Source organism: Pinus tabuliformis, chromosome 3_1 (genome assembly GCF_031772625.1).
Source record: "Pinus tabuliformis cultivar Carrire ecotype Pingquan chromosome 3_1, CPIR1, whole genome shotgun sequence".
Lineage (NCBI taxonomy): Eukaryota > Viridiplantae > Streptophyta > Pinopsida > Pinales > Pinaceae > Pinus > Pinus tabuliformis.
In genome coordinates, this window is record NC_142301.1 from 669,786,823 (window position 1) to 669,858,911 (window position 72,089).

The following is a 72,089-nucleotide window of genomic DNA, read 5'->3' on the forward strand; positions in this document are numbered from 1 at the left end:
AGGCAAGAAAGAGCAATATAGGTTGGAAATATTAGCTGAAGCCTCACTAGCCCATAAAAGTAGCTTATGGTGGTGTACCATGCCAAATTTGGGAAAGCTTTGGATATTTTTTGCATTTTTCAAATTTTGAAATTTTCAACACAGAAAATTGTACCAGAAGCACAGTGCCACTAGCTCTGTGCATTTTCCTGGAGCATTAGATGGAGAAAAAGTTTCTATTTTTGGATTTAGCATGATGATAGCATATATCCTGGAAATTTTCAAAAGTTTTGGAGCAAATATGCATCACCAAAAGGTCCAAAAACTACCAGAAAATGACCTCTCTACCTCCTTTGAACACACGGAAGTTGTCTTGGAAGCTCCAAGCTTTTAGGGGGAAAATGACCTCCAAATTCAAAAATTCTAGTTTTTCCCGAACCTAGACTTTAATACCTTTCGAATGAGCTATCTTTGTCTCAATTCAGCTAAGGGGAATGCCTCCAAAAGCAGGTGGAAAGTCACACTATGCTTTTGACTAGTGGTGCTACGCTTTTGACCAGTTTGCCCAAAAAATCAAAATGTCGTCTGGTTTGACTGTGGATTTGTTTTCTCTCTCCTCATGAATGATTTCACTCATGTAATTAATGACTTGGAATGTAAATGTGATGGTAAAATAATGTTAGAAGGTAAATTCATTAATTAGAGGTGGTTCTGAGGCTAATGAATCAGTTTCCTTACTTATAGAGGCAAGTTGTTTGATTGGCTATATTCTAGTTCTTAGCTGGGAAATGGTTGAAACTACCCCTCTTTTGATGGATCCGACCTCTGATGTTCAGGTTGAGTAGTTTTGATGTCTATATTATGTATTTTCTTTCTCATTTGCACAGGTTGGATTCACTTAGATGCTCTAAACAATATTATACATCATTATAAGTAGTTTGGCAAGGAAATTAATAGGAGTTGCAGCTATTTTTATGGGATACCTGTGGTATAATGTTTTTTCATAGTTTCTTCTTTTTTATTAGTTTTTCACATGTTTTATGTATGCCACAATCTATTTCACTTCTTCTAACTGAATGATATCAAGATAGATAGGTAGAATTCATTGTTTATAGTGCTCTTCCTTGGGAAACCATTCAATATTCTTTATTTTCTGTTGTTTGAGAAGGATACATGATCTTTACATGCCCTCCTCAGCTCCTCACTAGTCTTAGACATATCACTCACTCAATTTCAAGTGCCAAAGCCTATACCTACCTTGCCCCATAGAACACCATGCATCCCGTCCTAATTTCCCAGACCCAAAACGGCCTGGCTCAATTTGATCCATAAAATCCAACAAATTCAACCAAAATCCTCTGAGCTACTATACCTAGCCTAAAATTTCATCTGATCCAGTTATCTTGACTGAGATTCATAAGGATAGACCCCTCCCCAGACCTGGTAGGGCTAGCTACTAGGTTAAGCTTGATTTTTGGTTATCCTAGGATTGCCTTCCTTCAGCCTGAGGTCAATCTAGGCTCTAACATAGTGGCGACCATACTGGGGAGGAAATATCATTACACCCGAGTACTACTAAGATGTTCTGAACTTTTGGATGATAAGTTTAGAATTCATTAGGATGAAAATTGCAAAGTTGTAAAGTAATAAGAAAATCTTGAGAACTTTGAACACACTAGCTTCAAGAAGATACACAAGGTCGAATCTCGAAGTGAATCCTCCTCTTGTATTTGAAAATCCTAATCTCATTCCTCAAATACCTAGACAAGAAATTTCACCGGGCCCTAGACCTGTTTTTAGATATCATTCATGCCCTACTAAGTGGTTGATCCTTGAAGACATCTCTTTTGACGAGTATTTTGGTCTCTCTCTACTTTTAACCACATCTGATAGTGAACTACTCAACATAGCCCCAGATACAGAATTCACGAGAGAACTTGAAATCCAACGAGCCAAACTATCAAGTAACCAAAACCTTTTGAACTCCCCTCTGTCATATCTTACTATTGATAGGCTCCTTGAACTTTCTGAAATAGACTCAACATCTTATACCTCACCATCACTTTTTCATACTTCTGAAAATCATCCCTCATCTCCATTCATACCTTCACTCTCTCATCAAACTATCACTACCCCTCGAACATCCATGACCTCTGTTACATCAAATCCCCTTGTTGTCCCAAATCCCCCAGTTACCCCAACACCAGTTTCAAATCCACCTCGAGTCATGGCTGGCCAATATGTACCCGTCGTTCTACCTAAAAATCTCGATAATATGCCCGCTGATTACCAAAGTAAGATACCTCTTTTTGAAGCCACTCAAAGTATTACAGTGCAATGACATGTTAACAGGATGAATGACTTCCTTGACCTTCATGAGGTAGATGTAGAAAATGTGACCATGACATTATTTGTGAAAAGTTTTGGAGGCGAGGTTCGGAAATGGTTCCTAGCTTTACCAGCTACCTCTATCAATACTTTACCCATTCTGCATACACAATTCCTAGACCAGTGGGAGGTAAAGAAGAACCCACTCCAAATTTTATCTAAGAATGAAAATATCAAAAGGAATGCATGTGAAAGTGTGTAATATTACTATGTAATGTTCAATGCATTTTATAATGCTATTCCAACCGACACTAAACCACCGATGGGGTTAGCATTGATCGAATTTCCAGACGGTTTCAATGCTGATATGGCATATCAATTACGAGAAATATATCCTACCACACTTGAAGATATGTAGAAGAACGATGTAAGTGTATAAGAAAATCTGTTGGCCAGAAGAGTAAGGATGAAATCTGAAAAGAACATGACTATAAAGGAAGAAGCATGTTCCTTAGATGTTAAGGCAGACTATTTATTCTAGAAAGTTGAGAAGATGTTTGACTGGTTGATGGTTGCAGATAAACCTGAAACACTAATCAGGAATCCAAACATCAGAGGGCAGCAGTAGCCCCAATTCAAGATTAAACAAAGTGGGAAAAAGGCACAAGAATAGTTAGCACAATAGCAGTAGGTAAAAAATCCTTTGCAGCAAACTATGTGCATGGAATATAGGATGAAGATAATTATGGTCCAGTGGTCGAGGCAAACCATTTCTTCACTACTGATGGCTTTCCCATTTTTCTGACAGAAGATGAAGAGTATTTTAGGTTCCAGAGTCCCAAAGGAACAAAGATTACATACTAGCAAATGAGGAAGTTTTGGAGGATGAGTCAGATGATTATCAGCAAGGATATATGAATGCATTCATAGCACAGTAGAAGCAATATTCATTGAGAAACAGGGATGTACCAATTAGTCCAATTCAAAAGAGAAAGGAAGAACAACCCAAAAATGACTCCTCAAACTTTCAAAAGAAAGGGAAAGAGCCTGCTGATCGAACTTCCAGCAAAGGACCATTCACAAATAGCATTGCAAACGAGAAGAACAATCAGCAAAGTGCAGAAAAAGAAAGAGCCGAAGAGAAGTACCTTCCAGTCAAAGAGGTAGATAAAGTTTCAAATTTTAGTTTAGAAAATGAGATTGCTAAATTAAAAGTTTCAATTCGTTTAATTGAGTTGATTAAGAACAACAGCTATAAACACCAGGTGTCCAAAATTTTGAATATAAATCCTTTATCTGATATCGTCAATGTAGAAGATGATCACACTGAGCTCATTTTTGGCCATGCCTTAGAAGGTCAGTGTGAGGATAGTGAAGTTCCTCCATTTTATATAAGCCTCAGACTAAACGAGTATGTCCTCCACAATGCTATGTTTGACTCCGGAGCTTCCCACAATCTGATACAAAAATCCATTATGGAGAAATTGGGCCTTGACATTACTTGAAAATATCATGACTTGTACTCTTTTGACTCTGGTAGGGTCCGTTGTATTGGTCTTATCAAAGACATGGTGGTATCTTTAGACCAAATCCTGGCCAAAAATGTTCTGATGAATGTGGTTGTTGCGAACATTCCACCACAGTTTGGTATGATTTTGTCTAGGTCATGTGGTGCAAAGCTAAAATGAACTTTACAACTTGATTTCTCTTATGCTACCATTCCCGTGATTGGCCAATTGAGAAAACTATATAGGGAGAAGAAAATTAAATACATGATTACTAGTAAGGAGAAACTACTTAATCATCTTATTAATGTTGTACATACAGATTGAGAGTCATTTGTAGTATATTTAGATAGTGGTTTGAATGATGTTGATAGTCAGTGAGTTGAAGTACAAGATGTTCCAAAGTTTTCAGAAAATTTTAAAGCAGCCCTTGACCAAGAAATACAAAAAATAGAAAGTTCTTCTCAGCAGTACAATTATTAGCAGCAGCAAAAGGGCAGTGAAAAACAGAAAAATGAAAAGATCGGTCAAAGTAAGGAAGAGAAGGAAACAAAATTTCCCCCTCTAGAAGAAGAGGCAGGTCTTTGGAGCATGGATTTTGATGGAGTCGTGGGTAAGGATGGTGCCGACATAGGGATTTGGATTCGCAGCCGTGCTTTCCAGCTGAATAACGTTCCTAGTAATGTTAGGATGTGTTCATACAAATTGGTCTTTGAATGTTCTAACAGTGAAGCGGAGTATGAAGCATTGATTTCAGGTTTGAAAATTCTGAAAAAGTTGAATGCAAAAGGGGTATCAGTTTATGGATATTCGACACTCATAATCAACTAGGTCAAGGGAGAATATCAAGCTAAACAGTCGTGGATGAGAGCCTACAGAAATGTAGTTTTAGATATCTTAGGAATGTTTCCAGATTATACTTTGATAGTAGTACCTCGTGCTCGAAATTTTATTGCCAATCCACTCGCCACTGCTACAAGTAATTTGAAGATTTCAATGAATTCCAACAACAAGTTTGAGATCCATGTCAAACACTGCCCTGTTGTTCTGGACAATTTAAGGTATTGGCAAGTGTTTTTGGATAATAAGGAGATCAATAATTTTTTTCAGAATGATGGAAACTACAAGGATGCTTCCATAGATGTTGACTATGATATCGATGAATTGGAAATTGAGGTGAATCAAATGGAGATATTGCAACTAAAAGACAACATTATTCCTAAAGGTCTTATACCTTTAGAAGAACTTTTCAATCAAGATTATGTAGCTAGAAAGCCGAGCCTAGTGCCTATGGACAAAGGTGTTGAGGATGTTAATCTTGGAATAGCAGATAAACCCAAGTTTGTGAAATTGTCCAGAACATTGACTCCTGAGGTAAAGTCTAAATATGTTAGACTGTTATCTAAATTTTCTGATGTGTTTTCATGGGATTATTCAGATATGAAGGTGTATGACAAAGATATAATTCAGCACACTATTCCCATCAAGCCAAATCATAAGTCGTTCAGACAGAAGCTGAGAAGAATCAATCCTAAGTTGATGTCTTCCATTGAAAAAGAGGTAAACAGGGTATTCAAAGCTAGTATCACTATCCCAATTAGATTTTCTAATTGGATTTCGAACCTGGTTCTAGTACAAAAGAAGATCGGAGAAATTAGATTTTGTATCAATTTCTGGAACATTAATAAGGTGTCTTTGAAGGACAATTACCCACTTCCAAAGATGGATCATATCCTGCAAAGAGTGGTTGGAGCATCTCATATGTCACTACTCAAAGGGTATTTAGGTTACAATCAAATTCTGGTGCATGAAGATGATCGAGACAAAACTGCATTTATGACACCTTGGGGAACTTTTCATTATGCTAAAATGCCATTCGGGATGAAGAATGTTGGAGTCACATTTCAACATACAATGGACATTACTTTTGCTAATGAAAAGGATGTATATCTAGTTGTATATTTATATGATTTCACAGTGTTTTCAAGTTCCGATGATGAGAATCTTCAACAATTAAAAATTGACATGTTTCAGAGATGTAGGATGTTCAGGATATCTCTGAATCCTAAGAAAAGTCTCTTCACCATGGATGAAGGAAAACTGCTTGGTCATATTATCTCAAAAGAAGGCATTCACATTGATCCTTCAAGGGTGGAGGCAATTCAGCAAATAGATTTTCCCATGAACAAGAAATAAATACAAGTTTTAATGGTAAGATCAATTTATTACGTAGATCTGTGCCCAATATAGCTGAGCATTTAAGGGAAATAACTAACATGTTAAAGAAGAACAACATGGTAAAATGGACGAAGGATGCTATGAAGTCATTTAATCTAATAAGGTATGCTTTATCTATAGCCCCGGTCTTGATTAGTCCTGATTATACGCAAGATTTCATCATATTTTCATTTGCATCGGAGCATACCATGGCTACGACATTGATGCAAAAGAAAGATCAACTGGAGAAGCCCATTGTATTTTTCAACAGGACCATTAGATATGCTACCTTTCAGTACAACATAATTGAAAAACAGGCTCTTGCTCTTATGCCTTATGGGTTGATAGAGTGAGCCAGAAAAAGTCCATAGGAATGTCTCCATTTGAATTAGTTTATGGCATTGACACAATTTTTCCAACATCCCTTGCAGTCCTGGTTATGAAATTGCTACAGGAGGCTAGAAGTGAGGGGGATGACTTTCAAAGAAGAATCAATCAGATGATTCATTTGCAACAAACAAGGGAGGACGTTTTCCAAAACACTTTGAAATTACAGGAAAAGATCAAAAAGATCTATGACCAGAAAACAAAAGCAGATAAATTCCAGGTTGAGGATGTAGTGTTACGGTGGGATGCTAGGAATGAAGATAAAGGAAAGCGTGGTAAGTTTGAAAACTTATGGAAAGGACCATATAAGATTGCTGCATACAAAGGACAAAATGCATTTCTGCTAAAGGAAATGGATGGACAAGATTGTTCAAGAGGGCCAGTCAATGGTAGGCTCCCAAAGCACTACTTCTTCTAAGGTGATTTTTGAAATCATGATATTATCATTGTATATACCATTTTCCCTTTCATTGCAAGATTTCAAAGGACACAGTCATTCTAGCTTGGGGCCTAAAGTGAAGGATACAAAGTTTGAATGATATGTGTATGGTTTGCCAGTTTTTTTAAATAGTTTTTATTCACAGTTTGAGTCTTGCGTTAGTTTTCATAGTGTTAGTTTTTATTTTTTGAAGTGTCTTGAACTTATTGCCCAATGGATAAGGCTACTAGGTTTACGGCGCTACTGGCACCTCCAAGGAGCTACCATCCCCATTGGAGCCAATGTTAGTGTCAATGTCTTCACACTACCATCAGTGATGAAAACCTACTCTTTTGCATTTCATAGTAGGAGTATCATTCGAATGAGGTTGCATTCCATTAGGTCATGGATCCACTGATGGTAGGGTTTACTTTAGTTTTTCCCTCATGATATGCACTTGTTGATCTTATTTCATACTTTTTAATCATGATTCATGTTCATTTTGTTGTCAATTTCATCAAATCCTATGGTTTGGTCTCCTTAGTTCTTAGGGTTTCTTCCATGGTCAAATTTAGTGATTATATGTTAATAGTGGTCAGTAGGCACATGAGGAGGCCAATAATAATGGGTAAAGTCATAATTAGTTATTTTGAAAGCTTAATGTAGTTCTCACCTCAAAACTTGTTTTGAGGTGAAAACAGAGTATTATGTTTTTTATCTTTCTTCATGATGTAATTTTATTGTTTTTGTATGTAATATTTGTTCCCAAGCTCCTCCTAAAGCTTGTGATCCTACCAAGTACCAGCCATTGCAAAAATCAAGTGATTTTGAGCATCAGTTCACTTGCCAAGCAAAAGAAACAAGCATGAAAAACAGAGCATTGAAAAAGACAAATAGACATTATAAAAGTGGGTTTTCGCAAACAAAAAACCAAAAGGTGAAAGTATATAAAACCATCCTCCTATTTTCATCCCATTGTGTCATTATTGAAGATTAAAGAGCCAGGAAGAGAGCAAAGGTCGATTTTCAAGTGTTATTGAGCAAACAGATAAAAAGCGGTATGTTTTTAGAGTTTTAGAGCGGCGAAGTGCTTTTGAGGGGTGGCGCTGTGATTCTAGAGAATTTTTGCAGTGTAAAAATACATTGGCTTTGCGCTTCTAGGTCAGCACTGCGCTTCTATAGGTGGTGCTACGATTTGTCCAGCAGAGCCCCAAATCACCTCAAAACGCCAATTTCACCTCAAATTTGCCAAGTTTACCTCTTTTGCAGGTAAGTAACATCAAAATATCTTGTGGTTTAGGGTTTTTACATCAATTTTTTTTATTTTCACTCTCAAAATCAAAACCCTAGTTTCTAGGGTGAAACCCTAGTTTTCCTACAAACTGTCTCATGAATTGAAATCCTCACTCTACTATTGTTTTCTTACTATATCCACTTTTTATTTTTCCCTAAACTCCATTTGTTCTCCCTAAACCCTATTCACACACACATTTTCCCAAATCCCCTCATCCATACATTTTGCCTATTCCATTCCTCCACATTAATTATCCACAACTATCCATATCTAACCATATTGTTCAAACCCAAAGGAAAGCAATGGAAAGAGATAGTGATTATGAGTATGAAGAAGAGACACTTAGTGAAAACTCCATGCAGAGACATAGACAACAGAGGAAGCCCCATAAAGGACGAAAATCATTAGAGAGGAGCCCACTAACCTAAGGGAATTACAGGCCTTCCCACTTGCAGTTTCTTATTTTAGGCATCAAGCATGTTTTGAATTTTTTGAGACGGTGGAGAGAGTTCAGTTTCACCACGAGTTGGCCAGACTTTTTGTGACAATTGGCAGAGTAACCTTCACAATATCATCAGCTATCATTTCAGAGGCCACCAGAATCCTTAATTTTGGTGATAAATGGTACAAAAGTCAGGACCTTGATGAGAGTTACTATGAGCCCTATATAAAGGCTAAATACAGAAATCAAGTGAAGAGGTTATTCCCCTTTAAGTTTTTGGAAGACAGGTATGTTCCTTTGATGAAGATTATTATCAAGTACTTCACCTATGAAGGAAGGTTCTCTCAGTTATATGCCTATCATATTATACTCCTCATGCATTTCACTAGAGTAAAGATGTTCAATCTCCCTTACTTCATGTTTAGAAACATTGAGAAAATGGCACATATTGTGTAGAGGAAATCATACCCCCAACAGTTTAACAACATTTATCATTACTCTTTGATTAAAATCATCGCTCTACACCAGCTTAGCCTTCTTAACATTCCACGAGAGACTTTCATTGCTCATGAGATGTTCAAAATTCCACAGATCCCTTCACCAGTGCATCAGGAAAAAGGTGGGCCTTCTAGCCATGAAGAAACAACCGAAGAGGCCAAGGAAACAAAAATTTTTGTGGTGCCAGTGTATTTAACATAGCAGAGAGGAAAGAGGAGAATTTTTTAGCTCATAGCCAAGTGTCTTATCCATAGGCAATGGAAGGGGCCTTGCCTTCCTCATCTGTCCATAGGCAAATGTTTGCTCCATAAGGTGTGGAAGGGGCTTTACCTTCTACATCAATAAAACAGATACAAGTTGAGCCGCTGAGCAAAGGCAAGGAAAAGATTCAAGTGGAAGATCTTGGTGATGAACAAGAAAGAGATTTTTACCTTATTGAGCATGAGAAGCCACAACAACACTTCACGCATCATGGAAGTGGCATTATTGACTTGGAGTCTCGGTATGAAAACACCGTCAAAGACGTCATCATTCGAGAAAGAGAAGGTGAAATACAATCCTTGGTGGACAACTTAGAGAGAGCCAAGTTTATCATCAAATATTTTGAGTAGGAAAACAAACAATTGAGTGACAAGCAAGTCCTCATGGAGCTAGAAATGATTAAAGAAAACCAACAAATGGCCAAAGAGTCTCATGTCAAGTTTCATCCTATTGAGCAAGAGATTGAGAATGATATGGAAACATGGCTTCAGAGTGTCAACATTCATCTTGAAGGGCTGATTGAGAAGGCCAACAGGGATAAGAAGATGTTGTGACACATGGCGTACCATTACATGTCTCACAACAAAATCTATAATATGAGGATTAGGAAGCTAAAATCTAGGTTGAGGAGAGCCTTAGAGGGCAAGAAAGAGCAAGATAGGTTGGAAATATTAGTTGAAGCCTCACTAGCCCATAAAAGTAGTTGATGTTGGTGTCCCAAGCCAAATTTGGGCAAGTTTTGGAGATTTTTTCCATTTTTCAAATTTTGAAATTTTCAACACAAAAAAGTGGTCGAGAAGCACAATGCCACCAGCGCTACGCTTTTTCTTGGAGCACCAGATGGAGAAAAAGTTTGTATTTTTGGATTAAGCATGATGAGAACATATGCCCTGGAAAGTTTCAAAAGCTTTGGAGAAAATATGGGTCACCAAAAGGTCCAAAAACTACCAAAATATGACCTTTTTGCCTCTTTCTAGACACATAGAAGCAGTCTTGGGAGATTCATGTTTTGAGGGTGAAAATAACCTCCAAATTCAAAAATTCCAATTGGTCCAGAAACTAGACCTGATGTACATTATAATGCGTTATCTTGAGCTCAATTTGGTTAAGGGGAAGGCCCCCAAAAGTAGGTGCAAAGTGGCACTCCGCTTTTGTCCAGTTTGCCCAAAAAATCAAAATGTTGCCTGGTTTCCCTGTGGATTTGTTTTCTCTCTCCTCATGAATGATTTTACTCATGTAATTAATGACTTGGCATGTAAATATGATGGTAAAATAATGGTAGAAGGTATATTGATTAGTTATAGTTGGTTTTGAGGCTAATGAATCAATTTCCTTATAGAGGCAAGTTGTTTGACTGCCTATATTCCAGTTCTTAGTTGGGAAATGGTTGAAACTTGCCCTCTTCTCATGGATTCAACCACTGATAGTTAGCTTGAGTATTTTTGATGTCTATATTATGTATTTTATTTCTCATTCTCAAGGGTCGGATTCACTTGGATGGTCTGAACAATATTGTACATCATTGTAAGCAGTTTGGCAAGGAAATTAATAGGAGTTGTAGCTACTTTTATGGGATACCTGTGGTATGGTGTTTCAACATAGTTTCTTCTTTTTTTATCATTTTTTAACATGTCTTATGTATGCCACAATCTATTTCACTGCTTCTAACTGAATGATATCAAGGTAGATAGGTAGAACTCATTGTTTACAGTGGACTGCCTTGGGAAACCATTCAATATTCTATGTTTTATGTTGTTTGAGAAGCATACATGATGTTTACATGCCCTCCTTATCTCCTCACTAGACTTAGACATCTCACCTCACTCAATTTCAAGTGCCAAAGCCTATATCTACCTTTCCCGATAGAACACCCTGCATCCCGACCTAATTTCTGAGGCCCAAAACCGCTTAGCTCCATTTGATCCACAAAAACGAACAAATTCAATCAAAATCCTATGAGATACTATACCTAGCCTAAAATATCATCTAATGAAGTCATCTTGACTGTGATTCATAAGGAGAGATCCCTCTCCCGACCTGGTAGGACTAGCTACGAGGTTAACCTTGGTTTGTGGTTATCCTAGGATTGCCTTCCTTTAGCCTGAAGTCAATCTAGGCTCTAGTAGAAGGTACATGAAGGAGTCATGTTATGTTTCCTTTCATTATTTCTAAGATGATGTATTATTCTTGAGATCCATGTTTGATAGTTTGTCGAGGGATCATTATTGCCACATCATGTGAGAGGTCATTAGCTTTTCATGCTATGTACTATTATTGAGATCCCTGTGTAACTATGTTGAGGGGATAGTCATTGCCACATTATGTGAGATCTTGTTAGTTTTTCATGCTGAGGGAATCCCTTTTTTAGTGAGAATCCCTGTAGGGAGAACGTTTTGTGGAGAGACAATCCACTCTTATTGACAGCATATGACCTTGTTATGAAAAATACTAGTACATGTAGATCATCATCATTTCCAACATTATATGAAGCGACCTCCACCACCTTCACACCAGGCATAAAGATGTAACCCACAGTGGCAGAAATCTGTTATCAATGTGTTGTGTTCTTGATTTTTGGATCGTTCTCATGTTTACTCTTATTTAAGAATGTTGATGTGGTTCTTTATGCTCTCTTAAACGGAATTCTAATAACATCATAGAAGTAAAATATCTTGGCTAATTCCAGTAGCTAAAGAAACCTAGATTAGATGTCTATTTGGTGTTTAGGTGTTTGGTGTCTTCATGTCATCTAGTTAATTTATTTAACATTGTATGGTTTCAAGTTGGTTGAATGTTCGACGAATTTCATAATTTGAGTGTGTTCCAATGATTTTTTTCTTAAGAGGATTGTACTAATACATATTTGTTGAGACAGTTGATATGTACTTTAGTGTAGTAGGTGATGGTCTTAGCATTATGTCTAATGCCTATGAGATGACTATGGATTATGACGTGATTGTTAATCTTGGTAAATGTTGATTTCAAATTTATAGATATGATTGTATTGATATTTGGAACATGTGTTTGACATGTGGGAACAGTTGCACAAAAGATGATTTATATTAGCATGACAAGGTAATAATTGATGTGTTTATATAGCTAAAAGTTGGGTGTTGTGACAGTACATAGTAGGCCTCAATTTAAACAAGGTAAAAAGGTAAAAATAAAGGAATTGGGAAAGAATTCCTTTGGATATGTTTACAACCATAACTCTGTAATATTCCTAGGGAATATTTACAGTAAATAACAAAGAAAAAATAGACATAAAAACCATGAAAATCAAATGCATGAATTAGTCCATGAAATTGCACAAAAAACTGCTTTGCTAATCCATTTTATTAATGGAGTGGACCAAGTACAATAGTGTGGAAAATTCACCTTTCTTGCCTCAAGGGAAAGGTTGATAAAACACAGGTGTCAAACAATAATCTCAATGCTGGAAAGAAATCCTCCTCTAATGCTTCCCATTGTCTCCTAGTAACTACAACTGCTAGCTGGAAAGGAGATGCTGTAGAAATTTTGAATAATATGACACATATTCACAAAGATTATCCTGATCATACAATTTAAGCGGAACATGTATAATACATAATCTCCTCTACGTTGATCATCAATTTACAGAAGCAGAAACATTCACAGGCGCACATAGAAGCATCAATCAAACTCATAAACACAGTATGTATCCCGGGGAAAGCATCTCGCTAAAAACCCCACACTATCTGTATATTATATTGATTGAATCATGTAACAATACAAAGCATAATACTTCTCACAAGTATCTCCACCTGTTACACACAATACAGCTCAGATCTGATCTCCAAATCTCTCCCGCTGCTTGCCTGCCTCCACTGCTCAATACCTGCTCGAGAACTCATGAGAATAGCTTCCCAAACTCGATTTTACACTGCAAAATAGTCACCCACACTATGTTGGACGTGAGCAACAGCTATAATATCATGAAGATACGTGAGCAAACTCATTGGCATACTCAATCCTTTGATTGTACAAATCATCATGCACAGCTATAGTCACAACTGATAGCAATCTGATCCTCTAACACTTGTCCCTGCTGAACTGAACATGCACTGACATGCAACTGAGTTAACTGATGTATTCTATAGTTGCATTACGAGTTAATAACTTGTGAATTAATTAATAACTAATTCACCCAACTCATCTTTAGTCTATTGATCAGTTAGACTAAATACAACCAGTTTAACAAAGCTAAACTGAACACAACTCCATCAACTGTACCTCCAGTCCACTAAACTCAACTCACTTGAGTTCTAACTGAAGTCATGCATGCAACAACTCAACTGACTCATAAGAAAAACGAATTTCCTTCTGACAGCTGCATGTGCCACTTCCGTAGCTCAAACTGAAGTGCTCCAAGAGAATAAGATTAAGTTTATAGTCCAAATATTATTGTGAGATAATAATATTTGAATTTTCTATTTTTGACTTTGATCACTCACACTGTGATCACTCACACTGTAATCACTCACACTGTGATCACTCACACTTTCATCAAAAATAGAAGTCCATCTATTTTTCCCAACTTGATCAATCATCCATAGACATGATCCATATGTCTAAAAATAGACATAGTCTAAAAATAGACTTGCGCCAAAAATAGCATGTGGGCCCACTTAGTGAAGGCGACTCTTTTCACTAAGCTCCATCATCTTGTTGCAATCTCAACAAGCATTTCTTGTTGCACACTTTTCAACACTCCCTCTCAACAAGAAAGGCTTCCTCTCAAACCCGATCCTGTAACTCTGGAATGTTCTCCATCCAACACATCTGGCCGGTCCACTTGCTCTGTCATCAAAGTCTCTAACTGCTATTGCCTCTGTCGACTGAAACTTTGCATCTCTGTGCTCTTCAGTATCTGACTACTCTAGCCTCTGTCACTTTGATCTCTGACTGAATCCGTGCTGCTGCTGGTTCTATCTCCCAGCATTGTATCCGCACTGCACCTCCCAACTGACCTCCCTGTTGGGATAGAAACATCCTCTGATGTTGAAGCTCTACCTGCTGCTGACAAGTGCTCCCTATCTGACATCTGCGCTACTGCAACATCTCCATGCATCTCGCACCATTGCACACCTCTCTGTGCCACCTAGCACTGTGCAAAACACTTGTGCCTATCGCATTGCTACAGCCTGCTAGCTATGCGCTGTCCTGGGATTCCCTGCACTGTCGCTCTCTCTACCGCTCCATCCGCATCTGTCTCTACCCAATCAGTCAGTTCCTGCTACTACACTTCGGGGCTCCCGTAGCAAGGTCTCATCCAAGAGGTTGGGTACCTCAAGGATCTTGCCCCTCCTCCTTGGGACAATCAATCCACATCACCCCACCTCCTACCTGGAGGTATGGATGCATGCGATCCCTCAGCCCACCTGGCTTGAAGTTTCCCCCTACTGGAGGTCTCTGGATGAGTAGATGTCTCTACTCGATCTCCTCTCAGCTTCCCTTGTTGTGGCTGCTCCACAACCTCCTGAAGCTACTGCACCAATCGTGGCTCCTCCACAATCGTCTGAGACTTCTTCTGGCTCTGCATGTTGAGAGGTAATATACGCTCCCTCTCAACCACCAAGTCTCCATCAGTTGCCTTGCTTCTCAAGGCTTTGCATGCATCTTGAACCTCAAGAGCATACAGTTTCCTGACCCGTGAACCAATCTCATGACAACGAAAGCATCGCACCTTCGACTTGTCAACTTTCTTCCCATCACTGGAAGAACAAGATTCGAAAAGGGAACCCTTCTCCTTCCCCTTCTTCACCTTACTCGCTAAGGCACAGTTCTCCTCATCATGCATAGATGAAGAACTGTCTCTGGTGCTCCGTCTAATCTCCTCCTGCATCAAATCCGACCATGGTCATTCCCAATTTGGCAGTTTCTCCCTTCCATCCACCGAGTCCTGGTAGCTATGCCAACTCTTAGGAAGGTCAAGGAGTCCTAGACTCACCATCCTCATCATCAACAGTAACCCCCACACTTCCCAGCTCATCTCGACACTGAGTGAACTTCGTGAGATACTTGGGAATACTATCTCCATTCTCGAACTGAATGTTTCTGAGTTTTATCTCTTGCTTTGGAATTAAATTCGAATTCCACCAGCACAAAAACTCAACTGCTTCCGATCTAGAATTCGTGAGAACAAATTATTTCTTGTACAGAGATTGACTGTATGGGCATTCACCAGATATCTCACCTTCCAAAGGAAGGATGAATCCAGAGGCTACCTGGCCCGATTACAGGCTCTGCCTAGAGAAATAGAATGTAAACACTTCCTGAATAGTAGATCCGATGATCAATCCTCGCTTGATATCCTGTAAAAATCTCTTCTACAAATCAAGCTGCTCCGATACCATGTAGAAACTTTTTCTACAATTATCTAGCTCTGATACCATGTAGAAATTTTGAATAATATGACACATATTCACAAAGATTATCCTGATCATACAATTTAAGCGGAACATGTATAATACATAATCTCCTCTACGTTGATCATCAATTTACAGAAGCAGAAACATTCACAGGCGCACATAGAAGCATCAATCAAACTCATAAACACAGTATGTATCCCGGGGAAAGCATCTCGCTAAAAACCCCACACTATCTGTATATTATATTGATTGAATCATGTAACAATACAAAGCATAATACTTCTCACAAGTATCTCCACCTGTTACACACAATACAGCTCAGATCTGATCTCCAAATCTCTCCCGCTGCTTGCCTGCCTCCACTGCTCAATACCTGCTCGAGAACTCATGAGAATAGCTTCCCAAACTCGATTTTACACTGCAAAATAGTCACCCACACTATGTTGGACGTGAGAAACAGCTATAATATCATGAAGATACGTGAGCAAACTCATTGGCATACTCAATCCTTTGATCGTGCAAATCATCATGCACAGCTATAGTCACAACTGATAGCAATCTGATCCTCTAACACTTGTCCCTGCTGAACTGAACATGCACTGACATGCAACTGAGTTAACTGATGTATTCTATAGTTGCATTATGAGTTAATAACTTGTGAATTAATTAATAACTAATTCACCCAACTCATCTTTAGTCTATTGATCAGTTAGACTAAATACAACCAGTTTAACAAAGCTAAACTGAACACAACTCCATCAACTGTACCTCCAGACCACTAAACTCAACTCACTTGAGTTCTAACTGAAGTCATGCATGCAACAACTCAACTGACTCATAAGAAAAACGAATTTCCTTCTGACAGCTGCATGTGCCACTTCCGTAGCTCAAACTGAAGTGCTCCAAGAGAATAAGATTAAGTTTATAGTCCAAATATTATTGTGAGATAATAATATTTGACTTTTCTATTTTTGACTTTGATCACTCACACTGTGATCACTCACACTATAATCACTCACACTGTGATCACTCACACTTTCATCAAAAATAGAAGTCCATCTATTTTTCCCAACTTGATCAATCATCCATAGACATGATCCATATGTCTAAAAATAGACTTGCGCCAAAAATAGCCTGTGGGCCCACTTAGTGAAGGCGACTCTTTTCACTAAGCTCCATCATCTTGTTGCAATCTCAACAAGCATTTCTTGTTGCACACTTTTCAACAGATGCAATAAACTCCAACTCCAGTGCTCAAAGAGTGATGAAACATCAGTGAGAAATGCCTTGGCTAAAACCCACAAACCCAAATATGTTTTTCCCGATTTGGACTTCCCAAAATTGACCCCCAAAGGCACTATCAAATCCTTCAAAATTTGATAATTTCTTCTTCAAATATGCAGCTAAAAACCTCACCTCCATTACACAGAAAATTTTGAAGCTCTATATTTGGGATCATTATCAAAAACCCAGAAAGGGTTTCTCTTTTTTCAAAACATCAATATTTGACCCTTCAGAGAATGGGCCTCCAACAAATTTGAATTATGTTACTGTGGCGAATCCTATCAATCTCTACTCTCCAAACTACAACAATCCTCCTCAAATGGCCCTCTAAATGAAATCCTTCTATCAAGCCTCCCCACAATCAGCTCCACCAATGAATATGCAGTTGTGGGACAAGTCTATCCAGGCCAAACCAAAGAAATATGTCTTGCTCAAAAGGGAACTCTCAACTCCCATAGATTATCTTCATTCACCTGCAATTTGGAGAAGGAATTTCCTAGTAATGGTGTTTCTTCTAATTTTAGTACCCCACTTCACCGAAGAACTATGTGGTTCTTCTTCTTCATCCAGGCTAAAGCTAAGGCAAGTCATATCACCTGAGACTGGTCCCCGAAGTCTCCACAAAGTCATGACAATACCTCATTAGGGTCGCACTCATGGTCAACGGAAGAAGAGGGCGATATTTCCTCTTGGACACGTGTAGTGCTAAAAAACACTTGTGACTCAGCTGAAAAATTAGAGCAATAATGTGTAAATGTCAGATTATTAAAAGGTGCCCAATGGTGCCTTCAACCCTCTGTTTATAAATGTTGCCTCACATTTCCTTGTGGGTCCCTCATCCAACTATTTCGACCTCATTTCCAGAAAATGGATTTTTCCTCCAAGGGTGTGTATTCAATGAGGGGTGGCCCCCTTATTCCGCTAATATTGAATTCTTCGATTTCTCCTAAGTTCCATGTACAAAAATGCCTCCAATGCTTAGATTATAAAATTTATCTATGGTTAGCACTTCCCCAATAAACTTAGTTAATAATGTTAAATACAAAAATCCAAATTGGGGATATCACAATACTCTCCACCATAAATTGTTTTTCCTCAAGTAATGCCTGAACAAGCACACTTTCTGGTTGTTGATCCCCACTATCACTAGAAAATATGCTAGGGTCCCAGATTTTCCGCAAAATTGTCCCCGATGTCTACACTATCCTCTCATGAAGGAATCCCTCAATACTAGGATCCCAAGCCATCCTATCCAACATGAAACTCCCCTTGCTCCATCGACTACCCTACCAAGTGTAATTACGAAAATCCCTCTACATACGATCAATGAGTAGGAAATCATGATAATTTGGCACCATATCCAACCCCTCACTAAGCGGACCTACCAAGTAGTCCATCTCATACACTCTAAGAGTAAACTCTTGAAGATACCACCCAATCCATATGGAGCTAATGTCTTGATCACATGATCTTCTCTAGATATTACCATGCTAATCAAACTTCGATGATAATGAAGTTATCGACATCATCAATGCCTCATTAAATCAAAAGCGAAGATCTAAATGATTTCCCCATGTAGTAGCAAGCTCATCCTTAAAGGTCATTAAGTCGTGAAGTATTTTGTTTCTCGGATCCCCTACTAGTCTCAAAAGGGTGCCACCATGCTGGCACTCCGCCACTCTGACTATGACATACTCCCCATCGTGGCCAATTTTTTCCCTCCTCTCTCGGGACCTGATGGTGAAAATTTTATAAATTCAAAGCTCATCCTTTCGAGGCATCTCCATGCTGTCAATGATTAACGATGCATTATCAACCTTGGTCTTGAGCAACAACAGGTTAAATATGACTCGCCATAGAGTGGATTTCTCATTGATCCCCCATGTTTCAAATCCAAGGTGAACTAGATCACCCTCTTCCATGTCTCTGATCATCACAAAGTGGACTAATCTGTTAGCTAACTGACTCCCCCGATCCCATAACAATATTTGTTGCGACATAGTCGTGATGACTATTGGAACCCTCCTATTCCATACCATTTCTCTCTTTATGTAATAAATTTATAAACTCCACGTTTCATGAATCAATGAGGTGAACTCAAAATTTCCCTGTGCCTACCATGCCACATTATGAAATCTTTGATCTTGCATCCTAAAAGCGTACCTTGATACTACTTGGCATGGAACATGTGCCTATAGATGATGTCTATCATCCACTGCACCTCATGCTAATATAATGCCTCAGATTGTCTTGCTGAAAGTGCATCATGCAGCACCTTCAAAATCATCCCACCAAGTGTGATCCCAGGGGTGGAACATATGCTACCTCGGCAATAAACCATGCCATCCCTGAGCATGTATGTGTCAGCTAATGCACCAACAAAATGTCTCAACTAGAGAGTCTCCCTATGTCTATGACACATTGTCCCTAATCCATCAGCATAGGGTGGGCCTTCCATGTCTTGCTTCCTATATTGAGAGCATCAAAGGGCAACAACCAAAGTCCCTGTGACTATAAGAAATATCAGAGAGTAATAGATGGGGATGTCCCCAAGGGTATGACCAAGAGTCTGCCAGGATATTGGAGAGTAACCCTATGGAAGTTCCTCCCTTCACCTTATATCTTTTGATAACCCAATCGAAGACCTGTCTCTGTTGAAAATGTTGTCGTTATATGCTCAACAACATCCCCATCGGTTAAGGGTGAGTTGCTCCTAATGGTAAATATAATGTCCATGCTCATAAGTCTGCTTGGAGGCAACACGCTAAGAGCCCAATGTGTCTCACCATATGTCACTTCATACCACCAAGTATCATTGTACTCAATCCGATGTTAGTTTATCGTCCTACTCCACCACATAATCCAACACACTACAACACCCCAAAATGCACCTCCATGTCCACCTGCCAACCACTATTCAACGTTGGATGCTCCTACACATCCTTGGGTGTCATGTCCTAAAGTTGTGATAGTACGCTTCGGTGTGCACCTAACTGACATCATCACCTCTATAGTCACATGACCTAGTCCTCTGATTAATGTATCTCCATAATCTTGCATAAGTGGATCTCAGCTCCTAATCTTCCATAAGAGATATAACATGTGAATCTTCCAATGTAACTCTAGGGGCATCCCTAAGGTTCTTCTCCTCGACAACCATTGTGCCCCATATATACATGTGAAATCCTCCTCTCCATACAAGGAACTATCTGATGGCTTGTCGATGCCACCACTTGTCAGAACCTCCTGCCAAGGTACACTGGTCATCCTATGCCCTCACAGAAGATCAACATGCCAAGACAACTCATAGAGTCTTCCTACCCCTCTATCAGCTTGACTTGTCAAGGGTGTTTCCAAAAAATATGGTGGGAATATGAAAATTGGGGGCTATTCCAATCATTGTATCCACCATCCTACTTCTACCCTGATTGACCAAATCCATGGAGTGGTGGGGAGCCCCACCTAGGTCCAAAAAATGATACAACACTTGAGCCCCTCTAGAAAACCATGAGCCCTGTTGAACTATGCTCTTGACCATGGATGTATCCAAAACCCTAGTCAACCCTATCAAGTACAAACCAAATAAGTCATGCCACCTAAACCCATGAGAGGTATCACTTAATTCAAGGGTCCCAAAATACGTAGCAAGTCCATCATGTGAGTGTTATGCCCCGTGCAACTCATGTCGCCTCATCTTATTGGCCTGGTCAACATATACAATCTGTCTATGTAACTTAGTTACTCTCCCTCCAAGTTGCATAGGTAGGCTAACAATACTACAGGGCCCATCTACGTAAGACCAAAGAGAGCTACTGAATGGAATTATTGCAACTATGCTAGCTTCCTATGCATCTATCTACTCCACAAGGATGGTAGACCCAAAAGATGATTTCCCATCCTCCTCCATCTTTGACTCAACCAAAGTCCCGAGATACCCCACCACAAATGCCTCCTCAAGCACAACATCCTCATCTATGTCGCACTTCTCAAGGTTCTCTCCATGATGATGTATGTAGCTATCATATGGGAACTCTGTCACATATCTAGGTACCTCTGTGCCTACTGGAACCCCGTCAATGGATGATCTCATGGGCGTGTGTCCAACCGTCTCCACCAATGTGTCAATCAGGTCTACAAAAGAAAACTCCCTCAATGGTGGCTCCTGTGTCATGCTATGTGTATCTACGTGCTCCTCACAACTCTGTGTGGCCTCAACCTCATGTTTGACCTCATCATTAGTCTCCTAATGTCTAAAACCAGGTCTCCACCATCAAAATCGTCTTTAGGTATCATCCTCTAACTTGGCACATCTACATGATGGTCCAACCCTTGCACTCAATTCTCCTTCTCCTATGCATCCAAGGAATGGGGCATGGAAGGATTGTTAGATGGACTATAAGTGTGGGTTTTGTACTGCTGTGATGCACATGTATGTGCTTGCCTTTTATGTTGGTTATGTATTAGTCATTGCATCCCCTATAGAATCTATTGGTTTTGTGTCACCAATTGTTGGCTCTGTCTCATCACCTCCTCCATTATCATGCTAGCCTCCCCACAGCTGGCCAAGATAATGCTATGACATCACTATAAAAGTCCTAGAGAATATTTACAATAAATAACAAATCAAGCATAAACATCAAAACCATGAAAATCAAACACATGAATCAGTCCATGAAATTGCACCAAAAACTACTTTGTTGAGCCATTTTATTAATGGAGTGGAGTAAGTACAATAGCATGGAAAATGCACCTGGGATTTCCTCAAGGTAAAGTTTGATAGAACCTAGGTGTCAAATAATAATCTCATTGCTGGAAAGAACTACTCCTCTAATGCTCTGCATTATTTCCTAGTAACTACAACTCCTAGTTTGGAAGGAGATAAAATAAACCCCACCTCAGGTGCCCATAAAATGATGAAACTTCATCCACAAAATCCTTGACAAGAACCTACCAAAACCCATAAATGTTTGGCCCAATTTGGACTTCCCAAAATTAATCCCCAAAGGCACTATGCAATCCCCAACAATTCTACACTATACGCTGCAAAGATACAACTGAAAGCCCCACCCCATGAATTAGAAAATTCTAAAAATTTATATCTGGGGTGCTTGTCAAAAGCCTATAAAAATGGAGAAAAATCAAGAAAGTGTTTTCCTTGTTTCCGGACATGAAAATTTGACCCTTCAAAAATTGGCCCTCTATGAAATTCAAAATTTGTAAATGTGGTTGATCCTATCAATCTCTGGTCTGAAAAATAGAACAATCCTCCTCTAATGGCCCTCCAAATGAACTCCCAGCAAGTCAGCTACTAAATCCTTCTATCAAGCATCCCCACAATCATCTCCACCAATGACTGTGTAATCCAAGGAAAAGTCTATGTAGGCCCAACCAAAGAAATATGTCTTGTTGAGAAGGGCGCTCTCCAGTCCCATAAATTCTCTTCCTTCACCTATAATTTGGATAAGGAATTTCCCAGTAAAGGTATAGACTCTAATTTCAATACCCCACTTCACCCAAGGAATGTGCGGTTCTTCTGCATCCAAGTTGAAGATAAGGCAAGTTGTACCACTTGAGACTAGTCCCCCAAGTCTCCAAAAAGTCATGAAAGTACCTCCCTAGCATGGAACTCATGGTGCACCGAGGAAGAGGGTCAGATTTCCCCTTGGAAACCTCTCATGCTAAACAACACTTGTGACTCAGCTGAATAGCTATAGAAACAATGTGTAAATTTCAAATTATCAAAAGGTGTCCAATCCTGCCTTATCCCCTCTATTTCTAATTGTTTCCTCACCCTTTCTTGTGGGTCCCTCATCCAAATATTTCAACCTCCTTCACACAAAATCCATTTTTCCTCCAAGGGTGGCCACTATATTCCACTAATATGGAAGTTTTCAGTTGCTCCTAAGTCTCATGTACCAAAAATTTCTACAATGCTCAGATTACAAAATTTTGCTATAGTTAGCACTTCCCCAATAAACTTAGTTAATATTGTTAAATAAAAAATCAAAATTGGGGATATCAAAAATTCCAAATGATTAAGTGCTTTGAATATAATAAGTGTTCTTAAGCTTGACTTTGTCTCACATTATGTGGATATATCCTATTATCACGAACATGTATTTCACAGGTATATTAGGTAGTTTCCAGTTGTGAATGGATTGGTTAAGTAATTGGAGTCCCTTGAGATATGGCATGGATGTGTCTAGTTGCAAAACAATATGCGAGGCACCATAAGGTAAGGTAACAAGTGTATTTTTATGTTTATTTATGCACTAACATGTATTTATTGATGGGAGTATGATGCAAGGGATCACATGGAAAAGAGATTGCAATGAAAACTTGAAGAAGGCTCAAGATGATATTTGCCTTGTAAGCATTAGTAACCCAAGTGGATTGAGTCATGGTGTTTGCTGCTAGTCTTATGTTTTTGTTCTTTACGCTTTATTTCTGCCTTCTTTGTAGTTTTGTTATGTCTAGTGCCTGATCATGCCACTTTGTTTGGGTTGTCATACTACTTTTGGATTTCATAGTTCTCTTCTTTGCCTCTCAGTCTTGCCTTAATTGTTTTGGGACTCTTGGTAATTGGTTGGGAAAGAAGGAAGTTAGTGGAGCTTGAGAGGAGATGAATGAGATCCAATAGGTGATGTAAGGTCAGGATGAATTTTAGCACATGTATAAGGGAAATTGAAGGCAAGCATATGAAAACTAGTCAGATTGGTTGGGTCCATTGAGGTAAATGGACAACATTAGGAAAATCCTAAGAAAGGTAAGAGAGAGGGTAAAGTAAATGGATTTGAGGTTTCATATGCCTTGTCTATGTTGGGAACATTTTTTTTAGATGTTGTGCATGTGTTGCACTCATAAAGGGAGCTCTCCTAACCTTGACAATGGGATATCTAGTAATTATGTTGTGATCATGATTATGTTGATGTCTATATGCGTATACATGTATGTATGTATGTATTTCATGTATGACAGGGTCATCATGGATCATGATTATTAATGCTAATATGTGTGTGTGTGTGTGTGTGTGTGTGTTGTTGTCTGACAGGGTCATTAGGAATCATTATTGTGGAGGAATGATGACATGAAGATGTTCTTTGTTTATTAGGAACAAAGAAGAAGAGTAGTCATGAAAAAATTATGAGGTTAGTATCATGTAGTTATGAGTTGATATTATGTGATTATATTATTTCTATGTTATGGACAAGTTATACCAAGGGATACTTCAGTGAAATGAAAGCAATGTGGTCTACGGTATGCTGGGATAAACATGTATGGGAGAGAGAAACTGGATGCAAGGTTCCTCGGTAGAGTCAATGTGGTTTTGGATGTGTGGTACTACTGTTACGCATATGTTGTATATGTTGTACCTGTTTCTTATATGATGTTGTTCACATGCAGTGTTGTGTATATATAGTGTGTGTACATGTTGTTTATGCAATGTTATGTATAGGGTGGTAGAAATGGTGTTATGTGAATATTGCATATGCAGTGTTAGGTATATGGTCGTACATACATGTGGGATATGGGGTGTTGTTTACATATTTTTTTTGTGAGCATGATGGATATGTGGTGTTGTATGCATATGGTATTATGTGCATGTTGGATATGCAGTGCTATGAACATAGGTGTTATGTATCTGTTGTATATGCATTGATATGTACATATGGTGTTGCGTGCATGTTGTAAATTTGGTACTATGTGCATATGGTGTTGTTTGCATGATTGTACGTGTTTTTGTGTGCATGTGGTGTCGTCTACATGTTGTACATACGGCGTTATGTGCAAGTGGTGTTATGTACATGTCGTCCATATGGTGTTGTGTACATGCAGTGTCGTGTACATGTCATGTATGTGGTGGTGTAGGTTTGGCATTGAGTACACATTTTACTGGTGGTACGATGTACATGTAGTGTTGCATACACATTGTGTAGGTGGTGCCGTGTACATGTGATGACATGCACACGTTGTGCACACTGCAGGGTGTGCTTTGTAAGAGTGGTACTGTGTATGTGTTGTACAGATGGTACTGGTGTACATGTGGCATTGTGTACATGTTGTACATGTTTTGTTACTATAATCGGGTATTATTTATGTGTATTGTGTAGTCATGGTACCTTGACATGTCTATTCATTATATTGTACTCTCTATATGTATATGTATTGTGCGGTGATGTACACAGGTTGTAGGTGCATGTATCTTGTTGTGTTGTACACTCAATGTAGGTGTATGTATTGTGTGGTGGTATATATTGGGTGTAGACGCATATATTGTGTTGTGTTGTACACTGGGCATAAGTGTATGTGTTGTGTGTCAAGTGTAGATATATATATTGCATGGTATTGCATGTCATGTGTGGTTGTATGTGTGTGATGTACACTATGTGTATCTACACGTGGTTGAGGAGAAGGCACTAGTTGTTTGTCGAGTATCGGAACCAATCGAGTGTGTGTACAAAATAAGGATAAAGGTAGAAGCTAACAAAAGATTAAAGGATAAGTATCAATATTTTATTTTAGTTTTATTATGCATACAATTTATGATTATGACTTATGATCGTTATATGTGATTTATGATTATCATTTATGATGATTTCATGCGATTAATAATTTTAATTTATGATGGTTGAGTTGAGTTAACCAAATTTGATATGTTTATACATGATGATTTGATGAAATAGTTAGTTTGACATGTTGTGACATGAAGCAAACGGAATTCCAAGTATAGCTTATTGATAGCCACTGGAGTTATTTCAATTTATTTTCAATATAATGGAAGTTAGGTGCTTGGTACATGAAAGCATTTATGGGTATTTCATGCTTTTAGCATTTATTTATGAAAACAACGGAAATTAGGAGAAAAGGAAGGTGAAAGGTCACACATTGCATGTGAGGAGGAAAATGAAAGAAAATAATGGAAAATAAAGAAAATATAGGCCTCATTAATAAAAAGGCTTCTGAGAGTTAGTGAGTAAGCCTAGTAAGTTAATTTTTCATGGAGCTCTCTTCTATTCTCTCTCTCCTACTCTTCCACACATATTTTTGTTGGAGCACTATTGGAGGTGAATCATGGTACTACTTTTGCCTTGCCTTGCCATTTCCTAAACAACCATGGTGTTGTGGTTTTTATTTTTATTTTTTTCAAGTTGGTTCTCATGTTTCCTTTAGCTTGGGTCCCTTAGAGGGTTGAGTTACTAGTCCTATATCCTTGGTTGGACAAACGCTCTCAAGCCCTTAGTGGTTTGAGTACTAGTGATAGAAGGTTTGTTGGAAAATTAATCTAGAGCCCTTGGTGGGCTGAGTTACTAGTGCTGGACCGTTTATTGGACAAACACTCTCGAGCCAAGTATAAGAAGAGGGATGAGTTATTAGTCGTAGCCTTGGTTGGAACAAATGCTCTAAAGCTCTAGAAGGCTTTGGTAGAGACTGTTAGTGTCAGTCTTTCCAGCCTTCCTCCAGTGATCAAACATGCTCTTTCAAAGTGATTTTAAGGTGTCAAGGTCAAATTTTTTCATCTCATTGAGTCTTCAAGCAAAATTTGGTCACTAGGCATTAGGTCTAGGGTTTGTTTTACTCCTGTCAAATTTGTCCAAATTTTGGTCCTTGTCACCGTTCAGATTAGTGTGCCATCATTCATAGGGTTGTCATCATCATGTCAAGTTCCAATGGGTCGTTTTAGGCCTTGCCCATGCTTCATTTGCACCTAGGTAAGGTTCATTTCCCTCTCCTAGGGTTTTGAAGGCAATTTCTCTTGGACGGTCAATTCATCAGCAAAACTTGTATATTGATGTTCATACACCTTCCCTTATCCTTAATGTACCTTATTAAACATTTCCCATCACTGAGATTCCCCAAATTCCTCATTTTCGCACAAACCCTAGTTTCTTGCTACAACTTGACAATTTTCAAGGCTAGGCCTGTGTTTTTCGCTTTTAGAACACTTCCCCTCACTAACAGATTACACTTTCCCCTACTTCCTAACATCCCTCCACACTTCCAAAAAAAATTTCAAGAATTTAGAAGCTCCCTATCCCTTCATTTCGCTTCATTTCGACAAATCTCTTATTCCACACATCGAGGTAGGTTTTACTAAAATGATGTTTCTGAGCAAGGAAAAGATGAATTTTGGAAAACTGGGAGACTTTTTTGTCCAAAACAGGCCAAGGAAGAAAAACCTCCTTCACTTTTTACACAGGTGTCATGGTTTTAGAGAAATGTCAAAAATACTATTGCCTCAGAAGAACTGAATGCACCTCTAAAATGACCTTGGGAAAATCAAGTTTTCTCCTAGATTTGTTGGTCAAATGAATTTCTTTATGAGTCAAACGATAACTAGACACCAATATCTTTCCAATGAGCTATCATGAGCTCAATTTGGAGTTGAGGAAGACATACAAAAATTGAATGCAACAGCACTCTGCCTTTAAGCAGCCTCATTTGGCACATTTTGACCAATCTTGGGAGATTTCCTTTTTGACAGGGAAAATGAACTCCAAATTGAAAAATTCTAATTGGGTTCGAAATTAGACTCAAAGCCATTTCCAATGAGCTATCCGACACCCAATTTGGACACCGCAAAGGCCTCCAAAATTTGCTTGGAAAAAGGCATGGCGCACTGGGGAGGCGCGACGCACTAGGAGAAATTTTCCAGTGTAAATTTACACTGGCGTGGCGCACTGGGGAGGCACAGCGCATTGGGCTAAAAGGCCTGAAATTCATTGAAATCTTCCTCCAAATTGCAAATTCTTCATTCCACAAGTAGGTAGAGTCTCCATTTTTGTGTTTCATCCAATTTTGTGCTAGAGTATGGTGGTTGATGGATGCTAATGATTGAAACAAAAATTTAAAACCTATCATTTTGAATTCCTCACATGTAAACTACTGCCTAGGGTTTCAAAACTTGTTTGCCACCAAGGTTACTCTTTTCCATTATTTCTCTTGTCCTTAATTCCCTTTGTTCCTTGACTCCATTTCTCCCCATCTCCTAAATTTACTAAACCCCAATCCTAAATTCCCTTTCCCAAAACTTTCAAAGGTGAAACCCTAAAACCTATCCCACACATAAAAACCCTCAAACCCTCCTACATTTCCCTCATAAAATTTATCCCAATAGTATCTAATCCATCACTATTTTTCCCTCCCCTTACTGTCCCTCATGTCATTGTTTTCTCTTGGTGACAAAGGTCAAGAACATCATCAAAGGCATTACAAGACAGTGTGACATATCAACACCTATTTGTCCAAGACAATTTTTCCACTAGGAGACATGACATCTGATCCGTCATATGATCATGGAGAAGAGACACACAGTGATTCTCAAACAAAGGTACATGCACCCAAGAGGCCTCATAGAGGTGGCAAACATATTCGAGAATCACCAAGCTGCCCAAAGGAGGAGGGTGGAGTTTACTTCACTTGAGCAGGAGATCAATGTCGATAGAGAGATTTGGCTCGAGAGGATCAACATCCACTTAGAGAAGTTGTTGGCGAAAGAAAACAAGGACAAGTACATGCTCAGGCACATGAAACACCATTATTGGACATGAAATCATGTTTGCAAGGCACAAATAAGGAATTTAAAGGCAAAACTAAAGAAGGCAATAAGGAAGAAAAAGAGGCAAAGGGACCTTGATCGTCTTCAGATATTGGATGAAGCATCTTTAACCCAGCATAACACTTAATGAAGAAGCTCCATCCCAAATTTCAACAAATTTGGGACAATTTTTGGTAATTTGGCAAATTTTGGTACAAAAAACAGGGTTTTTCTCCCTGTGTGCCGTGCCACATGGTGCGCGCTTTTGCTAGGGAGCTCCAAATTGCAAAAAGTTTACATTCTTGGATTTGGCATGAAAAATCATGACTGCTGGTGCATGGCCAAGAACTTTGAGCAAGTTTTGAGTTCTCAGGAGGTCAAAAACACTAAAAAAATGACCCCACTGCCCCTATTTTGACACACAGGAAGCAGTCTTGGGAGATTGAAGTTTTGGTGGGGCAAATGACATCCAAATTCAGAAATTTGACTTAGGTTAGAAAGTGTACAGGTAGGGATTTCCAACAATCACACTTGGGCTCAATTTGGACTTCAAGAAGTGCCTCAAACTCAGCCTCAAAGTGGCGTGACGCACAGAGAAAGTGGCGCGGTGCACAGAGGAGTTTTGCTCAATTTTTCACCTTCGAGCTCAGAAATTCGACCAGTTTGACTAGTTTTGCTTATTGATGCAATTTTTGATCTATCTTGATGAAATTGGATAAACATGATGTAATTTGGGCACTTATTTACTTGTTCTAGAGTATTCATTCACTAAAAAGTGAAAATTTAATGAATGAATGAGTTTCCTACCTTATAGAGGCAAGTTTTGATTGCCTAGATTTTAGTGCTTTGTTTAGAATTGGTTGAAAGAGCTCCTAGAATGATGAGCTCAACCCCTAGAGGCAAGGGAATAGGTTTGGCTTGTCTATATTATGTAACTTCTAAGTCATTTTCAGGGTTGGACACTTGGGATTGCTTTGGTATATCATTGTACATTCTATCTCTGCATTTTTGGCTAAGTAAAGACCAGGGTTTTACAACACTATTTGGGATTTATGTGGCTTTATGTTTTGATGGTGTGCTTCTCTAAGTAATTGTAAGTTCATTAGTGTTATGTGTGTCATTTTCCTCTCTTTTCTTCTCAATTTTAACAAATGAGTGATTAAGTTGGAATCCATTAACTGTTATGCTCTGCCTTTGAATTTGTTTAAATTTCCATGTTTTCACCTTTTTAAGGAGAATTCTTGAGACTTTCTTGCTCTCCTTAACTCCTCACTAGTCTGATCTATCCATTCACTCACTTAAAAGCATCAAAACAATTTCCTTCCTTGCCCCAATCAGAACTCTATAGAAACTGTGCCTCATCCTCGAGCCCAATTTTCCTTTCCCTATTTCCAACACAAAACCCCCAAAAACTCACAACAAACCCTTGTACTCCATACCTAGCCTAAAATTAGCTTTTATTTCAGTCATCTCGAGCCCCATCGCTTATCTTTTGCTGAGATCAACCTTGAGAGAGTTGTCTCCTGTCCTTGTAGGGCTAGCTACAAGGCTGAGCGTGGTTTGATGTCGACCTAGAACCTTGTCTTTTCAGCCTAAGAAAAATCTAGGCCCTAACATAGTGGCGATCGTATTGGGGAAGAAAATGGTTTGCTTGTTGATGTCATTTGATTTATAAGCTACAGACGGAGCCTGAAGTCACGCCAGGTAGCCTTCAAAATGCTTTTTCTATGCATCAGCGAAGTAGATAAACGCTGCTTCATTCAATCTCGAGTCTAGTTTGTAATCATGACATCTAACTTGGAAATTCCCTCAGTACATGTATCAAGTTCAGATCTGATTATTGATGGTGGAAAATGATCAGACACTGGCAAGGTTGAAATCATTCACCTGGCAATTCTAAATTAGTTTTGAGATCAAATATGAAGACTCCACTGGAGGATGATCCTGACCAGCAAAAACATGAAATGAAAATATGGACATATCAGTTATGAAAGTTGGAATTTCATCCAAGCGATTTTGTTCTTTGTTATAAATTATTTCTTCTCTTTTCTCGAGAATGTCAAAAAGTCTTTGCAAAGTATACTATGTTTGAGAAGAGATCCTCAGGGTGCATTTGATTCCTTCCCTTTGCAGCACTGTTCGGGGTTCATGTGGCTTTATGTTTTGATGGTGTGCTTCTCCAAGTAATTGTAATTTCGTTAGTGTTATGTGTGTCATTTTCCTCTCGTTTCTTCTCAATTTTAACAAATGAGTGATTAAGGTGGAATCCATTAACTGTTATGCTCTGCCTTTCAATTTGCTTAAATTTCCGTGTTTTCACCTGTTTAAGGAGGATTATTGAGACTTTCTTGCTCTCCTTAACTCCACACTAGTCTGATCTATCCATTCACTCACTTAAAAGCATCAAAACAATGCCTTCCTTGCCCCAATCAGAACACTTGCAGAAACTGTGCCTCATACCTGAGCCCAATTTGCCTTTCTTTGTTTCCAACACAAAACCCCCAAAAAATCACAACAAACCCTTGTACTTCATACCTAGCCTAAAATTAGCTTTTATTTCAGTCATCTCGAGCCCCATCGCTTGTCTTTTGCTGAGATCGACCCTAATAGAGCCCTCTCCTGTCCTCGTAGGGCTAACTACGAGGCTGAGCGTGGTTTTATGTGGACCTAGAACCTTGTCTTTTAAGCTTGAGACAAATCTAGGCGTTAACAGAGACCAATATAATGATGGTTTTGAGATGTCTCATTGTGAGGTGGAATCATTATTTGATGGGTAAGGTGGTTCTCCCTCTAGAAGCTCTCAATGGTTTTGATTGGTGTTTTTTATGAGATCCCAAATTCCTGATTGGAATATTGCACGAGGTGAATGGCTAAAAGAAATATTTGGTTCAGTCATGTTTATGACTCGGTGATATTGAAGTCATAAACGTAGTGAGATTTTTCTATGTTTAATAAAATCCATGTTCTCTTACTTTTGTACTTATTTATATGTTAATTTAATGGTTGTTATCTCATTTTTATTTTAATGGTTTTAAGTTGGTTATAAGTGGTTGATGTCATGGTTATTTCATGTATTTACTTGTAATTATTAAAATAATGGATGCAAGACCTAATTGATGTCATAAAATTTTGAGGGACAAGGTGGTGATACTTCTTGCCATGTCTCATAAGAGTTTTCAATCATTCATGCTATGTCCTGTATCCTACAACTATAGATTACATCAACTTCAAGTGTTTGACATAATTTCAGTGTTGGTTGGGGATGGTGAGACCTAGCCTTAGAGTTAGTTTTCGGATTACTAGTCTTGTCATCATGTGTTTAATGGATTTCGAAAGTCAAAACTAGGACAACTATGCTAGAAATAGTCCCTAGACACATGCATGTAGGTTTGCTGGACGAAAATTCATGCTAATCCTTTTAGCCAATATATCTTCATAATATAATTCCACATACATTATAAAGCTACAATCCATAACCATATATTAATACAACCTACAAAGACATCTTCAAATAGAACTATTTTTTTTAATTAAAGAATTGTCCAAAACATTAATTTTATATTGTTAGCCTTATTTTCAATCTTATATGAATATATAACCAATTGTCTTGAATAATTTATCATGACACTAATGACTATCTTCAAAAACAAATAATATTCGATTATATAATTGGTCATACCACTGGAAAACTTATTGTTCAAACAAGTCAAATGAATATTGTATATTATAATTTGTTAATTTTTTGTAATTTTATTACATTATTTAAAAAACAATTCAATTATTTTCTTGATGTGTTAATATGTTAGTCCACAATTTCTAATTACACATTAAAAAAATTTGATTCCTTTTAACTCATTTATATATCCATACTAATATTACTACAAAAATATATAAATATTTCCATACTAATATTATTACAAAAACATTTAAATAAATATTTACTATTAAAACAAATAAAATTTTATATGATATATTATAATTTATTAATTCTCTTACAATTTCATTACATTATTAAAAAGGCATTTCAATTATTTGCCAAACAAATTATTAATCAAATTCAGAAAATTTTATAAGATATGTTACAATTTCTTAATTCTTTTACAATTTCATTACATCATTAAAAGATATTTCAATTACTTGATCAAACAAATTATTAAATCAAATTCAGAATTTTCCAATCTTCACATTTCAAGTTTCAAAAGAGAAATATCAGAGGCATTTTCTAAACCACCACTATTCAACTCTTCGCAACCATAATTTTTAACACCATCATCCTTGTTGAATATCCACCAGGCATACCTTGCAGAGAGACCGGAATTCAATCGCATAGATCGTACAACAACTAGGAGTATATCGTGCTCATTTATATCCCAACACTTTATCGTAGCACTTAGATATTCACTTCGAGGATATTCAGATTCAGAAACCTTGAGTTTGAGTTGAAGTTTGAATGGATCAACTTGTTGAGTGTGCTCACTTTTCCGGCACTCAATTTGCCTCCATCCAACGGTCAAGTCGTCCATTGCGTAAATATTTCCAATGGGATAGTTACCCATAGCCTTAATATTATCCATAGCGTTAATATCAATCTTATCAAGAGTATAGTAATATTCTGGGGCGTGAGATATTGCATACAGTGTTCCAGACTTGGAGGATATCATACATCTCCCTCTATCTTATAACCAGTTTACTGCGTCTGTGCAACACAGAATGTCTGGGGAAAAAGCCGTTGAAACTACGAGCAAAGGCTGTGTTCTCATCGCCTCCAATCACCCACATGTTCCTCTGAAAATCGAAGTGCGTAGGAACTACCCAGTCCATAATATTTACTATATACAACTTTCCTTTCCATGGGACGGCTGTATGATAGCGTGTGAACCACGTTGGATACTGTGGGAGAAGTGACCATCTTTCAGTGTTTACGTCTAACGACAACATTGATGTACCACGTACATGGTGCAACAACACTATCAGCCGATCCCCTACTACTACGTTCATAATCGGTTTCAAAAAAGTATGTGGGAGTTGTTGAATTATTGCGGAAGTATCCAATGCCCGGAAAGCCCTATCGGAATTAAGCTCTGCATTGAGAATGTAACAAAAGGGACCCTCCCAATCAAACTTATTCCACCAAATAATTTTATGTCCGATCACTTGTACAAAGGTTCTTGAGAGGAATCGATCTTCTTCTCTCGGCGACGTATGCGGAATAGTTAAAGACGTGAACTTATGTGGAGGGAAGGGTGACAACCTCTTGTCGCGGAGGGCCCACGAGATAAATTTCATTTCACTAACGTCACCGTACTCGATCAAACGGAACAGAAGACTGCATTTTTTTGGCGACGGAGGGGCTGCTTCAACCAAATGTCGAAGTCTATTTGCAATAAGTCCGGGCCTGGCGTTCGCAATGATGCTCCTTAGACGCCCGTCAAGAACTGGAATAATTCGATGGCTTATGAGATCATCGTTCATAAGATTGAAACTTTCCATGGCCGTTGAACTTCCACTAATTTGTCGAAATCTTGGAGGCAGCAGATCCAAAATCTCTTCCGACTCGTGGTCGTCTTCTTTCGCATTGTGGATGTTAGAGGTTTCCATGTTATCACTTATAAGTTATCCCTTGTCCTTGTCGTAAAAAGAATCTCCAATCTGATTGCGAGCGATTAGTATGAAATATATCAAGAATCACCAATATATCTTCTATTTATACAGGGTTTTAATATTTGTATCAAGTGGGTCCAGCTCCGTTGAGAAGAACGTGTCGGTTCATGTAACACACCGCATGGTGTGCCTTTGCCGGACAAGTCCTTTTAAATTGTGTGCGTTATTTAGTTTAAGTATTAGTTTTTGATATGTGATTTTCTTTATTGACATTATAAATTTGAAGTGTGTTCCTATGGTGTAAAGGGAATGCAAACGCAAATCCTGCTTTGCAGGTTTGAGATGTTACAATTTCTCATCACTGCTCCTGAATTCGCAAGCTAATATTGTGTTATTTTTATGTGACTTCAATTCTAAACAGCTCGTCTTACGGAAAGGGCTCCGCTCGGTCATTTCAACTAGAGGCCGATTTTCTCCTCAGTGAAGATTGGAGATTGGTAATCCTTCGGATTATATATATCTCCAAAACAAAACCACGGTTGGACGGATTTCCCAAAGCCTGAGATTGAAATGACTCTTCCTCTAAAACAAAACCACGTTGTACGGATTTTCCATGGCAGTTAATATATACCATGAATCAATTTTTTGATAGCTTGGTGTTAGTGGTTCCGATGCATTAATGATCTTTTCTTCATGACTTATTCATGACAAATTCTTGTAGACAAAAACGATTTCTCAAAAGAGGGATTCCGATGGGTCTTTTCGTAGTCTCCTCCTCCTTTAAATTGTGGTATTAAGCCGTGCTATTATTTTGAATATATGATCATCCCTTGGGTGCATGCATTGGAGCAGGGTATACATGCTTCCAAATTTCAACAACAAAAACTATCCAGGAAGATGGTTTCATGTGCTTGTTTATGACAGAGTTGATCATATTGTCCTTTAGGAAATCCCCCTTTGTTTGTAATTTTTTCTTTGTTGATCATATTGTCCGTCATGAATTCTCTTTTTGTTTGTAATTTTTTTATGCCTTAGTGGATTTTTCTGGTTTTATCTCTTTCCATGAATGCTTAGATATTTATTATGCCTTGCTTATATCGAGGCTTATTACTTATTAATTTACTCATTAGGAGCATATCATTGGCACTCCTAACTTGAGCTACTTAAGCCTTAGTGGAAATAGTATATTTGCAAGCATACCCACACAATTAAGTTGCCTCAAGAAATTGATGGTGGTTATTGATTGATGTAACATTTTTCTTATAGGTAATTCTCCATTTGAGCTCAAGAAGGTAAGGTTGGAAATTTAGGGTGGCTCAAACTACTGGCATTTTGGGGTCATTCCCTAGATATTGGTAACATGTTGAGTTTTATTAACTTGTATCTTAGAACAAACTAGTGTTTAGGCATATTTCCTAAGAAATTGGTAACAAATGAAATTTAAAAAAATTATGTGTAACTACCTTGCTCCCTTAGAGGGAACATTCCCAATGACATATCTAAAATGTAGTCTCTCAGTATGCTATAGTTTTCCAACAATCCATTTCAATCCCCTATTCCTAAAAGCAAGGGAAATCTTAGCTAGTGAACAACTCCATTGAACTATGCATTTTGAATATAAAAAATGCACAAATCTTAGAACTTTTATTCTCTCTAATTTCTTAATGAACACTCTTTTAGATAGAGAGCTTACCTATATTATCATTGTTTGTAAATAAAAAATACCTTGGTATATATCTAACTCTTTGGTTACAACAAAGGGATGAAACTAACTCTATTTTGTTTACTAAAAGCTATTATACTCCTCCCATTCCTCTAGAGTTTGGAAATTGGATCTCTATAAATAATACCAGCCTTAACAACAATTATTTAATATGATACATTCCTAGGGAGCTTTGCAATGCCAAATCTCTTAGTGAGATTAAAAATACCTTCCTATAGGGGGCATTAGAAACAACTTCATCAACTACAAGAACATCACAAAACATATAGTAACAAAAAATATGGTAACTCACAGAATTCATTATCATGTAGGGGAATATCAATTGATTGTTTTGGATGTGGATACAAATAACTTGGCATTCCCAAACCTTCAAAATTATGGAATTCAAGCACCTTTATGGAGTTGGAGTTAAATGCAGAGAATGTTTTTCTTAATGGAAGTCTTCCTTCTCATATAAATGAGGTAAGTTCATTGCAGTCGTTAATTCTTAGTGGTGATAAATTCTTTGAGAAACTTTCTAATGCATTAGTCTCATCACTCTTGATTTGGGAAATATTCATGTCATTGGATTAATTGCCAAAGATTTTGAAGATCACCCACAAAACTAGATATGAGGATTTATCCCTTCCCAAATATCATCATATTCCCAATAGATTGCAATCTCTTATTCAGGCTTTGTGTGGTATCATGCACTCTTTTATATGACATGGAATCTACTTTCAGGGCCCATTATAAATGAAATTGGAAATTTCATTTTGGTTGTAGATTTTGATTTTAGCAATAATAGGCTTCCAAGTGACCACATAAATTTAATGCTTGAAAAATTTGATAATACTAGATCTCTCCCTTACTAACCCATTACATAGATTCCAAGAGGGCTTAAAGAGTTTTTGAATATTTAAAGGATGTACTTGAATTCAATTAGTCTAGGAGCCCAATTCCTACTACTTTAGGAGGTATTAGTAGCTTGGTGAAGTTGTACTTTATTAGCAATAAACATAAAAAGTCATCAACTTGTTGGTTGGATTCCTACAAATTTTTGGAATTTAATGAGCATAACTCATCTTGATGTGGGTAAAAATAAGATTGCAAGTGATTATCCCCTCTTTGTCGAACATCAAAAATATTTTTTCCCTATATGTGTAGCATGATAAGCCTTTTGAAAATGTCCATGGGTTGTTTCTTTTTTTGTTTGTAAACTTGGTAGTACTTTAGCTATTTATATTAACTCACCAAAATCAATTTTTTCCAATTGTTCCACGTGGCCTCAGCCTAACCTTAGGAAACCAGGTTGGCCACTTGTAAGGGTTAAAAGTTGTCCAAAATTTGTATAAGTCTTTCTATATCAACCTAACAAAGTTGTCTATTTTATCTATACTAAAAATCAACTTTGGAAAATAAAAGCTAATCGTAATAAAATAGAAGCAAAATTTGTCTGGATTGTTGTTTTACTCCTTGTCGGATTGTTGTTTTACTCCTTGTGTGAGGAATGGGGTGCAGCACTAGATCCGGACATCTCACTTCTCTTCATATCTTTGTGTAATCCTTTTGAGTGTTAGGTTGCTTCGGTATGTTTGTATCTGAATTGTTGCTATCTCCTTCATAAGCTCTCCTCTAATGGGATCTTTCTCTTTGGTGTCCTCATGTGCCTCGTGACCTTTGTTTTATGCTTGTTCTTTGTTGAGAGTCATGGCCATTGCCACAACATTCTTCATGACCCAATATTGCTCAATCTTTTGTCTGAAGAGGGTGTGCAGTCTACCGATGTTGTCGGGTCTTGAACCATGTCTTCCCATTCTTCCATGGCAATATCTTGGTTGGTAATACTGTCATTTAATTGCCATTCCCAACCTGCTATTTGGGCTCTGACCTTAGGTGGGTTCCTTGACATATATGCATCAATGAGGGTCTTCATATGCTCTCGTCCCGTCTTTCTCCCTCTCTTGCATTGTTCTTTGCTCGAGCTTCCCATCTGCCCTCCTTTTACCTGTACCTCTATTGCTCTTCTTAGTCACTTATTTTCTATCTCTTCTCATTCTTGCATTGTCATAGTTACTGTTGCCTTCTCCTAGTTCGCTTTCCTCTATTTTCTTGCTTGCCTTCACACTCGACGCAGATTATGATTAAACCTAAAACATTACCATGAGAAGTACATAAAACCCAATCTATCTTACATTTAGTTGAGCCATGCTTAGTATCTCACTATCATTCCCCTCAGCTTTCCCCCTACCATCTCTTGGTTTTTCTCTTTTCTCACCCTCAATTATTTTTTTCTCAGGTTAGTCTCTCCATGTCGACCTTCACACAAAATGTTTGCCGTAGACAACCTACCATGACGACCACTACGGGGGACTATGTCCTTGTTCTAGACACCGCGAGGTATTTCTACCATAGAAAGCTTACTGGGAGAACTATAGGGGAGGACCATGTCCATGTTATGGACTTCACAAGGTAATTTCATTCCATTCTCACTCCTCTCTACTTTCGTTACTCTAATTGAACCTATGATTTTCCTCTCAGTTTTACTCAGGAAATTCCAAGTAGGTTTCTCAGAGGCCACATTATCCATTTCCTTATCTCCTGAGGTCTCCATGGTGGATTCCTCCCTATTCAAGTTATCTACGCAACATCTTTGGAGCCTGAGGAGCCACCTCGCCGAAGTGGAATTCCTCAAACCTTCTCCCTTGCCACGTTTGCTCTTCTCTCCCCAGCCTCCCTCCTTCTCTTTGTATGCCTTGTTCAGGGCCAAAATTTTGACTCTTGCTTCTCTTACTCTTTCGTCCTCACTCTCTACCTAGGTGGTTTTCCAAGAGATCATGGTTTCAACTTGTTCAGAGTCTAGACCTTTCCCGGTCTCTTTCCCAAATACTATTGAATTTGAAATAACTATAATTCTGTGGTTTAGGAAATGGAGAGAAACATACCGTCTACAAGAGTTAATGGAGCTACTTCCCCCGGTCTATGTTATTGTCCTACATTGGCCACATTTCTCTACTCCTACTCTCGCTCGCACATTCAGCATGCAACTAACATCTATCTCTTTGCCCTTTTGTTTTAACTCCCTTTCCTTGATTCCTTTCAATGCACATACCACCTATGCTTCTAATTTACTTGCCGCCCTTTTCCTCATTCACCCACCTCAAAATGATGGCCCTCAATCCCTTCCAACTCTGACTCCCATTAACTCCCTCGTGCCTATGACTACTCCTGCCGTGAGTCCTTCTCCATTATCATGCCACTCGCTGGCATCATTCTGCCTACTCTCCCGCTGGCTCGCATGCCTTCCTCTCTGCCTTACTTTCTTGGCTTCACCTGCATCCTCTTTGGGCATGCTCCCTCCCTACCCTATCCTTCCACCTTCCCTTCCTATTGTCCTCTTCCTCCACATCCCAAAGAGATATCTATCCTTATGCTCGTGTGGATGATATATGTCATCTCCACTTCCCATCGCCGATGGCCCACCTCCTCTTCTATGCGACACCCCGATCGGGAGTTCTCCTTGTGCTCCTTGTCTTTTTCTAGTATTTACACTATTTTCTTCATTTCCTCCATTTTTTATTACTATTCTGCTTTTATATCTAGGTTTCTACCTACCTCGTCACATCCCCAATGTTTCAGATTGTCCTCTGCCACGTTACCCATCCTTCGGACCTGTGTTGGGATAATGTCTCCTATCTATCATATTAGCTTGTTGACCTCTTGGACCAGCGATGCAGTCCTCGAGCTTTAGCTGGTTCACTCTCACTATGTTCCTTGCTATAACTTCTTTACCATTTCTATTTCCATTTTCGAGTCTCCTTCTAACTATAATCTTTGGAATCGTTCTCTTATCACAATTTTCAATCCCGTTTTCAGAGCATGAAGCTCTACTTCATTGTTGGTGTCATTGCTACAGTCCATAGTGTAAACTCTGAGTGTTTTCCCCTTATCATCTCTAAATAATCCTCCTGTACTTGTCGTACCAGGGTTCCTTTTTGTATCTCCATCAAAATTAAGTTTGATAAATTATTTCTGAGGCCATTTGTAGCAATTTGCAGACTCTCCATTCGAGGTATGGTGCTTCGACGAGGATGTGTTTATCATAGTAGGTTTCAATTTTATGCCTTTCATTATTCTTTCTTCCCATTGATTTCTTTCCCAATCGTCCTCCTACCATTTCTCTGCTAGTATTGTCTATCTTATGTTGTGGATTATTTGACTCCATTTTCCTACTTCATGTTGGCTTGTGGGGGCCTGAACTAAGTTCGGAGTTGATTAGCCAAACAAATTCGTGTAATATTAGCCCTTTCGGCAACAATTCGTAAAGCACTCACTCAGGTCTCACCCAAAGTAGTATTAGAGGGTGTTGGAACTAGGTTTCTGCACCCTTGAGTTGTATGATTGGTTGATGTGATCCAACTAAGAGTTTCTTCACACCTATTACTCCGCTCACTTCCCTGACCTTCGCGCCCTGATGTACTTGCCTTCGAGAAGCCCTAATCAAGGCCAAGGGACCGTCGGACCGCTGAAGCAATGCTCTGCACTATTACACTCGAGATCTTACTTATTCTTTCAGCACAGTTAGTTATCTTCACATAACAAATGTCTTATATTATAATTATTCATTCAACGCATTCATAAGAGCTCGTGCAGTAAATAAATAATAAACATGTTATTCATATCAATAATGTATACATAGGAAAAGTTACACATAAATATGGTAAAACATCTCTTTATAAATCTTTCCAATGGTTATAGACTCAACCCGCCCTGCTCACTCAGCTATAGGGGTCTGCGCACTCAGCTGCAGAGCCTTCTCTTACTCTATGACCCAAAAACATGATCTACACTCAACTTAATCACCTAGACTTGTCATCCTTCATATTCTATCTTCTACTACTATCTTTTCCTTAGCGCCTCTCTCTATTTATAAAATACCATGGTTCGCAGACCATGGGTAGATCTTACAAGTCGACATTACATTACAAAAACAAGGGCGGACAAGCTTGTTACTATATTATGACTTTGCAGTCTACACTGACAAATCGTGGAGCCTTTACAATGGACTTGGTCAAAACATGGGCTTTAAGCCCCAGAACATTCCTTAGGGGATCCCGCACCCAACAAGGCCCTAACACAAATGTTGTGACTCGACCTCAAGACACTCTGTTGGTGCGGAGATCTCTGTGTGGAGTCCCTACAACTTTGCTCGAATAGATGCAAGCTCGACAACACACTCAGTGGCTGCCTACTGAATTTCTTGTACACGTTGTTCTGAGACCGCAGAGTCAGAACTGCTTCTCTAGATCTATTCATGCATCCCCTCCATTTTTGCGAGCTTGCCTTCAATTGTTGTTGTAATGACGAAGGCCTCATCGATCCAAGGCTGAACGCATGCCTTCAAGATTGCTTATTTGTGTCGTGCTACATCCACTTGCTCTTTCAGTTCTTTGGCCTGTTGCATTCGCGTGAGCCTCTAAGTAAGGGCCACCTTCTGCATGATCTCTTTCATGTTGTCATACTATTATTGGAGCTCACGTCCCTCTATCTCCAGGCACTCGATGTTAGGGTGCTCCTATAGATTGGTGAGGACCTCAAAGGATTCTTCCAATATCCTAGTGTAGTCCCTCATTGCACTGCTAAACTCTTCCATCCTTGATGTAATAGCGTTGGTACGTTATTCTCTAACTTCTGAAGGGGTGGATGGCAGTACCTTCAGCCATAGATCTGCTATCTGAAGGTTCAGCTCCATCTAAACCTTAGTCATTTCATCTCACGCCTCACACATCCATACTGATAATCGGTGGATGCGCTCTTCTACTAGTGCATCTGTTGGGATGGGTAGCTTGGGGACCATCTGACAAGCTTCTTCCAGTACCTATACCATTCGCCAGTTCTATAGCACAATCTTGTTGCACTGCAAGCTCAACTTGTCCATGTTGATCTTTTGCTCGCTCAATACTTGTGACACGCGGCTCTCACATGCCCGCAGTTCTGTAGTGATCCCATCCTACGACACATAGAGCATCTCCTGTAGGACTGCAACCATGTTGATCTTGATACCCTTGAGGGTGCTAACCATAGGCCTGTCAGCTTCATTTGGTGTGACTAGTGCCCCTTCTGGCACCACTATTATGTTGGTTTTCCGAGCATGTAGTGTTTGCTCTGCTACAGTTGTCCCTACTACAAGGCTGTTTGAAAGAGGACCAACCTGTAGAGTACACAATTTCCACTCCTGAAGCTATGCTCTGAGGGCCCCTACCAATATCTAATTCTCTTTCACAAAACTTTGGAGGACCTTGGTGGTTATGTCACCCACTATTTCACCTATGTTGTGCAGATCACCCTCAGCAAGGGTGACTGGGTCGATCAATAGCTTGGATGCTTTCATCTTTTTGAGCAGGCTCGTCCGCTCGCTCAAGCATTGGCACTTCAATAGTGTTGACACTGGCTGTGGATCCACGCTGCCCTCTTCTTCCTCTATTTCCATTTCCTTTTCCAGCTCATGTGAAGGCGACTTTTGTCCCTCACGTGCCTTCTCTGTTGCCTCCTATGTTGCTGCCGCCTGTGCAGTGTCTCGTGCCTCTTATGCTTTTGCTACCACTGCTTCCTGCTTTCTCTTTTCTGCCAACTATGCCATGTGCAGTTTCATCTCCTCTTTCTTCTTTTGTCGACTAAACTTCTCAATCGCAGTGATGTCTAGGCCATGCCACTCCAGTGGCCATGTCTCCAGTATATCGAAAATTACATCATCTATGGCTATGAAGGGTAGCTCACTCCATTTCTTAGTTGGGTCTCTTCTTTCTCTGACATATATGTGGTGGAAGTCTGCTTTAAATTCTGCAAAGGTTTGTAGGTTGTTCTAGATAGTGGGGGATAACCGTGGCTTGCAGTTAATCCCCATTTTGATGTTCATCTCCATGAACACCCAAAATATCTTGCTGTTGTGGATTCGGTGCGCATCCTTGGAGGCCCATAGAGAAGCATACTTCGAAACCTCTGCAGATCCCTGTCAATTTAGGGGAACTGGCTGTCCTCAGACTATTCTCTCGCCACCAGCATTATGGACGACAGAAGCCATGCATAGTGGAATTTTTTTCCTTATTGTTGTGCCTCACAGTAATTCTTCAGGGACTCCTGGCATAAGAACTCAGACCAATTAAACTAGACCCCCTCCGCCCATTGTTCAGCCAGTGCTACTACTAACATTGGTACATTGTCCATGCAGCACTTGTGCATGACCTTTCCCGCTAGTATCTGGATCACCACTTTAACTGCTTTGTTGTTGATATTGGATATGGCATAGCCCTTATTCTTCTTTTCCAGTTTTTTTTTTCTTTCATGGCCTCCGCGATGGCCATATTATCGCCCTTTCCATCTGAAATATCACCAGGGTCTGCTCCTTTACATGGGAGCCAAGTAATGCAATCGATTAAGTGGTCCGTGATGGGGATGGGCTCCTCCACCCATAAACACCCATCATGCACCAAGAAGAGCAACTGCCTAATGATGAAGATTGATATTGGGGCATGATGGTAGTGTGACACCCTTAGCAGGTTCAACAATCTTGCTTTTTCACCTCCGCTTAACCACCTCTGCGGATTTGATTCTATAACCCCTACTGCGGTGTTCTATTTGGGCTTCATGAGTTGCACGTTCACTAGGTGGGGGAATTTCGTGTGGTCAGCAAGATCCGAATCTTAAAACATCAAGGTTGGCAATCATTCCAAGTGCGTACCTTCAAAAATAATATCATCCGGGAGGAGCGGGGTCTGCAGTGAGCTTTTAGGCTTATCAAGGTCCTTGGGTACCCTTGATTTCCCCTTCCACGGAGGAACGTACGTGGGTAGCTTGGTTGGAGGGTGCGCAGCCTCAGTTTCTACCTCCATTCTCTCATCCTCATCTTCTTCAGTTATGAGGTCTTCCAGGTATTCCTCCTTGTCGGTTTCCAAGTTAAAAACTTTTCCTTTCTTCTCTATCATTAATCTAGTGTTCAGCGGATTTTGTGGGGACACATGCACTGGAATCATCGTCTATTTTTCCTTCTTTGGCATCAGTGTGCACAGTGGTTTATGGATTTCTGCTAAAATCCCAGTGCTTTCAAGGGCATCTTCCACAATCAAGGCCTGTGCGGCCTCTTCGGTGGTTATCTCTACAATTTCCCTAGCTTCCTTAGATGCTGGCATCTTGCTTGTCTAGAAATATCTGACTCACTCAATCAAAGGCTCAATCAACACTCATCCCAGGGAAAACAGATCTCAGTTCATAATACGTGGGGCATACAATAGCTCAGTTCACAAATGACCAAGTGTTATTTGCTAGGCAGCCTCGTGTAATTTATAGCACCTTTTGAATTTGAATTTGACCGTTCCCCCCAACTTGATTCATTAATGTTCCCTTGGCGGCAGATTTTCCCAAATATTTTCCATAATGTGCATCTTAAATGCTTGCCTCCCACTCCATTTGGTCTTAATTCAAGTATCACATCATGAATAGTGACTTGAATGGTCATCTTCCAGCCAACCTATGTGACAGTGCAACCCCCCTTGTGCGTTCGTGAACCTTGTGACACTTTACTCCTGCGCGCAGCTCCAACATCGCAAAACCTCGAGGCAAAGTAGTTTATAATCCCACGCCTCCTTTCAATTACCTGCAGCACTAAGATTGCATTTTCCATGGCTATTTAGGCGGTTGCGCCACCTGTGTAATGTGCCAACCAATCCTTTGACCATTTTTCTGGAAAACATCCACCTTTTGGTGTTACCATCCATGTCCCGCACATTCTCATATGCAGTGAGCCACCATAGTTGGTCCATTTAGTAATATTTTTTTCAATCCAAGGCACTAGGATGATCAAGTCTTGGAGATAGTCCCCAAACTTACCAACGTGATCTTGTGCACCCTGTTTTATCACCCTGATCTTCTTATTGAGAAAATTTTCCTTTATCCTGTCCTCAAGCTTCTTGACTTCTGATTCCACCAGATTGCTTTTCTCCCTTAATCGCATCTTTTCTTTCATAAGTTCTTAGAGCCTAAGGGCATTATGCGGAATGTTTTCCTCAGGTTCTGAGCATTCATCTTCAATTTCTTCTAGTCGCATAGTCCCCTCTTTTGGGGCACCATGACCCTTCATGTCCCACGACACTACTATGCAGGGACTAGGCCTGTAGTACTTCATTGGGAGCATGATGTTTACTCCACAACCCATCCTAGCAGGCGACTGTCCCATCAATTTCTTGCACGTCAACCTATAAGATAGGACTGTCAGTATGTGTAGGTCCCAATTACTTCGGTGCATGTGACATACCTTGTTCAATGCTCTGCACACTTAGCAAAATGATTCCATATGGATAACCCTCTACGCAGTCATCTTTTTTTCACTTTATTGCTTCAATTTGAGGATATTTTTAGACCTTCGTCCCCCCAACACCTGCTCATGGACCGGATCCCTCAACGCAAAGTTCATGTGCATCTGCATAGGTTGTTTTCCATATGTTCATACACAGTTGGAAAGATGCATGTGTGGACCATCACATCGATGGTTTTCATATGTCGATCAGACTATAGGCTTCCCAAACCATGTGTGAATCATTCTCCTACATGCGTGCCAGTCTCCAAAGATTCCTTGGTGTGTACCCCACCATCTCGCAGGCGTAGCATGTAATACCCTATTCAAAGCCTCGAAGCATTGTTGTTCCGACACTTCTCTTTCAAATCTATTCCGGAAGTCATCTATCTTGCTTATCCCATCATACATGGGTGATACGCAGCGTAGTGATCTTGTCTTCATGTTACAGTTCATCATGGTTACCATGTGTAACTGGTTTTACCATCATTCTATCTCCTCTTCAGAATCCGACCTATAGGAGCTTTTGCACTCCCATGAGATTCATCCATCGGCAGTTGGATTTACCCAGTCTTTCTCTTGCATGGTTATCTTGTAAATGAAATCTAAATCATCGTCGCTTTCATAGTCACGCATGGGCTCTGTGTAATGTGATCCTTCTGCAGGGTCCTGTTGAAGCCCTGAAAATCGGGTCGACAACAAGGGGGATACCCACCCGGTCCGGACCTTGGTTGGCAACTCCTTATCCGTTTGGTGTAGCGCGTCCAACTGGGGATAATGGGACCAGTTTCCCAATCTAGGGGTGTGTGTGTGCAGAGTTGGATGATGCTGATCTAAGAGTTCTAATTTAAGCTACTTTAATCTAATTCTATGCTATTGTAATCTAATGAAAACAACACATCTAATCTATGCTAACCGAGGATGTATTTCTTCTATTATGCGATCTAAAGAGATTTCGAATAATAATTGGTAATAAAGATCATTATAAGAATGGAAATCAATTAAGATGAACCATTTTGCATAAAAAGTTAGGCAAAATAGTTGTGAACAACATATCGCATAATAAGTTATTCATATATCAAACATAAATAAATGGCTCCACCTTAAAAAAGTGCCAAATGGTAACTCAAACATTCATGCAATAACATATAAACAACTAAAAACTGTATATCACTTTAACAATATAAGCAGAAATGGCCAAGAGATAAAAGTACCATTTATGACTCGTCCTACTCATAAGTTTCAAGCAACAATGATTTATCTCTACTTGTTCTAATATCTACTAAGAGTACAGAAGTGCAACATCAGTAGCAGATATTGAATGCAAACATTAATAAACCTTGATCCATTCATTCATCAAAACCTCCTTTGAGGGTGCAGAAGTGCATGTTCTGAGGACAAGTTTTTGACAAATTTCTAGACCCCTCTCTAAATACATGAGAAGGGTTTAAATACTACTTCCTAATTCTAATAATAGTTTATTTACAAAATTTAGGATGCGGTTTTCAAATGACCTTCCTTTTTATAATCGATTTTTTTAAGAAAAAACCACATTCTAAATTAAGCTACTTATGGATCTGATCTTTAAAGCTGCATGCATTCATCATTGGTTTAAGGAGAGTTGGCTGGCTGACTTCTGCTTTGAGCTGGGATGAGAAAACAGAATCTATGAGAGCTGGCACCACTTTCTCGACAGGATTTATGATACATTTCATAGTCATCCACTGACTATGTGGCTTCACCAAGTGTGCCCAGTAACACTCCCAATTTAACCTATTTAGTGTTTGGACCACTTTTCCCTTTTCTTGTGCCTTCTACTTCCATTATGCTTGTCCTGCCTCCCTGATTTGATCATCCCACTCATTGAAGAGCAATGCTAAGCCCACTTCTTGTGCTACCTGTGTATTGCTCACAGGTGTTTTTGGGGCTTGTCCTTCAAGATTGATCAGTTCATTGAAGGTTTCCCATTCCTTATCTAATTCTGTTGTGACGGGTGGTGCTTCAATGATGAGAGCAGGGACATCTCTTGGTGGGGAGGCCATAACCTGCTGTCGTGGAAATTCCATTGACTGAGCGGTGTTTTTAGCTAACTCTTCGCTCCTATCTTGGTTGTTTTCGGATCTTTTAGAATGCTCGGGCATTTCTTGTCTAGTCTTAGATTTAGATCTAGAAGTGCTTGAATTCCCACTGAGGCTAACACTTGGGGTAGGTTCTCTGGCAGGTAGTTGCAGCTTTTCTAGAGGAACATTGGCTAGTCTTCTTCTCTTATATACCATGAATCTTTGGAGGTCATCTAGAGACAATCGTGGTTGGGCTTCCCGCAAAATTTCCTAAAGTGAGATTTTACTCTGAAATAAATCATCAAATAAATCCTTCTTTCCAACAAACACTTTTATCTTGACTGTTGTTGTGAAATCCTGAGTAACCTCATTTGGGTCAAATGGCCTTGCCGGGAATTTAAATAATTGTAGACACGTCATATTCTATACTTCGGTGAATGCGTGACCTACATCAAACAATGAAAAGGCCCCACCAGCTACAGGAAACTGTGGCCATATGGCCTTATTTTTGTCTTTTAGGTCTTTAGTTAGGCCGCCTTCTGAACAGGTTTGATATGCAATTTCTCAAGCCAGAAGTTTGTCAGGAATATACAAAGGCAGGACATGAGGGGGGGTGGTGCTTCCAAATACTCTAATATAGGTGAACCATTCTTCTCCAAACCATCTTGCGATGGGGATGATATCTATTTGTGCCTAAGGTGAGCACCTCGGGGGGTCTTTATCGTACATCATTCTATACATGGGTAAGATAAGCCTGTGACAAATGTGGTAGAAATGTGGAATGAACTGAGAATCCCATAGTATCTTATGATAAACATGGATTGGTAATGGGTCCTGAGTTGTCCATTTCCAACCCATAGTGGGAAATTTAGACACATAACAAATAGAATCCATAACATATGCAGATACGTAAAAATGAGGATAGATCCTTTGAGACATGGATCTTTTAGACCAGTAATTGATAATAGTCGTGAATAGGTTATCAGGAAAGACCTTGGCCCAATCTATAATAACGGCATTTGTGGCAGCATCGATTAATGGTAACCATTCAGACGAAAACTTATTGATATCTCGCATCCCAAATAATCTACAAAGCATGGCCGTAGCAAAAAAATACGGAGAGGTGAGGGAACCAGTGATGTACATACCGTTTTTATCTTTCTTGAGCAGTTCATCTTTTCTGGACCAATCTTTTGTGGTCTCTGATAGGTTTGGGTGCTCCGCCACAAATTCTTTAATGAATTGTGCATTGTAAGTCGCCTGCGGTTCAGGAAGATGATACATGAGCTTTAACTCTTGTGCAGTGAATGACCCAATGAGCCCATGTCCTTGCATGTTGAACTGTCTGTTGTTCATTTCTACACTGTCAAGTATCCACTTGATCATATCCGTATATAGGAGAATTTTGGGCCTTGCTGCTATCCGATGAAGGAATGAGCACGCTAGTTCTTCTAAGGATGCTTCGGAAGAACCCTGTGAGTCTGCGACAATGGTAACCTTCATTATTCTGGGGTTTTCTTCTTCAAGCAGTCTGTACATGCTTTCCCACGTCGATATCCCTACGTCTCTGCTACAAGTTGTGTCTATATATAAAGGTGCCATTTCCTTCACCTCAGAGCCCTAAGCCTTATTTTTCTTTCCCATTTCTTCCTCCGTATGGCTTGGTATCATCCTTCATTCTTCGTTCCTGCAGCTCACAAGTGAAATGGAAATGACTGATCAAGAAAGGTGATGGGAGAATCTTAAATGCAACAGATATATCAAATATGCCACCTTACGTGAAGTAATTCTTTGCAAAAGCACGCGTCTACATTTAATAGATGACAACTAATTCCTTTATTATCATTAAAAGCGCATGATCTTGAGTCAGATTATGGTAAGTGGCTTTTCTTGAATAGCGTGCCCGTAAGATTCGTGACGGAGTGATTTTGCGATTTGGTTTGCAATTGTCGCAGATCACGACATCGCATTATTGCACTATCGTGCTCTCGCACCGACTCACAAATATAACATCGCAGTGTTGATTTGGCTTAATATCCCAACCATCACTTTATCACGATATCGCAACATCACAGATTGCAAAAGTTTTATGCTTGTTATATTTTGTTAGCCCATTCCCTGCTATATGCAATCTTGCGATCGAGGTTATCGTAAATCGAAAAATCTTGAAGTATTTCTCATTAGCATTACCTTATTACAATGCGATATATTGCTTAGTACGAGAATCTTGCACATACCAGGATTATACCCCAATGGAGGTGCTTATCTATTATTTTATGATGCATCTTTTTAAAGAATTTTTTCTCATCATAAACTTAGGTTTTAATGTATTCAAAAGATCTTCCTAAGCTTACGATGGTAACCTTATTTTGAAGAAAGGAAACTCTTTCTTTTCCTAAATTTTAACTAAGGGTCCCCATTCATTTAGTATTTTGGACAACTCTTAAATGAAAAAAGGGGAGGTTGTTGCTGGTCACAAGAGGTCCAAAGGTACAATTATACGCAGGGCCTTTTTCTCAAAAATCATCCTGTGCTTCTTCACATTTATCACCCCATTCATGTCAGTGGCCCAATAATTTCCTAAAAGTGTTGGGTAAGGATTGGTGTCATCAACAATCTTTATTCCTTCAAACTCTACCAACATGCTTGTTCCTTCATTGTCGATGGTGATTCCCTGCAATCTTCCCATAGGGAGGATCTTCTGTTGGTTCGTGATTTGTAGTTGGATAGGAGACCATTGTAGCATAGGCCTTCCCATACACTCCCATGTCTGTTTCGGAAGAACGTTCGCACTCAATCCTAGGTCTAGAATGACTTGGTCCATCTCATATTCCCCAATCTATGCAGTCAGTCTCATTTCTCTTCCTATCCTCATTGCATGCTTTCTAATCTTCGAAACTACGCATGGTCCTCCTGCCGTGATCCCATCACATCTATTTATAATTTCCTGCAGTCCTTTTATAGCCTTTCTATTGCGTAGCAGCTTCATGCACGCTTACAGGAACATTTTGAGCACTGAGGGGTCCATTGACAGCTTCGGTTTGCCTACGCTTCCTAAATTGGAGGCATCAATGAAACTCTCCCTAGCTTCCATGAAGGTTTCCTTAGTGTTCTCCAAATCAAACATTGGTTCTTTCATTCGAGCCTTGTGAACCAAAGTACTATCTTCAAGATTCTTACCTTTGTCATCTCTTGTCATAATTCCACTTTGGAGCACAATGTTTACAATAAGGTGTTTCTCATGCAACTTAGACCTCATCATTTGTAGGTTCTGAGTTGGGGGAGGTTGGAGTGCTCCCTTCTCATGCAACCTTGCTATTAGTGTGGGATAATCCTCCAGCTCATGGTCAAACAATGTACAATATAGACATGATGGAAATGTAGGATTCATACAATCATGGGCATAACATCGTGGCCCTCCGCAATTGTAACATATTAGCTGTCCATGACCTCTTCCAGGCCCTCCTCCACCTCGACCTCATCTGCAGCCCTGAAATACAGCTCGCACCATCCCTACGTTCTAGTCAAGGGGCTGTGTTTTGGCCTAAACTCTCTAAATAAGAGCCCTATCCATGATCAGCTCATAGCTTCTATAGGTGCACTCGTCATGTCCTACTGATCTATAGATATTATAGAACAACTGCTGCAAATTCTGTGTGTACTTTTGTAACAAATGGTAGTTGTTTGTAGCATGCTTTCCCCCTATTTGACAAATCGCACAACATAATAAAGGTGCCGCGCTAGGTCCTGCTTGTGCCTGTGGTCTCAACGGAATTGGTCCTCCTCCAATGAGGTAATTCCTAAACACTGGGCAGTGGTCCTTGTCATGTCCCTGACCCTTACACTTTACGAACCACACTTCTCCACGCACCTCTGGGCAAACTGTTTAGTCTTGTTTTAGAATCTGCATCTCAAGGCATAAGTTTTTCAACTGCGCGTGGATCTACTGAACTCCCAGGTTAGGATCCTATATCGGGGTCTCATATAGCCTCATTCCAATCTCTAATGATTCGTCTTGAGTTGCTAACCTTTTTTGTGACAGTGCGTTCCTTAGATGTAGTGCTAGTGATGCTACAAACCATGCACGGTGTTGTCCATCTATAAAAGTCATGTTGGCTTCGCGAATCATACATTTCAGCCTTTAATCCAACTCCTAAGGATTCTCACCTAGTAGCATCATGATTTCTTCGAGCCCAATTATCGACTACGCTTTTGACTTCGACCTACTAAATTCCTTAGTTAGCGACGCTTGAACATCCGCAATTCCTGCATTCAGATGGTTGCTTGAGTGCTTAATGTACTAGGTCAGTGCATGATCCTATAGGGCACTAACTAATGTAGCTTTCTTGATAACATCATCTGTCACTCCTTATGCTTCCCATACAACTTTTACTACAAACCAAAAGTGGTCTGGATCTTCAATCCAACTCCTTTGAACATAGGTAACATTATCAAGCTCGCCATATTAAAATGTGGTGGTGGTGGAGGTGGTGTGGGCGAGGATGGAGGTAATGATGGTGAAACTGGTGGTGGTGTGGGTGGGGGTGTTATACATGGAATCCTTTTCCTTATCAAGTTGATCGCGCTGCACAAAGATACATGCGTGAGCTCTTCCTCGTCCCCTCATGGAGGTGAGATCAAGGGGCTAGTTTCTAGTTCCGTACTTCCTTCATTTCTGTAGCTTCTTCCACTTCACATAGCCCCAAACATCAATGTAACCACATAATCCATTTTTCAAACTATAACATTTTAATCCAAGTGTTTAAAGACTTAACATACTTACCTCCTGGTCCTTTGAAGAAGCATTGCTCTGCCTCACTATAGCTGATAGAGGTATCTACCTCGAATTCAGTAATTAATCCCCCTATATTTCGATTAAGCCAGTGATCAATAACACACGTGATCTTATCCTATGATTCTTCCAACCTATGCACCAATTTAGGGATCCACACAATAGGACTGTCTAGTTTGTACCTCCCTTGGCTATCTTCTAGCTTCACGATCAACTCATACAACTCTGTATGGAAATATGTGAAGAAAATTTCGTGGATATCTATGTACAGGTAGTAACCTAACCACCTTTATTTTGTTAGTCGTAGATTCCTATTCCCGTGCACTGCGAACTCGTGAATTTTTCTATCAATCCAACCTTCGATTTCCTTCTAAGTTCAATTCTAGTGATGCAACATAAGATATCACTATGCAGATTCTGTTCTTGGCAATGGAACAATTTGTTGTCTTATGGGGGCCTAACCCAAGTTCAGAGTTGATTAGCCAAAAAAATCCCCATACTACTAGCCTTTCTGCAACCGTTCAGGGAGCGTATACTTAGGTCTCACCCGAAGTAGTATGGGGGGGTGCTAGAACCAGGTTTCTGCACCCTTGATATGTCTGAGCAGTTGACGTGATCCAACTAAGAGTTTCTTTGAGCCAGTTATTTCGTACACTTTCGTGAGCTTCGCATCCTCATGTACTTGCCCTCGTGGAACCCTAACCTGAGCCGAGGGGCCTTCGCATTGCTGAAGAAATGATCTACACTGTTATGCCCGAGATATTACTTATTATTTTAACACAATTAGTTATCTTTTCATAACAGATGTCTTATATTATAATTATTCATTCAACACATTCATAATATTTTGTGCAGTAAATAAATAGTAAACATGCTATTCATATCAATAATGCATACACAGGAAAAGTTAAATAAAAATATGGTAAAACTTCTCTTTATTAATCTTTCCAATGGTTACAGGCTCAACCTGCCCTGCACACTCAGTTGCAGGGGTCCGTGCACTCAACTGCGGACTACTAGGCATCTGTGCACTTAGCTACAGAGGCTTCTCTTACTTGACGACCCAAACATATGATCTACACTTGACTCAATCTCCTAGACTCATCATCCTTCATCTTCTATCTTCTTCTACTATCTTTTACTTAGAGGCTCGCTCTATTTATACAATACCATGGTCCATGGACCATGGGTAGATCTTACAAGCTAACATTACATTACAAAAGCAAGGGAGTACAACCTTGTGACTATATTATGACTTCGTGCTCCACCCCCACAAATCTTGGAGCCTTTACAATGGACTTGGTCAAAGCTTGGGCTTTAAGCCCCAAAACATGCCTCAGGGGATCCCACGCCCAACACTTCAGTTCTTCTTTCTTATTTGAAAATTAGTTTATTTCTTTCCTTCCATATTGCCCACAGGACGAACCCTAATGGAATTCTCTAGGCTCGGTTCAAGATTTTGTTTTGGTAAGGCTTTTTCTGTCACTTATCTATTGTTGTATTTAGGTTGTTTGGATTCCCATCACTAACTCCAAAGAGTTGATTATTTTTTTCCACAGGTTATCATTGTATCTCCATGTATTAGTCATGTGCTCCATTGTTTCTGCTTGCTCTTTACATAAGTTTCATATCGAGGGTCCTTGCAGCCCTTTTTTTTCAATTGATCCCATGTAAATTGTAAGTGTGTGCCCATTGCAAAGGATCCACATGAAGAAGGTAACCCTCACCCATGTCTTTTCTTACCATATGCTTTCCCAAATATATCTCTCTTAATGCTTGAGATATTTTTCTTGTATTTGTTAACCCTCTTTAATTGTGAACATCCCTTTAATCCCATAACCCCATCTTAGTATGTATGGTGCTTCTGCTTTTGCATTTTTCTAGGTTGCCATTTCATTTTCATATAACTTCCACTGGAGTGTTTCTGTTGCATCTGTCTAGTCCTGTTTTTGTTTCCATTTTCTCCAATATTCTCCAGGTTCTATGCTCCAAATTTTTTTAACTATTTTTCCCCATGGATGTTGGTATATTTGTGGACTTCTTCAAGCTTAGGCTTGTTGATTAGTTTTTCTCTCTGTTGCCATGCTTCTTCACAGAAATTGGCTTTGTCACCTCCTCTGATTTCCAAGAAACTATGGTTGCTGATCAAATTTATATTATCTGATGTTAGGTTCCATATTGATGAACCTTTCTTGTTGTCTTGGAGTCTCAGCTTTCCTTCTGTTGATCTAGGCATGTCATCCTTCCTCTCCCATAATTATTTCCATAGGTCTACCCCTCCTTAGATCCATCTCCACCATAACTTTTCCCCCATGACCTGATTGAGTATATAAGGATCTTGGAGTCCTAGTCCTCCTTATTTTTGGGGTTTACTGAGCCAATTCCATGATAGGAGAACCCATTTTTTTTTCCGTTCTAGTCCCTTTCCATAAAAACTTTTTGAAGATTTCTATCATCTTTTGGCATAGTATTTTAGGAGTCGCTTGACTGATTAATTGGTAAATTAGGATAGATTGTAATACTAATCTCAGTAATATTATGCAACTTGGAATATTCAGTGCCCTGAAGGTCCAGTTCGACATCTTTATTTGAATTTTTCCCAAAAGGTGTTTCGAGTGTGCCACTCTATTTTGCTGATCATTTAACTGGACTCCTAAGTATTTTGAGGGGAAATTTCCTATTCTGGATCCCAATACTCTTGCTAAGAAATATTGCGAGGGTGATGTTCTGTCGAAGAAAAGTATATCAAACTTCTCTTTTTTTATCTCCATCCATGAAGCACTAGTGAAGTCTGTGAGAATATCCATTATTTTCCTGGCTTCCTTGAGCGATACCCATCCATACATCATTATTTCATCTACAAATTACAGGTGAGTTAATGGTAGATCATTCCCCCATATTCTAACGCTAGTGTACTGTTCACTTTGAACTTTCTCCTTTATGTACCTTCCGATGCCTTCCACAACCATGATGAAAAGAAGAAGGGGAAATGGGTCACCTTGCCTGATCCCTTGGGTTGCATTAAACGCCTCTATCAGTGATCCATTGAGTAGAATTGACAGAACTAGAGTTGATAAGATCGACATTATCCAGCTTATCCATCTTGCATCAAAGTCGAATGCCTTCAACATTCCTTGTAAATAATCCCAAGCTAATCGATCACATGCTTTTGAAAATTCTAATTTAAGAAACATTCGTTTGTTTTTTTTTGTTTCTAATGAATGAATTGCCTCTTGTGCTGGCACCCCTATGCAATCTGTTATTTGTCTTCCTTTGACAAACCCTATTTTTTCTTGAGATATCAACCCAGGTAGTACAGGTTTTAAATGATTAACCATAATTGCAGCCATAATTTTGTATCTGACATTACAAAGTGCTATTGGTCTGAACATTTATAGTTCTTCCGAATGATCTATCTTTGGAATGAGGACCATCAATGTGAATTCAAGGCTAGGTGCATTCTTTTGGTGGGCCTGGACTCCTCCACTAGTTTCATTATGTATTCACCCATGAATGGCCATGTCGCCTAGAAGAATTCAGCTGTGAATCCATATTGCCCTGGTGCTTTGTTTCTCGCCATATTCCTAATGAATTATTCTACCTCTATTTTATATATTTCTCTTAGTAGGGCCATGTTCTGATCTTTGCTCAATAGGTTGGGGATGTGTTGTATGATTTTCTTTATATTCTCCTCCCTTATGTTTGGTTCCGTTAGAAACCCTTTGAAGTGTTACACTAATAGATTCTCCATTTATTCATTTTGAGTAAGATGATTTCCTTATTGATCTACTAGGGAGATATCTTATTCTGCTACCTATGATAGATCATTGCTTTGTGAAAAAACCTTGTATTTCGTTCTCCTTCCTTTAACCATTGAATTCTAGATTTCTGTTTCCATAGTATTTCTTCTTATTGTCTCCTTTCCTCCATTTTATTAATTAGCTGCCCTTCCTCCTCTACTATCCCTTCATTTCTTCCTTTGTTGATTATTTTCTATTGTACTTCCTTCATATTTGTTTGGATAAACTCCTATTCCTTCTGTATGTCACCGAATTCATTTTTATTCCATTTCTTTATTTTTCCTTTTAGATCTTTAAGTCTGAGTTGAAAGGTGTGCATCAAGTTTCTCCCTATTATCTTGCTCTCATTCCACCACTCCTTCATTTTTCCTATGAGGGTCGGTTCTCTTAGCTAAAATGCCTCAAACCTAAAGGTCTATTTCAGTTTCCTTGTTTCATTTCTACTTCGAGTTTAATAGGCCAGTGGTCCTAACCTAGACATGAAAGAATTGATGCCTCATAGTATACATCCTTTCTAATGAAGTGTTTTGTGGCCAATAATGTTTTGAGTCAAGAGGCTACTTGTCTGCTCCATCTCCTTTTATTATTCCACGTACATTTTCCGTTTCTTGTTGGGATGTCTATCAATTTTAGTTCTTCTTGTAAATCTCTGAATTTCTCCATTTATGTCTCTTCTCTTCACAGTCCCCCTTTTTTCTCCTCTATTTTTGTTATTAAGTTGAAGTACCTTGCTACCAGTGACAATTTTTCTTCATGTAGTTGGCTAAACCACTTTATTTGCTGGAGTAAATTTTCCTTTTCCACTAGAATGTGAGGGTCGTATCCTACAGAGACTAGGTACCAATGTTTATTTCCTATCGAGTGAAACCGCCCCATGAGGATTCTCTTCATACCTATCTATTACTCCATCGTGATCTATGATGGGTTCCACAGTATTGTTATTCCACCCATGCTACATCTCGTATCTATGCTCATGCATTTATACCTTCGTTTTATTTTCCTTGATATTTATTCCATTTTCCCTCCTATAATCTTTGTTTCATGTAGCAACATGAGTTGAGGTTTTTCTTTTCTTAGTCTCTCAGTTAAATGTCTTTGTTTGCCTCTATTATTGAGGCCTCTTATGTTATAGGATGTAATTATCATTGGGATACTTTTTTTATTTGTTGGTATACCACTGATAGTGGTACCACCCTACCTGTATTCACCAACATTTCTCCCATAATCTGTATAGATTCTTGTAGGTTCCTTCGACCTCTTTTCTTTCCTCCTTTAATTTTATTTGAATGTTCTTGGGAGCTGTCCTTATGCATCCCCAATTGTTGTGCCATCTCCACCTGTCCCTGTCCCTGTTTAGCTTGATATTTTTGGAATGTTTCTCTATACAGTCTTTTTTGGTCTTCTAATATAAATGTTTCATCTAGGTGTCTCCATTCATTCAACAATTTCTTCAAAACCTTTTATTTCATGCTTAGTTCCTCTCCCTTGCATGGATCGATTTTCATTGTGGTGTTATCCATCTTCTCCCTATCTTCCTTATCCTATTTCTCTGCCAACTCTCTTTGGGCTTTCCTCTTAGGGTTTGGTTTGTAGGTTTTAACCCCATACAGAAATTACCTGCATACAAATTCTAAAACACAAAAAATAAATAATGTGATAGCCTAACACATAAAACACATATACATAGAGATTTTCCCCTGGATACCAAAACCAGGACTACCAGCTTGATTTTTCATTATATTCATCTTAATGTTACAATACATAATTATATATGTTGAAGCATCCAATACCATGGACCAAAAACGATCACATCCAAAACCATGGACCAAAAACCATTGCATCCAAAACCATGGACCAAAAACCATCGCATCCAAAACCATGGACCAAAAACCATAGGTAGGTCTACCCAACCTAATATAGGGTCCAAAAAAAATTACTCATGGCGCTGCCCCGGACCACGTCAAGGGGTGCTACTCGCCCCCCTGAAACCCCCTCGCTACAAAATCGGTGCAACGAAGGGGGCTCCACCCCCCTAGAACCCCCAGTTCACTACGTAGGTCACTCGTGGAAAGAATATAACACAACACAAAATTCTCCTACTTGTTGTTTTATTTCCACAGGGGACCACAGAGGATCTTAGTTATTTTTCCAGCCCTGAAATGGCCATTGTGTCTCTACATGAGGATAACTTCTTAGAGATCATAGATTTTGTCAATGCATCTATAGTATTCTTCAAAGTGTCCACCTTTAACAGCAACACCCTTTTGTCTTCTATCATATCTCTCACAAAGTGATACTGAACATCAATGTGCTTTGTCTTTGAATGATAGGTAGGGTTCTTTACCAAGAAAATTGCACTTTGGTTGTCACAGTCTATCTCTATAGCTCCTTGTACTAACCCCATACTTGAACACAATCTCTGCAACCAAACTGCTTCCTTGCTTGCATGACTGGCTGCCATGTATTCTGCCTTTGTAGTTGATAGTGCCACTACAGATTGTTTCTTACTCATCCAACTGACTGCAACTCCAAATAGATTAAACACATACCGACTTGTATATCTTCTCTGATCCATATCTCCAGCCCAGTCTGCATCAACAAAGCCACAGATATCCAAAACTCTATCCAATCCTGGTCTTCCTTGGTAGCACAAACCATAATCACTAGTGCCACACAAATACCTAAAAACTACTTCACAGTTGTCCAATGCTCCCTCCATGGTTTTGACATAAACTTGCTCAATACTCCCACTGCATGCGCAATGTTTGGTCTAGTATAGACCATTACATACATCAGGCTACCGACTGCACTTGCATATGGAACACACGACATATCCTCTTCCTCTTCTTGTGTCTTGGGACATTGTTCAGCAGTTAATTTTACACCTACAGGAATAGGAACCTTCACCAGTTTACCATCCTTCATATTTTTTTATCTCCTAAACTACAAAAAAATTTGGAAAAAAAAATGAAATTTAAAAGAAAATATAAAATTAAGTAAGAAAAATAGAAAGAGGCCATGATTGATCCCTATCAGTAGGACATGATTTATTTGATCCTCCACCTCAAATAGTTTAGGAAATTTGAGCTTGATAGGTAGATAAGGATCAAATTTCATTCCTCTTCCATGTATTTTGCTCCTTCGATGTTCTTCATGGGAGCCTTTGTACACCATCTAAATACTCATTGCTGTTGTGTACATGTCTGTGTCTTTTGTAGTCTACACAATTAATATGAAAGATGCACCACTATATTCTTGTGCAAGGGACACAAAAATGATTTCTACTCCTACATCTTGCTGAGAACAGTCCACCTCCAAGGAAGGATTCCAATACTGTGCACCCTCTTCCTCTGTTATCTGGCAAGTTGCCCTTTCATTTTGTATGGAGACCATCTGAGCAGGTATCAAAATATCAAGATTGAGATGATCAACTTCAATCTTGAGCATTGAATTATGTTCTGCCTCAGTGTTTAAGTGGCAATTGTGAGGGATTGTCATTTGATCAGACAGAGAAACAAAAGATGATGGAGATATTTCCTCTCCCTTTTCAATCACTGGACTGGGGATGATAGCAGGCTGGCTAATTTTCTGATCTGCATAGCCATGTGAAGATGAGCAGGCTTTAAGCACAGGTTCTTGGAGGAAGAAGGGATCTTTTGTTGGCTTCCACTGCTCGCAAGCTTGCTGTTCTGTAGGCACAACAAACTGACAGTAAGTGCCTCTTGATAATGCTTTTTCATAGGCAGCTCTGGTTAGGAATGGAGCACCTTCCAAACCATGGACCTCCTCCTCATGTTGCACCTCTTCCATGGCTATATTTTGACAAAGGGTCTTCACCCTTTGATCTTCGTTTGTATCTCTGTTTCTCTGCAAAATCTACACATGCTCATGTGTTCCTCTACATGGATCTAGAGTTGGAAAAGAAATGGAACAATGAACTCTTACTTCTTCAAAATGTTGCTCAGCCTCTAACTTAGAAGCTTCAGAGGGCAAAAGCTCAATCATCCTAGCCAATTCCTCAATCTTAGGATCATAGGATGATGAGGATTCACCTCCCTGCCTTCTGCTTTCATCATCACCTTCAAGTCTTTCTGCAACAATAATGTTTTCTTCTACTTCAAAGGTTGCAGCTTGCATCTAAGACAAAGAAGTGAATCTTGTTTCTCTTAACAACAGGCAGAATTGAGAATCGAAGGCATTAGAATAATTAATCATGGCAGAAGTAGGGGTAGGTCTTATTTCGGCTGGCATTCTGTTGTACATATGATTGAATATGATGTTAAAATCAGACAACAGTTCACCATCTTCTCTATGCAATTTTCCAAATTCACCATGATAAAAGAGCAGATATTTATTATTTCCCCAGTGCTTTAAAAATACATCATCTAGAGCATCAATGTCTGCAATGGACCTAGGGGCTAAATCTCTAAACCATTTTCTAGCTTCCTATTATAGGCTTTGAACAAAAACCCTCATCCAGACATCCTCTTCATTAATATCCAGGTTATCAGCATAACAATAAAATGCCTCTAAATGCTCTTCAGCTGATACTTCTTCTACACCAGTGAGCTTAGGCATAAAGTCTTGATAATCTCCTACAAGCATGGCATTTAAAGTGACAAGAAAGACTAGAGGTCCATACCTAGTAGTAACTATTCATTCTATCTTTGTAAGAGCTTGCTGACTTGCCGTGGCTTGGGTGTATGAAAGGATACTGGTGAGCCGATTGGTTTGAATCAATGAAGAGTATGATAGAAACAAAGGAATATAATCGACAACATGAATGCTTCTTTCAACTGAGGTCCGAAAGGGAAATGAATGACTAAGGAGTTGTAGGAATCTCTAAAGGTATTTCTACACTAGCAGGGATACATAAAAATTCTAAGGCTTACCTGATCTTGATGCTCCTTACTATGATATTTTCTTCTGCTAAATGATCTTTGCAGGATCAGCCACTGGTTTAGCTGCTGATTTCTAAAGATATCTCTTAACATGCCTCACAAACTATTCTAGAACTTCAATTTGGAGTTTCCAAATGATGGTCTTCCTCTAGTGGAGTCGCCAGATAGATGATTACAACCAAAATATGTGTTAAAACCTTGTCTATCATCAAAGCTTGAAGTTGTGTTGTTCTCCCAGGGAAGCTGAGCTTCAATTCTCCTCTCCCCGACAACGGCGCCAATTAATGTTATCACCCCAAGAAAGTCACCTAGGTTGTATATCAGTGATTCTCGAGAGCATTACAAACTCAACAAAATGTTGGAAAAATAGGTGGATGAATGAAAGAAATTCTAGATATTCAAGCTAGATAACCACTTCTACTATGATTGACCCCAAACATGGGTGAACACCCTCAGACTACAAGGCTTTTAACCACCAATTACTCATAGTTTTAGAGACAATGTGTTGATGGATAACACTAATCACACCAGCAGATGCACAGGACCCTGTGATGGCCAGCTGCAACCAGTTTAAAGGTCTGTTAATATGCTTCTAATACACAGACAGGATGACAGCTTTCTGGCATTAAAACAATAAAAACATGTAAGAAAATTCAATGATACATGCTAAATCCTAACACAAAGGTGTGATGATAGCCCCTCTAATGCTAAATAATAGTAGCACATGAAATAATGCAAAACATGCACAACTTGGAACAAAGAAGAAGGAGTGGAGAATGAGAAATCAACAGTAAAAGGATCTTGTATTAGCTGGAAATGCAGACCAGAAGCTACAGGTTACAAAGTAGTTACAGTCTTCAGAAGTTGAAGCTTGCAACAGAATGACATTCATCCAACCCTCATCAACCTCTTACATTGTGTTTCTAGGTAAATATAGAGATTGGTTTACAAATATCTCTGCTACTAAGTGGGCAGATGTCAATAAATGATCACCAACCACATTTACAAGATTAAATGGGCCTCTACTGCAATTCTCAACACTTTAATGGACAACATGACCCTTTATGATATTATGATATCCTTCTCTGGCAGCCGGAGTGAATCATGAATTAAGTTCCATGCCTGATAAATGCTTTTCACTGCTCGAGGTCGTCTTGTTTATCCTTGGCCATGCTCTTCTTTAAATGTGGTTGGTTTCATATTGAATGTTGGGTACAGGTAATTGATCATTGTTGTCCATCAGGAGCTCTAGACAGTCAAAAACATGGCAGAAGCATGAGTAGAAGGAAAATAAACACTAGCCATTAGAGTAAGCAATCGGACGGCGAAGATCAGCGTATGGAGACTATCGGAAGACAGGGGAGTGGGGAGAGAATCATGAGCCATTGGATCGTATATATCAATGACTATGATTACATCGGGAGGAGCTATCAGGAGCAATCGCGGGTGAAAGAAGATGAGTCGTTGGATCAATAAAATCAATGGTGAAGATCGAATTACACAGGGTATTAGAGGTCAACAGGAACGAGAGAGCCAGAGCCATCAGATTATAAGAAAGGATAATCTGACGACCATCACATCGGGAAGATGTGCAACAGATAGTTGGTGAGGAGACATACGAGATGAGTGGTTTTGGGAGGCGTGCGGTATTCCTCGCGCCACCTTCCGAGGCTCGCTGGTATCCGCATAGAGGGTCACGATCTAACAAAAAGGCACCGCGTGGCTTCCGCGACCGGCAGGAAACCACTCTCCCCGCGCATTATCAAGCGGGAAGGTTGCAGCGAGAGATGGTGTGACTGCCTTTGGATCTTCAATAGACGGTTGGATGATGTAGAAGGCGTGCGATGTTTAATGCAAGGGAAAAATAACGATGACCGTTAGATCGCGGTAGATACGATCAATGACTCGGATTAAAAGTGACAAGAAGGGCTATGGCACGGGTTATATGAATATGGTCGGATGGACTTAAACCTTGCGCCCGAGGGTTAAAACAAAAATAGGTTAATACAGGGGGTTCAACAGGTTTTATATAAAAAGACCGGGTGCTGGGAAAAGAAGGGATTACGGCGGGGTTTTGCAGTATTAAAACAAATGAACAGAGGCACTGGGGTAAAGAGAGATTAAACAAAGGAATATGGATAAGGCAAGGGACGAAGAAGTTTCAAGAGGAAAACAGAGAACGAGAGGTTAAGAAGGTATAGGGAAACCTGAAGGAGCAGAAGGGGAAAGACTGCCGCGAAGCCCTTCAAGCATCAACAATACTGCTAAACTATCATTGACAATAAAAAATGCTCAAACATGTAGCATAGCTAACACATATACCATATTGTTGTTGTAATATGTGTTTTCAGTGTTCTCCATGTAAGCATTAAGGGAGGTGTTGGGAAGGTAAATCCCCTCTACGGATAGAGGCGATCCCTACTAGCCCAATAGGGGTCTAGCAACAATCACACAATGCTGCCACGCATGTTCCTAGTTACAATTAAACAAGAAGTAAAGAGCACCTACTTGGATTCCTGCGCTGTCGTTGGATGAAGAGATGTCTCCTTCGCCTCTTCGCTTCGGCTGGTCACAGTCCTTCGCGATCCCCGCGAACGGACACCTGCACACACGAAGAGAAGGCAAACGCAAGCGTGAAATCTAGTAAAAGTAACTATATGCCAGTCAGAAAAGACATAATTCACATTTATCCATTGCATAAACAAACGAGAATGGAACAATAATAGCAGTCATCTATTATTAATCAGAATAGAGTAGAGTACAACCAAATGTTCTGACGTCGATAAACTTCTCAGGAGGGATCAGTCAGCATGTATCTCAAGCATTCACCTTTGAGGATGGTTCTCCCAAGACAAACAACTCTCTCTCTCACACACAAATGTCACAAACAAACTTCCCAAAGCAATCAATCACTTCCACTCCTAACACACCACACCTATAGCAGCAATCTGAGCACTACAAGCTCTGTACAATCCAAGCTAAGTCTAGCTAGTTCCCACTAGTTTCTAACTAGCTGCTCATGGTAATAGTGGAAGTTTATATAGGAGAAGGAGTCTCCTAAAAAGGTGGAAGGATGAGCTTATCTTCAAGGGGAGTAGTTGCAAAGGGTCGAGCAGACATGCCATAGAAGGGAGTCGATATTCACAAAGCTAACAACCAAGCCTGGAGAGATCTGGAAGGCTGGTTGTTTGAACAAATTCGCCCAAACTGGATCAGCGCGGATTATATAGAGACTGCCGCGCTGTCAGCACATAACAATAACTGAACAAGTCATGTCAGCGCGGAAGAACACGCGAAAGCCGCGCTGTGCGTCATCGCGGAAAAGTGATGTTCTTCCGCGATGGCAGCGCACGAAATACACTGTGAAGCGCTGGTCATCGCGGTTATTTTAGGAACAGACGCGCTGATGCACAAAACTTTGGAAAAATGGGTTTTGAAGCCAGTTCAGGGATCAAACACTTAGTGATTGTGACTTCTGGACACAGCAGGGCGACTGACAGGAAGGCAGTGATAAATTACTGTGTAACAGATGCCCCCTAAAGCATGAAGACCGAGAGAGTGGGAGGGGTGAAATGCTTTACAACACACGCCGAACTGGAACACCACCAGGAAGTACCGAAAAATCTCTGACAATCATATACATGCAGTCTAGGCATGGGCGCAGCCATCCAAAAGACATGCGAGACTGGTCTATGGTATGGACGCAGCCACCCAGCTAAAGAGACCATAATAATGACAAGGTATGGTCGCAGCCATCCATGAAGACTCAGGTATGGGCGCAGCCATCCATCAATGAGTCATGTAATGATTATCCACAAAATCGCAACCTGGACCACAGTGAGCAAGGATCCAGGGTCTTGCGCTCCGTCCCGATCCGAACAAAGTACAAGTTCAAGCATGTGAATATATGAGTTGAAGTCGAACATGCATGAACATCGTCTGATTACCAGTCAATGATGAAAACTGTTAACAGACGCGAGAGGTACCACCAATAATGACAATGGTCCTCAAGGTACTATAGGTACAATCCGCGGCATGTGAATCAATGAGCTGGTGTCGAACACCCACGGAATCATTCGATCGGAGGCCAATGATGTAAACCTCGCGTCGAACACGAAGAACCTGCCATTGAGGCATGCAGGTTCTAAGGCACCTGAAGGGAGTCTCTAAGTCACCTTCCTGGATAATGAGCTGAAGTCGACAGGAAGTGACCTTGATCGAAGGTGGGCCATAATGTTTCCCACATCATCGACGCGAGACAGAGGAAAAATGATTTGTGTGAGATAGCAGATGAGGTTGTATTATTGCAGAGGTCAACTTCTCTTGAACATATCGGCGGCACTGTAACGGATTTGGCAGTATTTGACATCAAATGAGCAGAGGTCATGGTGACAGGGCAATGAGCAGATGAGAGGTCAAAACAGGATAACCCAAACCCACGGAGGCTAGTGAAAAACAAAATGAGATGATCCCACCCAGACACGAAGCAGAAGAGTGCCATGTTCAAGAGCGACATACTGCCGACACGACTATGATTACTGTTCCATTTTCCCCACCTTTGCAGGCAGGTACCCCGATTATTTTTGGATGACAAGCTTGACGGGGGTAACATATGCTTGATGTGTGTCATGTTGACAATACCCGATGTCATTTAAGTTTTAACGAGTCTGACAAAGGAAGAACTCGGCGTCTTTTCCTGTTTAGAGAGTCTGAAAAGACAACAGAAAAGAAAACTCCAGGGGGGGTCCTTTTTCGTAAAGTTGTGTCTCTCGAGCCCGAAAAAGTATAAAACAATGCTCGAAAGAACCGCCCGACCATCACGATCGAGGAGTACTTTTCGTAAATAGTGACTTCGACCCGAAAAAGTAAAAAAGCGGTCAGAAGTACGTCGTTTTAGAGCCAATAACGAGTGCGAAACGACAAAAACCCGGCAATCTTTTTAGTTTAAACGGTCGAAAAAAGAGCTTTAAAGGCGACCGCCTCTCATTTCTTTAACGAGTCGAGAGGGGGACTCGGCAATCTTTTCATCTTTAAACGGTCAGAAAAGAGCTGAAAGCAGACCTCCATTTTTATTCTCTTTAACGAGTCAAAAAGGGAAAAATACTCGGCAATCTTTTCATATTTTACGAGTCAGAAAAGAGCTTAAAGGCGACTCGTCCTAGAGGAACGAGTGGTATAAAGGGTAGCAACTGGTTCCGGTAATGGTGGAACTGCTCAAAACATGTAATGGTCAAGAGGCTGGCTAATCAAAACCACTCATCACTGCGGTTCCTCAGGAAAGGATAAACAACCAAGTGAGAGCATATGATCGGCCAAAGAGATGGTAGCAATGGAATGAAACAACCAAGGCTCATCTAGCAGAATTCAGCGAATAAAAATGGCAATCACGAGATGTAAATCGGGTATGGGTTCATTTTTACACAAGCTTGAACCGTGGAGAACTTTGCTTGGATTTGGTTTCATGTTTACACAAGCTTGAAACGAAAAACTATGCTTGTTATGAGTTCGCATGCCCCCAGCATAATAATGCAAATCGAGGTACATGCCCCCCAAGCTTCATTGCATTCAACAAAGTGGATGGAATGAAGGTTCACTCTCAAGATCTATGAAAGACTCGACTTGTATTTTACGAAATCTTAATCAAAAGACTTGATTTGGAAAGGGAGGTGTTTCATTTTTTAACGAGGTTGACACAGTAAAAGAACTATCCTCATAACCCTTGTTTCATTTTTTAACGAGCTTGACACAAGATCAGGAACTATGCTCCGACACCTAGTTGCATTTTTTAAGGAGCTTGACATAGGAAAGTGAACTATGCTCCACCAGACCTGGTTTCATTTTTTAAGGAGCTTGACACCGGAAAGGAACTATGCTCCAACCACCTTGTTTCGTTTTTTAACGAGGTCGCCACAAGATCAAAACTATCCTCGGAACGCCGTGTTTCATTTTTTAGCGAGCTTGACACAAGACAAGGAACTGTGCTCGGACCAAACCCAGTTTCATTTTTTAAGGAGCTTGACATAGGAAAAGAACTATGCTCCATCCAGACTTCATCATAATGAACGGGAAGTCGGGGCTTCCAAGAGTGGCGCTCCCGGTGGGAGGTCAATATCTTGGAAGTCAGGACCCAATGCCCCCAGGACACTATGCACGACGGCGACATTGCTGGATATAGGCACGGGGGAGGTGGCCACGTAGTTGATTTGCGGCGAGGCAGATGCAACTTGTGGATGAAAGCCAGGAGGGAAGGACGAGTGCGCCGGAGGGGCTTGTGGACGAACGAACGATAATTGATCGAACATCACGATTCTTCCATCGTGTGGAAAACAAACCACACGGAAAAGTGAAGAAACAAGGGCTCCCATGGCATACACATAATCACGACCAAGGAGAAGACTGAAGTCTAAAGAACCTTGGGTAACTGAGATGTCTATATAGACAGTCTTGCCCCCCAAAGTAATAGGAAACTTTGGAAGGATCCCTAGTGGCTGACTCGTTCCTCCGTCAAACGCGGTGAGATGCGGTGCGACAGGTACAAGCGATGGGGAACCCAAAGCTCGCCAAGTAGTAACGGGCATAAGACTAACCGATGCTCCTTCGTCTAACACAGTGCCAGGCAGCGCCTTGTTGCAAGCATAGGCAGTGACCTAGAAAGGCACGTGGGATGGAAGGGGAGGGGTAGTCAAACGACTCCAATCAAAGGAAACGACCGAACTACTTGGTGGGGGAACCATATGGTTGCCCCCCTGCTCGGAAAGAACCGAATCTAAATTCTCCGGAGAGGTTTCAGGAGAACCTTCATCAAGCTCAGGAGAATCTGAGGAGACGAGAAGAACATGAGAATTTTGCTCTTCCGAAATAGAGTGCTCGAGAGGGGGGGAACTCGAATCAACACTCTTTCCGACCAACGGCGGGTCTGGAACAGGCTGGGAACAGCCAGGTTCGGGAAGAGGGGCCTGGACAATAGGAGAATCTGAAGCGATCTCTTTGTGAACAGGGGCGTGATCTACAGCTGTAGAAAGACGCTGATAACCAGCGGGGAATGGATTCGGAGGAGCAGCAAGACTTTCCAACACAACAGAGGCTTTATCCATGAGTGGACAAAGGTGAAGGGGATGTTTGCCTTCACAAAGTCGACAGGGGATTCGAAACTTCCCTTTCTCCTTACCATTCCCAACTGATGAGGTAGCATCGCCATGATCATCAGTGGACGATGAAGGGCGGGCCGGATCGTGAGACCAAACCTCTAATACCCTGGGAATGCCAGGACAATCACGAAGGAGATGGTCCTCCTTGCATAATCGACAAGGAAACTTGACCTTCCGCGGAGGGGCAGAAGGTGACCCGACTTCAGGTGTACTGGAGTGGATAGCTGGACTTGAGAGGGGGACTGTGTGTGTAGGCTCTCCCTTAGGGGACTTCTTCTTCTTGGTCTTCCTCTTCTTCTTCTTAGCCACCTGGTTACTCCCATCGAGAATTTCACCAGGCGAAGTACAAGAGGATGACGTAGAAGTAGGCGTCGAAGGGGAGAGATCCACCTTAGGATCAACATGATGTTGTTCAGGTGGAGGGACTGATGGACTAACAGCCGATACGGTAGGGACCAAAGAGGTTGAAAACAACCACACAGGCAACCCGACAGTTAACCCTGGTAGGGACAACGTCGCCATGTACGGAGCACCAACATTCCCAAGAGGAGGGAATTGTCCTGGATTCCCATCAGAGGGGGAACCTGGGTTAGTGAATCCCGGAAAAGTTGCCATAGCAGACGAACACGAAACCTACTCAGGCTAGCGCACATAAGATCTAACCAGGAAATGTTATCGAGGCCGAATAAATTGTTAAGACACTGGAACCAAACTTGACCTTTTCATGTTTCAAGAGTCGAGAAAAGGACGAAAAGATGACTCTAGTCTCCTTCGAATGTTTAATGAGCACGAAGTGACAAGACGCTCACAGGCACCTTTTCGTTTAGGGAGTCCGAAAAGGATCAAAAGCGACTGCTCTGGAACTCTAGGTAAAGGGTGTGCCAAACTTTTCGCAAAACCACAGAATACTTTTTAGGGTACGGGTGGTCAATCTTCGTGAATGCTGTGTTCACTGCATTGCGAATCGTAAGGCGGCAGACTCGGCTTCCTATGGATAAAGGATAAAAGCCTAGTGGGGTCTCCCTATATACGCGACGGTACGTGGGAGCGCAGTCCATGTTAGACCACTATCAAGTCACAGAAGGAGGAATCACCCAACCTAATGTGAAACAACAGTGACTATGTTTAAAGACGCCGGAACACGTCTCTAACCTAGACCTCTAGATATTTGCGTTTAGTTCCAATGCGTTTTTAGATTCATTCGGTTCATTTTATAGTTGATCTTGAGATTAAGTTTCGATTTCAAGCTCTATCGTATGTTCGCTCACAATTACTTAGATGCAATCTATATGCAAAAGAATTTCGTTTCGTTCGATGAATTCTAGTTACGAGAGAGCAAAGAATTTTTTAAACAAAACGAATACAAACAAACAAGCAGCTAAATGCAACTAAAGCGAGGAAAGGAAACTTTTCTTTTGAAAATGCAAATCAATGAAATGTTCTTTTCCTTTTCGAATTTTAAAGCAAGCTACTAATTCGTTTTCTTTTTAGTGACATAAAACACCTAAAGGAATTTGGAGGAACTTGAACACCAAGTAAACTACTTAATGAGAGCACACGAAGTTCCCGAAAACACTCAACCAAAGTCTCGAAATCAAAGGGAAACAAGGCAATGCACGAGCTATGTGATCTAAGCTCTGCAAAACAAGCAAGGATCGCAAGCAAGGAGGAAGCGAAAAAGACCACTTGGAAGCACAATCCAATACACTCTGACAATCACTGAAAAAATGCGAAAACGAGTCTAGAACGAGCTGGTCAATCAAGCAAACAGGGATCCTCACGGGAGGCTTGACACACACACACGGCCATTAGATGTCCTAGAGTTCAGAGTGCGAAATCAATAGAGAAAAGCAAACATCCGACGGACCAGAGTCGCAACCAGTCAATTAGAGACCCAAACACAATCCAGTAATCGCAAAAGTAAGGATGAAAACACGAACCAAGCAGCTAGAAGGGAAGTTGTTTGCAAACTTAAAACCAAGCAAAACGAAACCCTATGGAGTTGAGCTCCGTAATCAAACAGTTCAAAGTTCAGAGAGTGAAAAACAAGTCATCAGACAAGTGGGGAGAAGAAGGGAAAGTCACAGCAAGAGGTTTAGGAGGTCAATTTGGACAAAAATGAGTTTTTCAGGCTCAGCGCGGGTAGCCTTCAGCAACTTGGCGCTGACAGGGGGAGGCCTTCAGCAACTTTGCGACGTCAGCGCGGAAAGTCAGGGAAAAAGCGCGCTGCCCTCGGACAAACGAGGTCAGCGCGGATATTAGGCACACAGACGCGATGACCAAAATCGCAAAGAAGAGGGGGTGCGATGAAGAACACGAATAAAGCGCGCTGCCCTTGAAAACGAGGTCAGCGCGGCTGTTAGACGTACAGGCGCGATGAAGAGAAAACCAAAGAACAGAGTCGCGATGTCAGCGCGACTGTTCCGAAATAAAACGCGCTGGGAGTAAAAAACAAGGAAAGCCAAAATAAAAACTTCCCAAACCAAAGGCAGGAGCTTTTTAATAATAAAGACGCTTTCCAGAAACACCCAGAAAGTTCATAAGCAATAAAGACAATCCCAAAAACCCAAAAAGAGATCAATCAAAGCCAAACACAAAAGTGGACTCAAGAGACAAAAAGGCTGCTCCCCAGCGGAGTCGCCAAATTGTTGGGAAGGTAAATCCCCTCTACGGATAGAGGCGATCCCTACTAGCCCAATAGGGGTCTAGCAACAATCACACAATGCTGCCACGCATGTTCCTAGTTACAATTAAACAAGAAGTAAAGAGCACCTACTTGGATTCCTGCGTTGTCGTTGGACGAAGAGATGTCTCCTTCGCCTCTTCGCTTCGGCTGGTCACAGTCCTCCGCGATCCCCGCGAACGGACACCTGCACACACGAAGAGAAGGCAAACGCAAGCGTGAAATCTAGTAAAAGTAACTATATGCCAGTCAGAAAAGACATAATTCACATTTATCCATTGCATAAACAAACGAGAATGGAACAATAATAGCAGTCATCTATTATTAATCAGAATAGAGAAGAGTACAACCAAATGTTCTGACGTCGATAAACTTCTCAGGAGGGATCAGTCAGCATGTATCTCAAGCATTCACCTTTGAGGATGGTTCTCCCAAGACAAACAACTCTCTCTCTCTCACACAAATGTCACAAACAAACTTCCCAAAGCAATCAATCACTTCCACTCCTAACACACCACACCTATAGCAGCAATCTGAGCACTACAAGCTCTGTACAATCCAAGCTAAGTCTAGCTAGTTCCCACTAGTTTCTAACTAGCTGCTCATGGTAATAGTGGAAGTTTATATAGGAGAAGGAGTCTCCTAAAAAGGTGGAAGGATGAGCTTATCTTCAAGGGGAGTAGTTGCAAAGGGTCGAACATACATGCCATAGAAGGGAGTCGATATTCACAAAGCTAACAACCAAGCCTGGAGAGATCTGGAAGGCTGGTTGTTTGAACAAATTCGCCCAAACTGGATCAGCGCGGATTATATAGAGACTGCCGCGCTGTCAGCACATAACAATAACTGAACAAGTCATGTCAGCGCGGAAGAACACGCGAAAGCCGCGCTGTGCGTCATCGCGGAAAAGTGATGTTCTTCCGCGATGGCAGCGCACGAAATACACTGTGAAGCGCTGGTCATCGCGGTTATTTTAGGAACAGACGCGCTGATGCACAAAACTTTGGAAAAATGGGTTTTGAAGCCAGTTCAGGGATCAAACACTTAGTGATTGTGACTTCTAGACACAGCAGGGCGACTGACAGGAAGGCAGTGATAAATTACTGTGTAACAGGAGGTGTTGGAAGTAACACTTCCATTTCATGTGTAGTCGTCATTATGAGTTACGAGGGGTCAAGTTGTTGTTTCCAATGCATGAGTTGAATTCATGATCTAGATGTGTTGAAGTCAGTGATTTATGTCCTATATATTTTTACCTATGACAATCAATAAATGTATCAAGTGTTATTTGTGTTGTGTGTAATCACTATCTCTGCTCTCTTCTATTCTTCTAATACTTGAAACTTTAGATCTAAATTTGCTCAAAGTGAAAGTAACCTAAATCTACACGAGAATCAAAATGAATGCTCTAATCAAAGTGGATTAAAAGAAGCCCCTTTCTTCTTGAAATTCAACAAAATACTTGTAAACAATAACATGTTTCAATGACAACAAATGGGGGAATAAAAATGATTA